At 47.7% G+C, this 69,121-nt stretch overlaps 4 protein-coding genes across 5 annotated transcripts in view; 3 read left to right on the top strand and 1 right to left on the bottom strand.

The window, feature by feature from the left end:
• The window catches only part of LOC129734141 (protein Shroom1-like), a 15,962-nt gene extending 13,269 nt beyond the window's left edge, over nucleotides 1-2,693 (top strand). Inside the window, exons 2-3 of the mRNA XM_055718509.1 lie at nucleotides 1-1,620; nucleotides 2,554-2,693. The exon at nucleotides 1-1,620 is cut by the window's left edge and continues 1,251 nt beyond it. Coding sequence (XP_055574484.1) covers nucleotides 1-1,620; nucleotides 2,554-2,577 — 1,644 coding nt within the window. The 3' untranslated portion in view covers nucleotides 2,578-2,693. The remainder of the gene's footprint in view (nucleotides 1,621-2,553) is intronic.
• A 97-nt stretch (nucleotides 2,694-2,790) lies between these two features.
• Nucleotides 2,791-10,062, top strand: LOC102048895 (protein Shroom1). Its single transcript, XM_055718469.1, has 6 exons — nucleotides 2,791-2,801; nucleotides 2,885-3,199; nucleotides 5,035-5,616; nucleotides 6,003-6,153; nucleotides 7,425-7,697; nucleotides 9,460-10,062. Exons 1-6 carry the CDS (start codon nucleotides 2,791-2,793, stop codon nucleotides 9,712-9,714), a joined length of 1,587 nt encoding a protein of 528 aa, XP_055574444.1. The 3' UTR covers nucleotides 9,715-10,062.
• Nucleotides 10,063-20,714: 10,652 nt separating this feature from the next.
• SOWAHA (sosondowah ankyrin repeat domain family member A) lies at nucleotides 20,715-22,415 on the bottom strand. The gene has a single exon (XM_014281031.3). It carries the CDS (start codon nucleotides 22,413-22,415, stop codon nucleotides 20,754-20,756), a length of 1,662 nt encoding a protein of 553 aa, XP_014136506.2. The 3' UTR covers nucleotides 20,715-20,753.
• A 7,677-nt stretch (nucleotides 22,416-30,092) lies between these two features.
• SEPTIN8 (septin 8) lies at nucleotides 30,093-67,988 on the top strand. Of its 2 annotated transcripts, XM_055717735.1 has the most exons (10): nucleotides 30,093-30,256; nucleotides 47,040-47,154; nucleotides 49,186-49,381; nucleotides 50,057-50,243; nucleotides 56,012-56,173; nucleotides 57,649-57,745; nucleotides 58,094-58,262; nucleotides 58,518-58,650; nucleotides 59,444-59,634; nucleotides 67,464-67,988. In XM_055717735.1, the coding sequence occupies exons 1-10, from the start codon at nucleotides 30,227-30,229 to the stop codon at nucleotides 67,516-67,518; spliced, it is 1,335 nt and encodes a 444-aa protein (XP_055573710.1). In that variant the 5' UTR covers nucleotides 30,093-30,226; the 3' UTR covers nucleotides 67,519-67,988. The 2 variants fall into 2 exon arrangements, with proteins under 2 accessions (XP_055573710.1, XP_055573709.1); XM_055717734.1 differs by lacking the exon at nucleotides 67,464-67,988 and adding an exon at nucleotides 62,556-65,512 and having other exon boundaries at nucleotides 30,100-30,256; nucleotides 49,186-50,243.
• Nucleotides 67,989-69,121: the final 1,133 nt, after the last annotated feature.

Below are 69,121 nucleotides of genomic sequence, written 5' to 3'. Positions count from 1 at the left end.
GAGAATGCTCCTCTAATTACAAATGCTTCCAGGAAGCTGAACAGTTGTACAGACGAAAATCAGTGCCATGACTCTGAAGAAAAAATTGGGAGTCATTTTAGGGAGCCACTCCCGAATCAGCAAGCCAAAATGCAGAGATCATTGCTGTCCTGCAGCTACAATGCTGTAGAAGCAGGGCACCTTCACGGTGAGGAGTCAGATCAGGGAAATAAGCAATGCTGTGATAATAATAGCCAGATGTCCTTTTTCAGACCAAACGAAGACTCCACATCTCAGTTTTTATGTGAAGTCAAGAAAGAAAAACAGGCTAATAAAGGCAGTCCTGACCTTAGTGTGGCTCTAGAACAAGAGGAACCTCCTGTTCAGAAATATCAAGCTGAATTTCAAAAACAGTGCTTAAGAAAGCCTCAGGATGATCTCGCTGGTGAACAGATAACCAGGCAGACGACTCCCATGCTTTACTATCTTTCTGGGGGGAAACCCACCAATATCCTGCACCACAACAAGCCCACCCAGTATCAAGGGGACTCAAGGAGCTCACCAAAGGAATTTCCAGCAAGCGGCTGCTCTGCCTCAGCGCGATGTCTAGAGATACAAAGGGAGAGCAAACAGGTCCAGAGGACAAGCCACCACCATCAGGGCAGTGCTGATGATCTCCTGCCCAAGACCAATGATCTCATTCTCGGGAGTCCTGCTTCATTCATGGATGACAGTTTCAAGAGTGACTATAGAGAGAAACTTAAAGTGGCTCAGAAGAAGGTTCTGAGAGAAACTTCCTTTAAAAGAAAAGACTTGCAGATGAGTTTGCCTGTGAGACTGAGACAGAAACCCTCTAAAAGGCCATCAATTGAACACCTTCGGTCTTTCTCGTTATCCAGTGCAAACGAGGATGCCAAACCTGTTCCTTCTTCCCCTTCTCATCTAGAATGCTTGCAAAGTTTCAGTAGAGATGAAGAAATTAAGAGGCCACAAGCAGGTCGAATAGGGGCAAGGAAAAGGGTAACCAAAGAGCAAAAGAAACTGTGTTATTCTGAACCTGAGAAGCTCGATCAGCTAGCAGATAAGGAAGTATCATGGAGTCAAGTCAGGGCTGAAATCACTGAGCAAGACACAGTGGCAGCTATGAGGAAGACTCTGGAGAACAGAGGGAGGGCACTTCCCAGTTCAGGTATCTCCAGGACAGAGCTGAAACAAATCCAGCATACTGCACTTATCGAATACATGGAACGAAAGATTAATCAAAGACCAGGTAGCTCACAGCATCTCCCGCTGCATAAGCCACCCCTGCAGAAGAGGCTGTTGCATCCCAGGTGGCCTCCTGGCAAGATTTCCAATCCAAATGGGAGCAGGAAGACACAAAAAAATGATATTTTCTGCAAAGAAAAATCGCCAGATGTTTTTTCTCCTTTGGCTTTTGTTCCCCCGCTGAGTGTGGGCAGCAGGTGCCATCCCAGCCCTGCTGCTGGTGGTACCACAGCCCTGAGGCAGGACCTGTCTCCCAGCAAAGCGAGGGGGAGCTGCACCAGCAGGTGTGTGTCAGCTGAATGTCTGCCACGGGCAGGTGCTCCTGCATCTGGGAGAGCTCGTGAGAGATCAAAATCGACTCCTCCTTCCACACAGGTGAGAAAGATATTAAGATATTAATTATTGTTTGAGTCCAATGTATGACTCTCTACCTGTTCTAGAGAACTGTGGGGCTAGTCACATGAAAAACTGCTGAACATCGCAAATGAGGAATTGAGACTTGATTTATTTTATTCTTTTAGCGTGCAGTAGAGCGGTGATGGATGTGGAGGAGAAGCCACATTGGCTTAATCTCTGGGAAATGCTGTGTAGCTGTTGGAAAGCAAAATGCATGCTCTGCTTCACAGCGTGCAGGGGGAATAATTTGGGAGGATTCTGAGAGAACTGCTGCCAACTTTAAGGTGTTACGAATTTACAACTGGTGTAAGAATTCATTGTTCTTGGAAGTATTTGGTAAGAAAGTGTTGAAGGTGAACAAGGTGTTTAATGGGAAAAGTTGCAAGAGAATTGCGTAAGGATGGGTACGTACCCGGTCTGGGAAGAGCCGTTTGTTACCATTCAGCAGGTGCAGGGGTGAAGGCAGGGAGGATGTGTCTGCTTCAGGGGACACCTGTGCCAGTGCTGAAGGCTCTGCTCGAGGGCTGGGTGATGCCAGGCTCATGAGGGTCCCCTCTGGAGGGGTGGGTATGGGGTCTGGCACGCAGAAGACATGTTTGCAGAGGGATGCTGTGTTTCAGCAGTCACTGTTAACTACAGCAACTTCTTCAGGACACTGTCCCAGAGAAGGTTGTTATAGAGAGATTTTTATAAATGACCAACCTTTTTGGCTCCTGAATTTGAAGGACAGTAGCTGTCAATATTGCTGTCAAGCAGAATAAAGAAAATAAAGGGGTCAGAAAACAAATAATCTACTGCTAAAATTACCGAGCTGAAGAGGCTGGCAAACTTCCACCAATGTTGTCCCTACTTTCTGAATTGTTCTGAGAGCAGAGGATATATTTTATTGTCACCTATTATTTGGATTTCTAGGAAAAAAAGATGGATGCTACCTAGGAAGAGCATAGTAGCAATTTCATTAATAAAAAGAGGTAGACAAAACAAAGCAAAAAAACCCACAGAAGCACAAACCTTGGTGAACCTACTCGGAGATCTACTGTTGGGCTCTGTTTCTGGGGATAACAAACACGGGAGTAAAACCAAGCAGCTGCCTAGGCTGACGGTGCTGGTTGCCCCAGTGTGCTGTTTTCATTTCCAGGACACCGCCAGATGTGCGGCCGGTGCAGCGGTGCCGGCTCGGCGCTGCGAGAGCTGTCTCGGCACCCCCAGGTAAGGCTGCGCCGGCGCGGGGCTGATGGCCCAGATGTGTGAGCTCCAGCGGCAGCGTGGCTTCTGCTTCCGTCCTCGTGTCGTGGGATCCTTCGTTGTCCATATGGGAATATTCATCTGCTACGCTATTTGTTTCATTTTGGGACAGTCTTAAAATAATTTCTGCTGTGTGGAGAAGTGGGAAACGCAGAGTGCACCTGAGCTGCCTGCCTGCAGCAGCCGCTCTCCTTCAGATCGCTGAGATCACAGAGAGCTCGATCCTTCAGATCGCTGAGATCACAGCTCCCTCATCCGAGCTCGAGCAAAAACGGCATCTGCAACAGCTCGGATATGCCCAGCCTTCAAAAATGTGGGTGATCACAGGGTGGTGTAGTAGGGGCTTTTGGTGTACTTTTTAAAAGGAAAAAAATATGCTGTTTACACATAGCTAACTAGAAAGTTTGTGTGTTAACTCTCCTTAATTGTTTTGCTTGTTTGAGGAGTATCAGGGGAGAAAAGCATCTGAACTCTATCTCGTCAAGGCAGTGATGCTGACACTTGCATAGTAATAGAATTTCCACTCTTTCAGTCACTCAGAAAAATCCTCAATGGTTTCTGGAAGCTTGATTATCTTTGGGGGGAAAAAATTGTATTTTTAGTGAGACTTTGAAGTTTTTCTTAGATTTTCTGGTTTAGCTAAGAGGCTCAGCAGGTCAGCATGAACATAACTGAAAGTTCTGGACAGAACACAACATCAGAAACATATTTGATCATAGCTCTATAATACGTACTAAGTAATGAAAAGATGAGAATTCCAGAACTGGTTTCATTAGTAATTAATTTAGATTATCATATTTGGGGGAGAGCTGTAAGTACAGATTTCATTCTGTTACAGCTGCATCTCCTTTTTTCTCTTTGTTTTCCTCCACAAGAAAGTGCTGCTGAGCTGTGGTAGAAAACCCCAGACTAGGCTGGGCATGTTTGCTGCATGAACATATTAACATTAACAGGTTAACGTAGTTAAATGAGGGCTTAAATTTTCCTTCCATCCAATCCCTCTAGCTTTCCTCATTACTGACCCCTCATAATACCGTCAGGTTAAGAAAAACTTTGCTAGAGGCAAAAATAGGTGTGTCCATTCAGTCACGATTATTTATATATACAGATGTACTGACTGTTCTCACAAGCAGTTACCTGGATGCCTACATGACTGCAGAAATTGGTCTATGCATATTCCAATCATCTTGCGCTCAACAGTGACCCTATATTCTTGCAAATCCTGGTCCAAAGTGTATTTTTAAATTACATATATATACTTCCTCTGTCATCATGAACATAATTATTTATGCCCTGCAGGAAGCAGCTTTTTTCAATCAAAGTTTGTTCTAAAGTGTTGCATCAGGAAGTGCAAAGCACTGGGTCCCACATGCATTGGCCAGCGCTTTTTTGATCTCAGAATGGTTAACTGAAAGGATTCAATAAAACTTTGACCTAAGTCTAATGGCTGTTTCAAAACAGAAGCCTCAGATGAGCAGCGTTTCCTCTCTGCTGGTGTTCAGTTTGCCTAAAGAGAAGGAAGCACTAGATGCCTTTGCTGAGAAGGGCTGAGCAGTGGGGGAGCGATGCACAGGAGACAGTGGTGGCATCAGCTGGTGCTCACTCTTGGGCTGAAGCGTTGTGGCCATAGGAGTATGGGGGTGTAAGGAGCGAGGCAGAGAAGGTTCGCCCTTGTGCGCTGCAGTGGCTGTGCTCCGGGGGCTGGTACAAGGGGTGCAGAGCGGGTGGTCCGGCTCTGTTCCACTGCTGGTTCCCAGGTGGGGCTGGAGCAGGGTCCCCACATGTGTTGCGTCCTCTTGGCAGCATGCTTTTCCTCTGTTGGTCAAACAGCGTCGGTGTGACGTTTTAGGGCACTATTTACCATAAGTTTATTTTGGAAAATATCTATCTTGGTCATAATTAGCAACTGAGAAATTTAGTGGGGATTCAAACAACGTGGGCTGGTGCAACTAGGCATTTCACATACTTCCTTTTTCTCCCCCCAAGCAAAATTAATAGGTATATGGAATCTGAATTTAGAAAACTTTAATAAAAAAGAGGAAGCTGGAAAGATAATGACAATTACCTGTAGCTGCTTAAATAGGCTGCAAAAATATCTGTTGCAAAGGAAATGTCTCATATTAAAAGGAAGTGTTGTCTTTCCTATAGTTTCTGTGACCCTGAGAAAGATGGATACGAGAATCATGAATATAGAGACAGTGACATAACTGGACGTGCACGTTGTCAGGATGCAAAGGAGCTGACTCCTGAAACCCCTATTCCTGTCCCAAGAAGCGGAAGCAAGGAAGATGCTCAGGTGGAGGAGGAATGCAGAACCAAATCTCTGAGTGGCCATGCTTTAGTAAAGTATCCAGACCAAGAGCCTGCATCTTCTCCAGAGCGAGTGGCATGCTGCCACGGGGCGGTAGCTCAGCCTCACCAAGGGGACAAAAATACAGCCAAAGGTTTAACTGCAAAGGAAACATCCGTGCACAATAGCCAAAGTGACTTTCTCCCTGAGGGAGAGACAAACCTACCCCAAAGAAGACTGCAGTCTCCTGAAGACCAGCGATACGAAGAACTGGCTATGGAGATCATTGCCAAAGACAATTCTCTGGTTGATGTTCTCATTCCTCATCCTCTTAGAAAAACTGCTTTAGACTTGATAGAGGGTCTGTTCCCTGTTGACGTTTCCATGCTGGATAAATGGCACAGGAAAAAGGGAGACATACAGCATGTGCAGGAGAACGAGTAAGTAGACAAACCAAATTACCTTGTATTTTAAGCTATTTTAGTGTATGAATATCACGTATATACTAGTAGTGAGATGACTCGAGCATATTATTTTATTTTTGTTTCATTAGCAAAATATTTTAGTTTTCAGATTTACTTATCAAGAAATATCTGAGACTGTGTGACAGAAGAGGAGCGTGATTCAATGGTGCCATATTAAAAGGGACTGGGACAAACCTAGGCACAAATCTTTTGTTCTCTGTCTTTTAAAAAATTAGAAAAATTGCTGTTATGAGAAGAGAGGGAAGTGATTCTGAAGTCAAGATAAGGAAGAACATGGACACAATGTTTGAGAACAAAACTTTTAAGTGCTTGCTGTGGGTATTTATTTTCTGTTCCAATAGCAGGAAAAGTAGTAGAGATGCAACAGAAGAACATCCTGAATCTGAACAGGGTGCCAAGCAAAGGAGCGAAGATCCTGCCTCTAAGGGAAACAAAGTCCTGAACAGGTGCAGAGGCAGCATGGACAACCTGGATGACATCACATCTAAGAAAGTATGTAGATGACCATCACAGGAACTGCTGTATCTTCACTAAGACAAGGAAGTTATTAGTAACCTCACATTTATTACTGTGGATGTTTTTATTCATTACTTTTATCCCAATAATAATGTTTCATGGGTAACTTTGATAATTATCACACAGATAATTTTTGCTAGTGTGTGAAATCCTGGCAAATTGACATATTGATTGTAAATGGTGGTATTTAAATCCTGCCTGGTTTGTTTCAGATCTCTTCTCCCACATGCTTCTCTTCAGGAGGCTGTGGGGGACGGGTTGTACCTGGAGCAGGCACGCAGGGTTGGTTATACGTTTCCCTGCGAGGCCGGCTCCTGTGCAGCAGCTGACTCACAATTTAACGCTTAGATCCGGTCTCAGAATCTGCAAAATCCATTACAACTGGCAGCTGAAGCAAGAAATACTTTTTACTCCGTGAGAACTGGCAGCAGTGTCTGCACACTATAGTGCCCTATTAATTTCCATATGTGCAGGGAATAGAGGGAGCTGGGATGTAGCTGGACTATGATAGAAACATGTCAGCTTGGAAGGGCAGTATGTAGCTTTGAAGAATTTGGGGGGGGAGGGGGGCGGGCTGTAGAAACCTGACTGTGCTCCATCTCAGGTAATGACAATCTGCCTTCCTGAAAGTCTTCCTGGAGTGCATGTGGTAATATTCCTCACTGCCCACTGTCTGACTGCTGCTCCTGCTCATGGTGACGTTGGCTGGTTTCCAGGAAAGCTGATGGGCTTCTCCTGCTGCTCCAGTGTCAAGGCCTTTCTCCATATCACGATTTCTGTAACGAACAGCTGCCTCCGGTCGCTTTGTTCCCCAGGCACAGGGGCTTGTTTCAGTCACCTGGGGGACTGACTTGTTCTGTGTGTAATATAAATGAAATTCCAGTCAGTTCTTGTAAAGCTTGGTAATAGAGCTGTGACTTCATGCTCGTGACTTAGAGCCTAACAGTGCGTAATCATGTTGTAATCTTCATTGCAGTTCACTTGTAACAGGTTGGAAGCTCTGAGCGAGGAATTGCATCACCAGTCAAGGTGATTGCTGGTAATTTGCTTTTCAGAGTTTGAGAATTAAGTACAGCTTAGAAAATATTTCTTTTTTTTTATTATTATTCCTTTTTCTTTCCCAGAGCTTAAAATTACTTTAAAAATCAAAAATTTGGCAACGTGAGGAAAAAATCTATTCTCCAGAAATGATGTGGATTCTCTTTGGCAATAACACTTTTCTGTGATTATTTTTTTTCCCTTTGCAGCTGGAACTCATCTCCAGCCTGCGGTCAAAGCTGCAGACCCTGTGGGAGGAAAGGGAGCTTGTCCTCTCCGAAGCCAGGGAGTGCACAGAGCGAGGCGAGGAGCTGCAGGCGACGGTGCGGGACGTCTGCAAGCCCAATGAGTTCGAGCGCTACATGATGTTCATCGGTGACCTGGAGAAGGTTGTGAGCCTCCTGCTCTGCTTGTCCAGCCGCCTTGCCCGAGTCCAAAACGCCATGAGGCGGATTGATGGCAATACAGACGCTGAGGAGAAGGTGAGTGACAAGCAAGCAGGGTATTTAATTTGTTTTGTTCACTTCTTTCCAGGTGGGGCTGTGCTCACCTCGTCTGTCCAGCAGTTCTAACCAAAAGTTGTAAATTATACCTGAATCGTGACCCGCCGCTGCCTGGGCAGCGTGCAGTGCCATGCATGGGGCTGTCTCTCCGTGGCCGAAGCGGCGTGGATGCTGGTGTGGGCCACGGGCTCAGCGCTGGAGAGCAGAAGGTTGCAGTGGGCCCCGCAGCGTGCTGCAGGCGTGGTGCCAGCAGAGCCCTGTGAGCATCCGAGCCGGAGGGGTGGGTGGCCTTTGCACCCTTGGGCTGCTCCCTGTGGCGTAGCTCCAGACCTGTGCAGCAGTTATTTGGGTTTGGTTTTTTTCTTCCCACTGGTAATTTCAAATGCGGTAATTATTGCCTCTGAAATCATATTTCACTTGATGGGCTGTCTTAACTATAGCGAGCAGGAAGAAGATAGGGTTGTAGCTTGAGATAAAATTCCCTGTAGTTTAGCTCAACTAGCCAGTTTTGCTGGAAAATTAGAAATTGTCTCATGTTCACCGGGAACTCTTTTCAAGTCTGAAAAGTCTCTTTTTTGCTAAAGGAGACAAGCCAGGTTTATCCCAGGGATTATGCTTTCCTGCTGTCCTTGCTGCTTTTAGACATGCTTTTATCAATATAATACCTGCTGTTATTTCTCATTTCAAAATTAGAAAAGGACAGATTTAGAAAAACTGGGATTTCAGGGAGCTGTGCTGCTGCCAACCTGTAGCTCTAGAGATTTATTGCTGTTGACACGCAGAATGGCACTGAGAGGGTCCTGCCATGCAGCGCGGTACAGAGAACCAGGATGCACCCGTGCCAAAATGTCAGTCGTGTTAACATGAATAATTTTGAGCAATATTTCACACTGACTTTGGCTCTGTAGCTGGGGGGGGGGGGGGGGAGGGGGGGCAGGCTGCTGTTTCTTTAGTGATCTTTTTATATGCTTCATAGTGAATACATTACATAATTTATTTAAGAATTTTAATAACATGCTCAGTAAAGGCTTGGTTATGTGCCAGCCACCTCCCAGTTGCTGCAGCTGCCCCAGTGTTAGCGAAACCAGTAGTCTCAATCTTTGACTCCATTTTTAGGGTGTTGATGGTGGCTGTTGCTCTGTGCTGTATTTATGGACGCTGTCCTGAAACTGGACTTCCAGCAGTGCTATCCCTGTGAAAATCTGAAAACAGCTGAAAGATAATTAGCTAAAATGTGAAAGGTATTAAAATCCTGTCGAATAGGCAAGGCTTGATTCTCATGAGTTTGTTAAAAAGAAGCCTCTGATGAACAGTTACCGTCTGCACCAAGTTATGCTATCACATGTACCTTTTAATAGAAGTCACGCTCTCTTTTTAATATGACATTGGTACTCTGGCCACATGCAACTCACAAAATAAAAAGATATGTGCCTTAAAGACCTTCTAATTGACTGAAGACAGGTACAGCATATGTTTAAATTACCAGGATGTTAAGTATATTGATTTTTTTTTTTCCTGAGGGCAGCATGGAAGAAGTAAGCCTTGATGGGGTTTACTGGGTGTCTTTTCCTTACAAACCACAAGAATGAGTAACTCAGTCGAGAAAAAACTCATGTGGAACACAAAGCCCACAAGAGGAAGTAATTAAACTAAATCGACTGTGGCTTCCAAATGAAGATCTAGAGTCTGCCAGAAATGATGAGTTTTCATAGTGTGCTGCTTTGTTTTTTCATTCTATTAGCAATCGCTGAATGAACGGCACAAGCTCTTGTCTAGACAGCGAGAAGATGCAAAAGACCTGAAAGAGAATCTAGATCGTAGGGAAAGAGTGGTCTCTGGTATCCTTGCCAAATACCTGACCGAGCAGCAGCTCCAGGACTACCGCCGCTTTGTTCAAGTCAAGACCTCCTTGCTGATTGAACAGAAGGACCTCGAAGAGCAGATTAAATTTTTCAAAGAACAATTAGAAAATCTTGAGAAAAGCATTCCTCTCTGACACCCACCGACAGACCATCCGTTTTCACACATCGTAATTAGTGACATTTCCCTGGAAATCCACAGGCGCTCGCTGCACTGGGCTGGGTTTGCTGAATTCTTGCAATCTTGTTAGTGCCACAGTATTGCCAAGCGCCTAGATGCTCTGGTGATGCTCTAGGCACATGCTGGACGTGCCTTCCCCTTTGGACAGGCCAGCTGACAGCATCTTACAATATGTAGCAGACTGCATTTTGGAAATGACAGATAGGAAGTGTTGCTCCTATTACCTTGGCGTGTATTTTCCGTTCTGTTGTCTGTCCATCTGTTTCCAGATTGACATAATCTCAATAAAAGAATGATACAACTATTTTCCTCTTGTGGGTGGGTTGAGTGTTTGAAATGAAAAACGATGTGGGTGTATTGTATTGGAGATTGCTTGAAGCCATAGGAAATGTTACAGACCATTTCAGTGGAACTTCGGCACTCGTAGCTACCATTTGTGTATGACACAGTGAAAATGCACTATAATAGAAGAAAAAAAAATATTTTCTCTCTTGGCAATCGCCACACATCAGTCTTGCCTGGTTCTGTGTAATCCTGGTAAGCTGTTCAGTAGTAGGTCTTAGGGGGTCAGAAAAAAAAGGTGGTCCTCACTGGCATCCAAAAGAGCTGATCAGTGATGGTGCCAGCTGAACTGAACACCTTTGGGAATGATAAACTGTGAATTTATCCTTACACAATCATTTCAAAGTCCTCACTTTGCTTTCAAAGTGCTTATTTTTCAAGCAGCACCTTCAGGGGTTGTTTTTTGGTAGTTTTCAATTGTCAGTGTGCACAAGTGCTGAGCGTGGGGGGAGGCTCTGCTGCAGGGTAAGGTAGGTAGGAAGGGTGGAGGAGATCATTCAGTTTCAGTGAGGCTTTATATAAATCCCTTGGCAAAAATATTTTAAACTAATGTTGTGTGTTAAGTCAAACCAGTGATGTTACTATATTTAAAATTGGAGTGTGTTTTGTTTGTTTTTAAGTATTCAATGAGAGGAATATTCAGTCTGAGCTACATACCTAGGCCGTGAATAAGGCGGCTGCTAATCAAATTCGGGTTTCTTCCACCGGCAAAATAGATGTTTGTTTCTATTCCGTGATGTTAAGCTTTACTGAGAAATGTTTTAGTAGTGGTGTGTGTTCTGACTACAGTAAGTAACACTGCCACTGAAGGAGGCTGTTCTGTTCCTGAGGCATCTTCACCTTTGGGACTGCGTGAGCTTTCAATGAACACACAGCCCCCCAGCATGGGCATCGACGTAGGGGTGAACGGGTGGTTTGGGTTCACTTTACCTCAGGTCACGTTCTTCATCTGAGTTTACTCACTGGGCAACATGAATGCACTGATCGAGGAAGGGCAGTGTATGAAAAGGAGATGACTGTGTGTTCTGCATGAGCGATATTTGTTAAGGAGAACCTGCCCACACCCAGGAGGGCACAGTGTGCACTTGCCCTGGCCGGGTTGAGGAGTGGCCTGGGAGATACGTGACAGTGCAATAAAGCACAAATAGCTCTGAGCTTGTCAGGTGCTCTGTATTCGTCTTCAGGATAAGCGAGTATATCATCAGGTGCTGCTCAGACTCCAACAAAGAAGCATTGTTCTGTTCTAAGTTTGCGTATTTATGCAGAAGTGCTTGTTTCAAAAGAAACAACGCAGTACCTGAGTAAGGCTGCGAAGGCTGGGCATCAGAAGTCTGTTTTATGATGTGTAACAAGTGTCAGCGAATACATTTGCAGTAAAGTGTGCAATTGGGTGGTATATAGCAAAGAGTAGTTTTCTGAATAACATTTTGTTCCAGTGATCTGAACAAAATAGATTGAGCTTAATGCTGAAACACTGTTTCCCTGGGCACACATAACTCCAGGAGTGCAGTGGCCAAGCTGCTGTGTGTACTGTGGTTATTGCCTTAATACGTGGGGGGAAATGGCCAGTGTGGATCCTGTGAGTAGATCTGCTCAGTGGTTCTCAAAAGGCCATAAATACAGGCTTTTAATAGTTAAATCTGAAAGCTGCCTTTTGAAAATGGTCTTTAAAATAACAGAAGTGATGCTAACAGAATCAGTAGAGAACTTAAAAAATACTAGCTTTGTTAAATGAGCTGTTTGAATTATTTGAGAAGCCTGACTTGAAGGTGCACTTCATTATTATTATTCCTAGTTGAGGAAAATCCACCTGATTAGAAACAAATGTTTGACAATTGAAGCTGATGCTTGCCTGTAAGGGAAAGAATGGGTCTGCCCTGTCTAGTTTCTCTTGTCTTTTCCGTCTTTTGTGTCATGGGAACCACACTGGTATTCATGGTTACACTTCAAAGAGCAACAGTGAGAAGTAACTTTTACTCTAAAAGCCACATATCCTTGCACCTTGTTACTTTGTTAGAACTGTGAATTCCAGGCAAAGTGAAAAATGGATGTAGCAATGACATTGAAACCTCTTTGCTGGCCACCCCCCATTCCAAAGCACCAGCAGCAGACCTGAGCTGTCAGGTGGGTCCTGATTTTGATACTGATCATTTCTTATCAGTTTATTTCCAGGGGATAAGCCCATAGTAATGGTGGTAGTTCACACTGGACCCAAGTCATGCACAGCATTCCTGGCACACTGACATACTAAGATGTGGGCTTTTAAAATCACAGTCTGATGTGCAAATGCAAATAAATTATTTAATGTGATCCCAGATGAGTTTGAGGAGCAGCCCTGGGTACCTCTGAGACTGGTGAAAGACTCTTTGGTTGCTCAAAATCGTAGCTGTTACCTGCAGGAGAAAGAGATGCTCTGTTCTTAAAAGGAGGTACAAGCCCCCCTCTAGCCCCGAACTCTAGCGTGGAGTGGCACTGGGGTGGCATGTGCTGGCCAAGAACTCCTTCTAGAGGGGCCAGTGCTGCTCTTAGCTGCTGGCAGAGAGGACCACGTCAGGCAAGCAGTGTCCGCATCCTCTAGGTGTTCTTGTCTTCACATCAGTTTACATTATTGGCTTAAAAAGAATCTTTCTCCAAAGTAGGGCTTGCAAACCGAGCTTGTTTGTGGGGCTTGCAGGACTCCCATCCCAGTGAGCACGACCTTGAATCATCCTGCAGCTCAACCAGCTGGACGTGCGGTCAGTGCCCCTCTCTGCTCTGGGCAGCTGTATCTTTACAGGTACAGACTGAAGTCAAGAAGGAGTTTAAGCTCCTGCTTTTGAATCCTTTTTGGGGAAAAAAGAGAGTTTGCATTTTCCTGAAGGTTTAGTATTTGAAGCGCAAATTACATCGCTGTACCAATAACCATTGCTTAAGTGGCAGCTTTTTCCCAGCTTCAAATCATGCAGTTAGGCCAATTCCTTTAAATTTATTCTGGGGAATAACATGAGAAGATCTCATATTCCAGCCTAAGCTGCTTGAAGAGCTCTGTAAACAGATTTCCTACAACCTTCCTGGGCTCTCCTTTCTCAAGCCCGGTGCCTCCCTTCCACAGGTTCCTGCAGCAGTAGTGAGAGCAGACCCCACTGCGTGCCCCTGCCCCGTGCAGCCCCAGCCCCGCTGGGTTCCCACAGCTCCCCAGTTTCTGCTGCCCCCCTGTTCCTCCCTGCTGGAGCACAGGAGCCGAGGTGGCCAGGAGTGCAGGGTGCCTCCTTCTTACAGCGCTGTGATCCCATGCTACTCCAGGTGGTTTTCTCTGACCCGTACAGGCAGAAGACAAATTTAACACCTAAGCTGTAAGTAGCAGTAACTGGTGGCGGTTGCAGGGAAGCAGATCTTGCAAATGTAAGAAATGTGGAAGTGAAACCCTGTGCAGTGCTCATATGCCATCACTGCTCTAGCTTTCCATTTGTGACTTTTCCAGCAATGCCACCAAGTTGCCTCTGCCGAGCATGTTAGACCTTCAAGCTCTGCTCTTCCCAACTGCTGCCCACAGCCCTGGAAAGCTGTCAGCTTCCAGGGGCTCCAGGGCCTTGGCAGAGACGTGTTGAACCACTTCTTGCACAAAGTGTCAAGTGCCCATGCTGGGGGATGTAAGGAATGAAGGAGCTCCCTGCTACCTGCCCCCCCTGGGGAGAACAGGCAGGGAATCCTGCAGCTGCCCGCCCAGCACCTGGGAGTCTCCTGTTGCAGCCTGCAAGGTGAATACGTGCCAGGTAGAAGGTAATGTGAGCCCACCACCACGAGAGACCTGCAGTGAGCTCTCGGTAGGGATTAATTACGGCTACGTCCAGGAGAATGCAAAATAATAGTGCCAAGGAGGAATGTGCAATAGGCAAAATGCAAGAGCCTAGACCTCCCCCTTGGCGTGCCAGCTGTGTGGAGGCTGGTGGGATTCCAGGACTGATCTCTGTAACTCATTTGCCTATCCACGAACAAGCAGTGTGGGGGAAGAAACCAGTAGCTTATGTTCTGCTGAGCAAAAGCAGGTGGGCCTGATTTCAGGATAAAAAGATACTTTTTATTGCCTTGAGCTGGAGAGATGAGCAGGCGTTGGAGGTGTGGGGTAAAGCAAGCGGTCAGTGGCAGCAGACAGCGCATCATGCCCATCTGACAGTGTTTTGGCAGCAGTTGCAAGGATTTTGGGTATAGTGGCTCATTTAGCATTTGATGTAACACCCACTGCAATGTGTGGGAGTCACTGCTGGATCAGGAGCTGCTGTTTCAGCCTCTCAGGCACTGAATTGCGGGATTTTAATTATAATTTCTTTTAAACCCCAGGCTTGTTTTCTTCACTGGGGCGTTATGCTGTGGGACTTTCACATGTGGGGCTAATTAAGGAATGGAGGGGTGCAGAGGTTAATGAAATGTACTCTGCAAAAGATCTATTCGGTGCTGATGAGAGCTGCATTTAATAAGTAAAAGGATATTCTCTCTGCTGGGGGAATTCATGGCAACCATCTGAATAAAATTTTTAAAATAAGCTCAAAGCACCATTGCAAAGCTAATCTATGCCTGAAGGGAGCCCACGTATACATTAAAGAATAATCAGGCTGTAGGAATCTTGCAGCCTCTGGGTTTCACAAAATGCACTCAAGCAGCATGTGAATTTCACTGCTAAACGAAAGGAGGCATTAAAGGTTATCAGAGACTCTAAAATACCACATGAGCCTTGAAGCTGAGTCATATCATACTTAAATCTATGGAGAGGAACTGATAGTCTTGATTTACAGACTAAGAGACATTTGAGCCAGAGGTCTTTCAGCCTTCAGCCCATGATGTAAGAACAAGTACATCCCAGCCTCAAGAAGGAACCACTTGTGGAACAATCTCTCCTGAGATCCCTGCTCCATGACAGCCTCAGATGGGATGGCAGGTGCCTCCAGCACCCCTTTCTGGGGTCCAGCCGCTCCCTCCTGGGATAAGGCCAGTGTCACTCAACGTCATAGCGGGAAGCATGAGCTGGTGGTAGGAGAAAAAAAGGGGTCTGAGCAATTCTCACTGCTGGGCAGGAGTCTGTAGCCACGTGCAGAGGTGGCTGGACAGACAGCTGCTTGGAAAGGAGTGAGCTGGTCCGAAATTCTACCTAGGAAGGGAAAGCTGAACGCTGCCAGCATCTTTTGTTGTGCACATCCATAGTTTTTTCTCCACAGAAAGGGAAAAAGACATAAAGCTGTGCTAACACTAATAGTATGGATCTGTTTTGTCTGGGCTCAGAGGCGAATTATTGTTTTAATTTAAATCAGAGCTTTTTTTAATGACAGTAAAAATTAAAAAAAAACCCAACCACCCAACCCTGAATGTACTGAGCCAAAAGGATTCTGTGACTTGTTGGACCTGCTGAGGACTGTGACACAAAGGAGCATGCTTTCAGCACACAGTGCAACGTTGCGGGGAGGGTTTGAGTGCGGCATTACCACCACCCCAGACCCCTTAAATCTGTTTCAATCCTGATAAAGCACAGACACGGACACTCCTGGCTGTGGCTGTTTCAGGTCAGCTAGCAAAAGGAAGGCTACTGCGGCGGCTAATGCAAACAGGATGAAGAGGCTGTAAAATGACGGGTGCATGGTGAGACACGAGGTGGGGACTGGGGAGGTAAGTGGTTGGGTGCAGCTCTGGCCGCGCATCCTGTTTTCAGAGAAGTCACCAAGGCTCGGGTGAGCTTAGGGGCTGTCACTGGCAGAGCTACTGCCGTAAATCCTGTCCCAGCCCCTGTGCTGCAGAGATATACCCAGATCGTCCAGAAAACCTTTTTTGCTGGTATGCTTGATTCCACTTCAGGAATGGTGTGAGTTCTACATGGAGAAACAGTCTTTCCCTTGTATAACCTGCATTTCTACCAGAAGCATTTGTTGATACAAATTTACTCAAAACTGCTTTGTGGTGTAATTGGCTTTTTTCTTTTTAATGTCTCTTTTGGGGCAGTGAGTAGGACCAGACTGCTTCCCGTGGGGGCTGCATCACATGCTTCTAAACAGGTCTGTCTTAGAAATCTTTGCAGGTGTAACGGTGTTGATCAGTGGAATGAGTTTGGGGAGAGCAGCCTGTCTATCTCTAAATGTTGGTTTTTTTTTTAACTAGTCTAGGTTATTTGGCAAGGATGCTCGTACTGCAGGCAGCTGCATCACCATTAGAAAGCATGTCCTGATGGGATTTTTCTGCCCGTTCACTCCCAAAGGGCCAGCAGGTAACCAGCCACTATCATTCAACATCTAGCGGCTGGTGATGGGTTGGTTCAGGGTTGCACACATAGTAGAAGAGCTAGATGTGCTTAATGATTTGCTTTGGAAATTAGCGAAATTAAACCTTGGAACTGGAATAGAAAATGAATGGTCCTCATTATGATGCAGAGCTTTTCATCTGTGTTGTCCTGATCTGTCCCTGTTCTGTCACTGCAACAAACAAACACCATGCTGTTTGTGCCCATGCTACGTGCTGGCCAAGTCCCTGTTAACAACCTCTTAGTTTGGGGCGGTCCCACATTAGTACCAATCACTGGAAAGAGCAAAAACTGCCATGCTGCCATTTTACTCAGATTAATATGCAAATCAGGAAGCAAATGCGTCCAAGGAATGTAGGTCACGGTGGAAACGTGCAGAGCGCGAGGAGAAGGGACAAGCAGTGGGCAACTGGGGAACGGGCTCGAAAGGCCTTCTCTCTACCTTCAGCTGGTGGGTGCAGCTCCCTTGGTCTGTTGAAGTTACCCTTCTGCTGGGCCTTGGTTCTGTGATGAAGCCAAAACCTCATAAAGGCCCCTTTGCAGTGCAGGAACGGCGTTTCTCAGGGCTTTCATAGAACGTGTGTTTCTATGCAGCACTTACAAGGGGATGGAGATGGCCAAAACTCTATTTGAACCTGACTGCACTGCTCAGACACATCTGGGAGGACAAAGTCTTTCCCTTTGTACAGAATCGTGGCTCAAGGCTTGTTTGCAGATGTCTTCAGTGCAGGTTTTTGAGCTGATACTCCACAGAACAAAATGTTCCGAGGAATGGACAAACTGAGTTATCTTTAGAAAGGCAGACTAAGCCAGGGTCAGGCAAACATTAGCTTTACTGATCTCTGATGCTGCTAAACTAAAATCCGAGCCAGTTCTATTTGTGTAGGCGCTCCACTGAATGCGCAGCACTCACGCTGCTGCTTGTGCTGCCCACAGGTCTAAAAAAATTATCTTGATTTTGATTCGGAATATCAGTATTGCCTGCTTTAAAGAAGTGACCAAGGTGGCTACCTCCATTTCATAGCAGGAAAACTGAGACGTGGCAAGTAGGCAGGCTAATAACCAACGCAAAATACAATCCCGAGCTCCTGAGTCACAGTCCTGTACCTTATCTGCACCTTCCATCTCCAGCCTTCTGCAGCTGCCAGCCTTCCCCTACCGTGTAAGCCATCTCACCAGGTAGGAGCGGAGCCCAGGGGGCTAGGGTTGTTTGGGTTTTCCTTTCCTGCAGCCAGCTTCGATGATGTGGAAGGCAGCTCCCAGCTCAGAGCTGGGTCAGAGGTTCAAAAGGCAGCATGCTTGTCTGACCCGTGGCACACACCGTGGCACAGCCTCTGCCCTGGGCCAGCACACTGACAGGAGCAGCGGGTCCTCCTCTTGGCTCTGTCGCTTGTGAAAGCATCCTGGCTAAACTTCACAGCTCTTGTTCATTCGAGTGAAAATCCTACTGTGTTCGGCCAGATTTGTGCTTGACACATCGAAAAATTAAGGAGACTTTTAAACTGAGGGATTCATAAAGCAGTCCTGGCCTTAGTCTCTGCCAGGAAAGCACTCCCATGATTGTCCTACAGCATCTCTTCCAGAGTATAAAGGGCAACATAGGAAACCAAAACCCAGAAAGGCTGATGGACTGGTTTTACTTCAAACAAAAGGCAATATATATTTTTCCAAGATTACAGCAGCGCATTCTCAGTACCTCTCAGTATTTGTTTGCACCTGAAGTTGTACAGCACTGGGTATACTAATCACAGCCTGCCTACTGTCTTTTCCTTAATCTGCTCAACAAGGAGGAGGAACGAGCTGAGTCACTGCACAAACTTGTTGGCAGAGCCTGGCCCACCCCACCCACAGCACCCGACCTCTTGAGCTCCCCACCTTTGTGTTGCAACCTTCCTGCCAAGCCTCAGAGCACCTCCCTGGGGAACGCTGTAAAGAGAGCTCTGTTGTTGCTGGGCATTTTTCTATTATGCTAGCTCATCGCTGTGATGCCTCCAAGGAAGGAGTAGCACAGAATTTCCTTGATGATAAGTGTTGCAATGAAGTCTTACCTCAGCCATGACTTCTTGCTTTTCCTTTGACACAATAACACAGGAGCAATGAAACCTTCTCCCTACTCTCCTTATGGTGAATTCATGACTGTGCTTTACAGGTTGGTCGGTTATGTTTTTTTTTTTTAAATGGAAAGCACTCCATCCTTGAACCCTCCCTCTGACTCAAGTAGGTTTTACTCAGAATTAGCACTAAAACCTCAGCTATGTTATTTGAACAGGTATTAAGCATATAGCCAAAACTATTTAACAAACTTCCCCATAAGGCCAAGCCAAGCTGCAGAGTGTTTCCAATCCACACAGAAACAGAACACTTATACCACGCTGCTTCAGTCCTGCCAGTGCCTCAGAAGCAACATGAACACACACACATGCTTCTGTGGTTTTAGTGAACGCAGAAAAAGGTGTTTAATGTCAGTAAAATTGGAAAGCCTCTTTAAAACAGAGTAACACACTTTCCCAACTCCCCCCCCCCCCCCCCCCCCCCGGAACTCTGCAAGCTGACACAGTACAGCACAAATCAAGGTTTTAAATGACCGTGCTGGTCAATGGTCACACCAACAGCTATAGAGCAAATAGGATTTTTTTTTTTAAACCCTACTCCAGATATAGAAGTCATGAGGTGCTTGATCATTAACGTTTGCTTAACAACTTAATTAGTGCAATACGGAAGCAGACTGGTGCAGAATAATCCAGTCTCTTCCGAGAGCAGGTGGATCAGACCCCTCTGCAATCACTAGGGACTTCAGGGAGAACACTGAAGTAAAAGAGGGCAGTGCCTCCAACTTCAGCACAGTCCTACAGCACTCCTTGCCAAGCCAGCCTTTGGGAGAAGCCAATTACAGCCAATTAGAAGTACTAAGGCTTAATTCAAGACTGAAAAAAAACATTCCTGGAGTCACTGACTTGGAAAGAAAGGCAAAGCGTGCAAACAAGTGTTTCAGTATGGAAACCAAAACACCTGATGGGGCTGAAAAGCAGAGCAAGTGCAGTATTGCTATTACCTTCATCACCTCTAAATTATACAGGGTTTTAAGTTACATTTTTAGAGAAAACGTGATGGTTTAGCAGACTGGCCCCAGGAATCAGACAGTTTCTGTTCTTAGCTCTGCCTCTTTGCATTAAGTTTAACCAAACAGTAATTAAAAAAATAATAATCTCATTGCAAATGTGTTACTTAACCTGCAGTTAGCATGCTTTTTGGAGCTACATGTCGTTCTATATATAGAACCATTATGTTTATGATAGAAAAAAAAAAGAGTTAGTTTTAGGTCAATGATTCATGCTGTTGAGATGACAAGGTCATGCAGACATTCCATCATGACACACCTAACATAACATAAAGTCCCATTTTTATAAATATTTATTGTAAATAGGTCAAAATCAAGGCCAAGTTTTAAATAAAAGGAATCAGACATACAAGCCTAACTTTGTTTCCAGTTGGCTACTCAAAAACTCTGCAGGATCTGATTCCCAGTTTTTCAGTTGTTTTCACTATCAAATATCCACAAGGTTTTTATTCAGATTAAGTGATTGAACTATAGTCAAGTTTAAAAGTTCACAGTATTACCAAGACACGTGGTTAGTACCACCTGGTCAAAAAGTCTTTCAGGTAGAGAAAAAAAATAAATTGAAAATGCTAACCTAGTTTTCGGACTGAGGTAGACAGGTCATGGTGACTTGAGTGCTGAGGGTTGGGGGTTTTATGCTTTTTTTTATTAAGTTCTTCATCTAATAAAATAATGCATTTTATAATTGCTACATAACAATTGATAGTTATGTTAGCATTTCTGATAGTGGGAAAGTTTGTTTTGAAAAAGTACACAATTTTTTAAATAGAAATATTCCTCTTCTGTTACCAAAATAATCAGAAATGTCATAGAAAACTATGCATCTTTCCTCTAGTCATTTAAGCCTGCTATATAACAAGCCATGTTAAAGTAGCCAGCTACCAGCTTGCTGTTCACAGTGTAAAATATGCAATCTTTTACCTTACTTTTGCTCTCCAGCCAGGGAACACAGATCAAGAAGGCTGTACCTTAAGCATTTTAACCTGTCTACACACACAGAGGTTGTTTTAGTTTTTCCAGCCATAAGTATAAAGTTCGTGGCTTCCACCAACACACCAGTATGATGGTACATACAGCACCTGCAACACTCCCTGGGCAGCTCCCTTGTCACAGGCAGCTGTGTTTCATCCAGTGGCCTTTGGAGCTGGACCCTGTCACTGATCTAGTTCAACATCCAGACAGACACACAGAGAAGAAACCCAAGTTGCTTCTGCGAGAGGAAAAACTGAGACCCCAGTCACATTATCAAACAACTTTTATCCCAAGCAGGCAGAAGCTAGTGGCCAAAGAACAGCTCAGAAACAGGTCTGCGTTTCACGACGACCTCTTCCTCCTCCTCTGTTACCTCGGAGAGGGAGGAATATGAAGGGAATCCCCCTCTGGTCTTTGGCTTCCTCCTCGGGCCTGTAGTGGCAGCCAGGAGCTTGTTTAAGGACGAGGGTTTCCTCAGACCTTTGGTGAGGTCGTAGAAAGCCATGTCATCGGATATGACCCCCAAGAAAGTGCTAGTGGAGCTCAAGATTGAAGCCGCAAGCTTTGTGGTCTTCTTGATGGGCACAGAGGGCTCCGTGTTGGGAAGGCTGGGGTCTCCCAGCAAGCGCCTGACCGCAGAGGAGGCCCCTTCCTGTAAGTACTGGTGTGGCTTCTTCCCACTGTAGTCCCTCAGGTCGATCTTGGCGTGGTAGCTGTAGACCAGCATGTTGATGATCTTCTCCTGGCCGTGTATGGCAGCCAGGTGGAGCGCCGTGTAGCCACCATGTGACCTGGCATCCACGTTGACGCGGGCGCCCCCTTTCTCGGCCGCTCTGATGATGTTTGTCACCATGTCACAGTTGCCGTTCTTGGCGGCCCAGTGCAGGGCAGTGAAGCCCGAGATAAAGTCCCTCCGGGCTGCCAAGCTGGCATCGCCCAGCAGCAGCCCATGGAGCTGCTGGGTCCACTGCCCGCTGGCCGCCATCACCAGCCACTGGTGCTCTGCCTCTTCCAGGGGCACCGCTGCCATCTCCTCGCTGGCCCGATGGCTTTTGGGCCCCCGCCGCAGGCCAGGCGACCGGGACCCGGCCTCCTCCTCCAGCAATGGTGGGGGTGTCAGGGGGGACCCCGGCTCCTCAGGCGGCCCCGGGGCGGTGGCGGCGGCGGGGGGCAGCACGCAGCGCACCGGCAGCATGCAGGGCTTGGGGAGTGGCTCCCGCCGGGGCCCCCCCGTGCCAGTGGGCAGGGGTACCCCGCCGCCGCCGCCCTGGAAGAGGCCCCGCAGCTCGGAGACGGCCCGCGGCCACGGCAGCTCCTCAGGGGGCGCCGGGTCGGTGGGGAACGGGGCGCCGCCATCGCCCCCCTGCGCCAGCGCGCCCCCCGGCGGCGGGGCGGTGAGCAGCTCCCTCCGCAGGACCGCGGACCGGCCGCCGTGCTCCGCCGCGGCGTTCAGCTCCATCGGCGGCCGGAAGGTGCTCAGCAGCGCGGCGTGTCGCTCCCGCAGGCAGCCCAGCACGGCCGCCGGGCCGGTGTCGGGCTCCGCCGCGCCGCCGCCACAGGTGGTAGAGGAGCCGTCGCCTTCCCGCGGCGGAGGGAGCCCGCCCGCCCTCCGGGCTCGCCGGTCTGCGCAGGCAGGAGGCACCTGCGGCAGCAGCCAGCGCGTCCTCCGCGGCAGCTCCCGCTGAGGTGATCGGGCCGCCCCGCCCCGCCCGCGCCGCCGCCCCCGGCTGAGGGAGCGGAGCGGCACCGGCTCCCGGCGACTGCCTCCGCCCGCGGGGCGGCGCTGCGGGGAGGGCCCCGCACCGGCCCCGCCACCCGCCCGGGCCCCCCACCGGCCCCGTTCCCGGCCCCGCGCCCCCAGCCGGTGAGGAGCCCGGCGGCCGCCGCACCCGGATCCCGCCCGCCGGCCGCCCGGTGCCTCCCTGAGGGCGCTGAGGGGGCGCGTGCCGGTAGGTGCCGAGTGCATCAGCTCCCCGCAGCCTCCTCAGGCGGGGGCGGACGCTTCGTTCCTTTACTCCTCTCTCAACTTACTAAAACGATTCTTTTTTTTCTTTTTCTTTTTTTTTCTTTTTTCTTTTTTTTTTTTTTGTTATTTTATTTCAGTAGTAAACAGGTGGTGCAGCTTTAGGTAGCAATCACTCTGCGGCCGGGTCTCCGTTCCCTGAGAAGCCTCTGGGGCTCTGTGGGAGCTGCAGTACCTCTGGGTCAGGGTCTTGTGCCACGAAATCAGTCAGAAGACAGGTGGACGGGTCAGTCTTTTGAAATACATTCAGCTCTCTGTGATACTATATATATTCTCATACCTATTCTCTATATGCCTTTTATTTCTATTGCATCTGCACCTATATAAATGATGAAATCTTCATAGCATGCCTGCCCCTAATCATGTACACCTGGAAAAGTCCTGCTCTTTTTCCAAAGAGATGCTGTCTCTGCTGCCAGATCAATTACTTCTGCTTAAGCATTTAACATAATTACTGTTTTCTGTTCTACAGGGGGGGAAATCCCATACAAATGCCGTTCCCCAAGCAAAGGAGTAGGACTGAAGATCTCTGAAGGATGGCGTTCAGCCTGCAAACTTGTTTTCTCCTCCACTGAGTGTTGCAACTGAGATCACTAAATCGATTCCTGAATGACAGAACAGTTTGTCTAGGAAAACAGCAAAAGAGATGGAACACAGAATGAACAGTCAGTGTGGTATGAAGACAGATAAAGGTAACTGTCTGTACAAGGATGGTTATGAAAACAGAAAATAGATTTGGTTTCATTTTCACTGTCTTAGAACTAGAATAAAATGGAGTATCAGCCTGTGCCAGTCTCCATTTTGAAGGCAATTGGAGGTGCATCGATCCCCATGCAGTGCATCTCTTTCCCTTCTCATTGATGCTGACCTCCCTTCTGCCTCTTCACACCTTTTACTGGTGCTAGAAGAGCCTCTTCCCACAGATTGCTCAGTCTTCCTTTGGCAGTCTTTCCCCTTCTTTCTCCATCTTTGCACAGATCTCTGAAAAGCCATTTTATCTCTTGCTAACAAGCTGGCACTGAGCCCGTTCCTCAAAATCATTTTGCTGTTCTAACATAACACGTAATAGTGTGTAATCTTCATGCTGCTTGTAGCAATTCAGTATTTCTACCTGAATTGCACACCTCTTATTACTGCCTTTTTACATGGTATATGCAGCAACCTCGCCCTCTGCTGAGGCAGTCACTTGTGTCTAGAGTTCTACTGTATTAGCAATGCTTTCTAGCTTAATGGCATCGCCACAGTTCTGCCTGGCCTACTGTAGAGAGCTAATAATGAGCTATAATAAACCAAATGCTAATTGCTATACCTTGCTTTTGCTGTTGATTTCTTTTCCGTACTAGAATCCATTGCAGGCACAAGAAAACCTCAGCAGTCTGTAATTTTTACATTGTGAACATTCAACTATATCCTAGGATATAGGATAGTTTCATACTATCCTAGTTTCCTAGGATATAGGATAGTTTCATACCTGCAAATGAGTGAGAGGAGGAGGGAAAATAATTCAGCATAGGCTCTTTTAAAAAATATTTTCTTATGTTACAAATGCTAGGGGAGAATTTGCTCCTATTGCTTGAATTGGTTCAAGCACAGCAGGGTATGTCCTCGGGCTCGCCGCTACACTGAGGGTGTTTCTGTGGGTGCTTGCAGAGAGGTGCAGCGCTCCATCCCTGCCTGCCCAGACGTCAGCCTCCTGCACCCATGTACCCTTTGAAAGCCACAAGGGTGCCATCAGATCCCACCTGTTTGATCCCTAGCCTGGCACCTCTCCTGCAGAAGAGGGGTCTCCTCACACCAGGCCCCCAGGAAGCCTCACTGCTCAGCACCAAAGGGGGCAACCCTTGGGTTGCCAAGGTCCTATCACCTCCCTGGGGGCTTATGTTGGGTCGAGGTCCCAAAGGAGGAGTGTTACTGAGACTGTTCCCCACTGCAGGTCCTGACATTCCTCATGGCCGCAGAGCAGAAAGGCACATCCCCAGGAGGTCATAGAAGAGGAGACAGGATATTTATGAGTGTGCTTCGTGCCATACCAAGTGTGACCCGGTTGCTCTTGTTTAACTGCTCTGACACAAGGAGCTCCTTTCCCAGGTAATTTTCCAGTGATGCATCCAACCGCCTGTCCCATATGTGCTCACTTCATTCTTTACGAGCAACCCGTGCTGTGTGGTGATGCTCCTCTTCACAGTCTTACTGTCAGTGGGAGTTAGGTTAGTCCTATACTTTCTGAAATTAAGAAGAAAACAACATTTATGGCTATTTCTCTGTATCATTTCCAGACCACAGCATGGGGTGCATCCTATTTGCCAACCTTTTCCTTTATCTGTTGATGCCTTTTGGGTGCCCACCTTTCAGGCTGAGTGCCAAGTACCAAGAGATCCCAGTGAGCTCCTCTTAGTTTACTGGGCGCTGGCCGTATTCTTATCAGATTGCGCAGCAGAAATTAAGCTGTTCGAATTTTATTGATATAAATAATAAAAGCCTGGAGCATTATGGGTGTTTATGCTCATCAGCCATCTGAAATTTCCAGCCCTAAAAAGCATGAGAAGTTTTGCCTCTTCTGTGTCACCAAAAACCTACAAAGCAAGTATTTTTTGTGGGGCTTTTTACAGAATACTGTGGGCTGCTTCATAGGAGATTTCAAGCCATCTGTCTTGATATTTTTAATTTACTGGCTGGGATAAAAACAATGTACAGAAAGCTGTGATTAAATTAATTTATTACTACCTTTTTAAAACACAAATGTTGCAGTTTGCTAGTTCTGCATCATAAGCTATAAAGAGCTGCTCCCTTTTATAACTGTGTGACTGAGGAGAGTTACCTTTCCTGTGAAGAAGTTTCACAGACTTTCAAACTATCAACATTACAGTGTAGTAAACCAAACCACATAGAGAGAGCCTGGGGCCCTTTCCCACCCCCTCAGGGGAAGAAGGTAAAGGTTATATGACCAATTATTCACACCACACAAACCCAGGAAATAAAATGGGAGATCAAGCAAAGCATCTAGTCAGAGCAAATGAGTTTCTACTGACACTTCAGAACTGAAGGAGATGGTATCCCGGGGCCTGGTCCTTCCCGCATGATATTCTCAGAGCCACAGGGAAGGGGAGGTGCCAGGTTGGAAGCAATGGAGGAAGAAAAAGGGAATATGGAGGTTAGTCTCAGTCAGACAGGATGCTGCGGCTTTACAGAAAGGTGAAACTTAGGTGCTGTTGACTATGGGTGGGATTTGTACCTCAAGCAAAACTCATTTTCCTCTGTAATGAAATCAGGGTTCCCAGAATAAATAGGATGACAAAGCCCATGATTTTCCACTTTCCTTGTTGATATTTTCGTGTGAAACAAAGAGCATGCATTGTGAAGGAAAATAGCTCTTCCTTTGTTCCATGGAGAAATGCGGTAAGCTTCCATAGATAAACAATTGAGCAGAAGTTTGTGAAGGGGCAGGGAGAGGGGAGGAAGATTATGTGCAGATAAGTAATTTTCTCATAAATGAGGAAGGTTCAGCTGTAACTCAAGGGCCTTGGTAGCTGGTCGGATGATGTTTCTCAACAGTGAGTCCCATATATTATGAGCATAACTAATGAAAGTTTATTAAGGTTCTTGGTGGTAGTGCTGCTAAAAGAGTAGCTATGAAACCATTTGATTTCTAATAATTCCCAGGAGGACACATAATGAGAAATGAATAGTTACCAGTAAGCTGCTTCCTCTGGCCTGTGTTGAAAAAGTTCAGGAGTTCTGTTTGTCTGCACCATCTGGATTTGAAGATCAATGATTTTACTCAGCCCTGAAAGAGGCAGCCATTTTCAAAAGGCCTTGCTCTTGCAGCGCTCTATTCATGTGGCAGGTAGGATGATCACTTGCTTACTGTGGCTGTGTGTGAAGTAAAAGGGGCTGTGATAGCATTTATTTCTCTCCACTTTCACTGCCAGTATGCAGGGTCACAATGTGAAGGAGTAAAGCAACTCCTGCTGATCTCCCCACTATCAGAACTGTGCTACTGCAGTGCCACTGTCCTTGCAGCATGGGGCATTTTCCTTCCTCTCGCCAGGACAAAGAGGTTCCAGGAAAACATTTGCGCCTCTCCAGTGCTTTGTGTTCTCTGCCCCAGCTCTTTACCTGTAGAAAATTCACAACTTATTCTGAATTCACTGTAGATTTAGCAGGTACAAATATTCCAGAGTCTAAAATCCTTGCAGGAGCATTCAGCGCTGTAATATATGTGTAATTCATTAGCCATTAGGAATAATTTGCATAACAACTGCTTAACAAGCAGTTAAAGGAGCCACCAAATCCAATTCTCTTCTCTTGAAGCAGTTTTTATGCACCTGAAGCTTTTGAAATTAGCAGGATTTCTCTTGAATTGGCATTAGAAATAGTGTGCTTTTTGAAATAACAAGGTGCTTAAAAATAACTGCGAGCTTTTACACAGCACTCTCCTGTCACAAAGATCTGCCCCGTGCTGGTGGCAGTGCTGATGGGCAAAGGGAGAGAGGCCTCCAGCTGCAGAAGGTCTCAGCAGCGAAGCTGAGAGCGCCAGGTGACACCTATGTTGTCCCTTGATCTGTTGCAATGTCTCAGAATTTCCTGTATGCCGTGAAGTGAATCTTTGCATCTGACCTGCAGCTCACAGAAACCGGTAGCTGTCTGGGAATCTGCTTTTGTGAGCCTTGTGTTACATTCTGCAGTCTGTTGGCAGGGAACAGAGCTCTTAATGAATCTGTGTCAATCACTTCTCTCAAAGTACCTGGAATAATGGCATTTGAGCTGTGTTAAGCAAGAGTTTTTACATTGTCTTAAATCAGGACTCCCAAGCTTGCCTGTAAAGTAAAACAATCGACCAAACAAACAAAAAAAGGTAACTTTTTAACCTTTTTATCTGTTTATTTTTGCTTCTTTAAGTGATATACAAAGGCAGCCTGGAAAGTTAGCTCTGCTTCTGTATAAACTGTTCTACTTGCATCTGTGCACCAGAAATACCAGATTTTAGCTTCCCCATTTTTGCTGAAGGACCCAGGGAGAACTGGAGAACCTTTGGGAATTGGCCAAAGAAACAAGATGGCAAAGCAAGGATAAATGAAAAAAAAAGGTTCAGCAAGCTTCTACTGCTGCTGTGGATGGAGAGAGACACAGCTCTAGATGCCAAAGGCCAGCAGGTCAGCTTGGCTGTGGCTGTGACAGGAAAAAGATTGGGGTTTTTTAGTAATTTTTGGTGACCCAAGAAATTAAATTAGCAGATGGTGTTCAGCAATGGCCTTTTTAGAGAAATGCAACATTTTTGCAACCTGTCTTTAGCCAGAACTGATATATGGATTAGAACAATTAATTTGGCTGTAGGCAGTCCACTCAGGAAGGATGGAAAAAACCTAGTTCTTCTGACCTGCACTAGATTTATCATGTTTCAAAAAGCAGATCACTTGGATACCAGCTTCTTAGGAAATGCCTTGAAATTACTTAAAGGGAGAATACAACCTTCTTCCTAATCTTTGACCCCTCTAAGCACTTGCATTTGATAACCTTTGCCCCCTCCCTCCATTTATCTACATCTGATTTTTATAGCCTGTTTTATTTCTCCAGCATAAGCACATCCCTTCTGGTATGAGTAGCTCTTCCCAGAGCTCCTGCAGCACAATGCAGGTGGATCCCAAGGAGTCTTGGGAAGAATCAAAGATGTGGAGATGTAAAATATGATCTTGCATGCCTGCTTTAACACAGCAACTCAGTACCCAGCAGCACAGTGTGATCTCATGTATTTATATTACCGTAGGAGCAAGAGAGCTTTGTTCAGATCACAAATAGCAGGTGAGGGAGAAGATAGGTGTTAACAGAGAGTGCAGCTCATCCAGTATTGTAATGAGATGTAACTTCTGTTTTAATTTGTTTGCTGAGGTTTGGTTGTCTTTGAATACTTCACTCCTGCTTTAGGGGACTCCAGGGATTTTTGTGCTTTTGTGGACAATGAATGAAAGGAATTGGGGTATTTGGTATCTTTCCTTTTCCTTATCTTGCCAAAAAGTTGGAATTTGGCAAACCTTTTGAAAAATAACTGGAAAGGGGACTTAAGCACAGTTGCTTAGTAATTGGGGTGGGGCTTGGAGCTTTAGCTGTGTTGTAATTAGGTTATGACTATATTTGTGGCTCTCCTTGGTGCAGGAGGCTGGAGCTTGTGTTGCAGGTGATCTAGGAGCACCCGAGTAGACAAGGAAGAGTTTGCTGGGCAGAGCTACTCTCGGTAAGCTCTCCCTTGTGTGTTCTGTGGGAGGTGGTTACATTATGCAGTTAGATTAGATTAGCATCCTGCACCTAGCATAATTTAGGGATGTTCAGGCCACGAACTGGTTCTTGAAGGACAATCCTCACCAGCAACAACAGCAAAGATGGGGCAGCAGGCTCTGACCCTGCATGGGGAGGGGAGCATGGAGCCTCAGGCCATACTCAAAAGTTATCTTGATTCCTTAACTCTCCCTGTGGCTGGTTCGTGCACTGCCTGGAGAAGCAGCCCTGAGGGTGGTGTTTGGGGAGCAGCTCAGCTAGGCAGGTGTGCGTCCAACAGCCAAGAGAGAGGGCTGAGAGTGTGCCCAAAGCTGCTGGGAGGATTTCTGCTGTGCCCTCAAGACCTGCGTTGTAGCTGCTGTCATTCTGTGCAGGCAGTAGGTTTTCTGCAGCTCTCACGGGTAATGGGTTGCAAAAAGGGCTTGCTCTTCTTGAGGTGGTCCAAAATGATCTCAGCAGTCCTTTCCCCATGCAGAGTCTGCATTGTAGGGAGAAGCATTTAATTTCTCTGCCCAAACTCGGCTCTCCGACTGGAAGTGTGCAATGCTCCGAAAGATGGGATGAGGAGCAAAGATGAGGACACAGTGGCTGATGGGCAAGACTGGGGAAAGCCTAAGAAAAAACCAGAGCAGCAGACAGATTAGAGGTGTAGGTCTGGTCCAGTGACCCAGCTGCACGACTGAGCACACGTGGCTCTGGTGAGCTGTCCCTCAGCGGGTGCACCGCAGCAGAGGGCACCACAAAGCAAGAGAAACCGCTGCGTGCTAACAGCTTGTGCAGTGCGAGCGCCTTCGTGGGTACAGAGGCTGCGGGAGCTGGCGATGGGACGGGCTTTCTGCTCCCTGTGGGAAGGGCTGACAGGCCTCTGCCGCCTGCTTGAACTCGCCATAACGACGGGCTGCGCAGGGGCCACGGGCGCTGGGCACCCGGCGCGGAGCGTTCAGGGCTGCCTCAGCGCCACACGCCGGTGCCTGGGGGGGCTCCCCGGGACGCACAGGGAAACGGGTCTGACTGGGGGGGTCTGGCTCCTGCAGAGGATGCTCCTGCCGCTGCTGTCACAGCCGAAGTCAGGCTGCTCTGTGCCGCGGGTGACGCTGCGTGGCCGTGTCACAGCCCCCTCCACCCGCGGGATGTCACCGGTGCGCCCTGTCACCCCTAACCCCCTTCAGGGAGGCGGGGGGACCCCCAGGGGCGGGCCGCAGCCCCTCCCCCCCCCCGCAGCCCCTCTCCCCCCGCGGCGGGGCCGTAGCCAGCCCACCCCCTGCCGCGGGCCGGCCGCAGCCCCGCTCCCAGCCCCCTGCCGTGGGAGGGGCCGCTCCCGCTCCTACCCGCCCCCCGCCGGTGCCGGTGCCCGGCCCCCGGTGCCCCGGGCGGGCTGTCGGGCGGTGCCTGTGGCGGGCGGAGGGGAGTTTCCAGGAAGTGGCCATATTGGATCCATTCAGCCGCATCCACCCGCGGCGGGGAGAGCCGCGCCAGCCCCGGCCATGGCCGCCACCGACCTGGAGCGCTTCTCGGTGAGCAGCCGCGGGCCGGCCCCGCTCCCCCGCCCGCTCTCCCCGGGACGTAACTTGCGCTTTCTCTTTTTCTTCCTCGGGGGAAAATAATAGTACTACTAGTAACCGTGTAGCCGGTGGCGGGGCCGGGGCAGCGTGGGGGATGCGGCGGCGGGGAGCCGGGAGGAGCCGGCGGCGGGGGGTCCTGGGAGAGGGGCCAGGCGGCGTCCCCGGCCTGGCGGGGTGCGAGGCCGGCCCTGCGGGAGGGTCCTGCTGCGGGGCTGCGAGGCCGCGGGCTCGGTCTGGTGCTGACAGCGGGGTGGCGGTGTGGAGGAGAGCCCTTGGTGACGGCTGCTGGGGTGGCCAGAGGGCTCCCGGGGGGTGGCCAGTGTCCCTGGGTCTGCGGGGTCGAAGTATCCCGCACAGAGGGGCAGAAAGAAATAGGGTCAGACCTTCCTACATACGAACTGTTTACATACCGCTGGTACCTAAGCACTGAACCAGTGAGTAAGTTAACGGTGTGTATGTAATACTGTGAGAGAGACGCCGATGCCGACACGGGCAGAGCAAACCCTCGAGGCTAACTGGTCGCTGAGGCAATGTATGGAGAATGCTGTACAGCAAATATGGAGCGTGACCTGTGCACCGCACCTCCCCGCAGCTCACATGTTGTATAACTGCTATCGGAAGTCAATCTGCCGAAAATCTGTGTCGGTGTAAATCTACTTGTCTACCGCTTCAATTTTGTGGTGTTGTTGGAAAGCCATGCTAATTAAATAGCTTGGCGATGCGTCTTGTAGTCTTTCAGAGCTAAAAACGTTTTTACTGCATTAAATAGCATAGCTCTCGAAAGTCAAAAATGTCTGGTGTGATATTGCTAAATAAACGAGAACAGCAGTGGCGGTTGTCTGAATTATAGGCATGCCGTTTGAGCACAAACAAGTCCCTGCTACTGTTTTCTCTGTAAACTACTTTTTGCCAAGAATCTCAAACTCTGCTTCATTTATTTGAATCCTGGCCCAAAAGTTTCCAGCTCAAGAATGAATTTGCAAGACTGTGACTTACTTAGAACTTGCATGAACGAAAATTGATTGTGGGCTTTTACTTAAGAAAGTAAATGCTTCTCAACTCTGGGGAGAGGGGATTAAGGTAAAGCCTCAGTGGCAAGGAATGGAAACACCGTAACAATCTCACTGCAATTCTTCCTGCGTTTGTATCGTGTATAAATACTTTTGATGTTTTTGGTGTGTCTGTGCAGGTTTTCTTAGGTGTTACAGGAACCTAAAATATTGCCTAGCCTGGGAGAAAATTAAACTTAATCTTGTGTTCTTTGGTGTGGGTACTTGAATGCTTGGTGTACTTGCGTCAGTACTCCATCAATTTTATTTAAAAAAAGAAATGGGGGGGGGGGAATGTTCCCAAAGGTGCTTGGCTCTCATTTGGAGCACCAAGGTGAGATGGCTGGGCTCCAACATGATTTTAGTGCCCAACTCCATTAAGAGAAAATCCGCTTACTTTGTGCAAGCGGCTAGGGTGAGTTTATAGGGGGCTGCAGGCCCTGTAGATCTGGTGATCGGCTGATCTTTGCCTTTGGCCTAGTTTGCCTTTTGCCTGGAGCCACGGATCTGGCAGAAGCAGGTGGGAGAGCAGCACCTCGTTGTAGGGCAGGGGACAGTCCCAGCTGTGCTTTCCTTTATCCTCAGCATGTCTCAGCTCTTGATGCTGTTCCTCCAGCAGCATCATGGAAACCTTGCTACTAAGGTGTTCAGAGTTGTTCTTTCTGCAGGGTTTACAGCTTCCTTGATGCCACTTGATATCACTGTGCCTCAGTTTCCTGAGCATAAAGTCTGTGTGGGAATAGCTCCTTACTGCCAAGAAGAGGTGATGATAAGTTCATTTATTTTTACTGTCTGTTTGTATCTGCAGTGGGAAGTAATGTTGAAAAAGCCTCTGAAGGAGGTTTTTGATACACAGTAAGTCATGCTATTCAGATTGGTGAAGCTATTTATAAGTGTCCAGCTGACACTGACATCCTGGAATGTAGTGACCCTTAGGTTTGGATAATGTGTTTTCAAAACTCCCCAGATGCATGCTTCCCTTGTACAGTCCTCCAGAATGCCTCTGTCTCCAGCACAATAAAATAAAGTTCTCTTGGAGTGTTGCTGTTGGAAATGACCAACAAAAGCAAATGAAAGGAAGCTCGCCCATAGAAAACTGCCTCTAAGGCAGCAGAATCACACCAGCAGTGCTCAAGACTGCCTTTGTTTTTTGTGAATGTAGTGCTTGTGAGGGAGATTGGCTTCAGCCCCTGGAGACTGAAGTTTTCTGCTGATCTGTCCTGAGAATGTGATTCGCCACTGACTGCAGTGTTCAAGGGCTTGGTCTGCAGGCATTGCTTCTAGGTACCTGGGGCCAGTTGTCTTCGGTACCGTTACTGCCGGAGTGGAAAGCAAGCTGATAAAATTTGGTTTAATTATGAAATACTTCAATTTGTCATTAAAGCTCGGAACTTCTCCATTGCCTGCTCTGGCCAGTGCTGAGCTAGCACACGTGATGACTGTGTGCTGGAGCAGACGCTGGCAGTATTAGCAAGGATGTTGTGTTGAGTGGGAAACAGCCCAACCACCACGTGCAACTGGAAGCCAGAGAGTGCATGAAATGCAGTGAGGAAATGCAGAAGCTCTGGAGAAAGCTAGAAAAGCTGCCACGGCAGGAGAAGTGAGGGAGAAGTGACTAGAGATGCCTAGGAGAGTAAATGGGATGAGATGTGAGACCAAGACTGTAAGACTGTCTTGCTTTTGAGAAGCTTTTTGAAGCCCTCAAATCTGTTGCTTTCTCTCTTTTTAAATAAAACCCATCGACCTCCCAAAATGCTGTCATTAACTCTCTGCATTAACCCGTTGTCTGATTTGGAGGTGCAAAGGCAGTTGCTTGGGCTCTAAACTGAGCAGCTGTGTGCTCTGAGATGCATGTATGTGAGGAGGAACAGGTGTCCTCGGCTATAAGGCTAGGCTGACATAAGGATTTAACATTATGCTCTAAGTTTTGAAAATGTTATGGTTGATTGCTTTGTGTGCATGCTGTGACTGTGTGTATGGATGAGGGATTTGTGAACATCGACGCGAAGTGAAGGGAGGGCGGGATGCGTGCACATAGCTGTGTGTGAGGTGTGGTTGTGCAACAGCTGTCTACACACAGTCCTGGAGAAGATGTCCCTTGGTGTTAGTAATTGATAGCTAGGCTTTTACTGGTAGCTTTTCTATAAATTAGTGCCCCTTAGAAGATCTTACATGAAAAAATCCTACCACTTTATGTAGAGGAAAGCTGAATAACATCTTCCTCGCTGGAAACAGACAATGGTGGTGGGTGGGGTTTTTTTTTTGTCATAGCAAGCAGCTGAGTTGGGGGGGTCTGGCCAGTTCAGCAGGTCATCCAAGTGTTGCCTGTTTACACACCACTGCCTTCTTGTGACCTGCTCCCAGCTCTGCTGTAACTGCCTGTGTTGTGATAAATTTCATGCATTTCTGCTGCTGCTGTTTTCTGTAAGCTCTCCTTTTCTCTTACTGACTGCACAGCCTAAACCAGCTCCTCCGTGTGCTGGAGTTACACATCAGTCCATGAAAGATGGGCATGAGGAGTGGGCTGAGAACAGCTCTGTGTGCCATGGCTGGGCAGAGAGGTTGCCACAAGGCTTACCACTGTAGGTCCTAAACATAGGCTTACATTTTCTTTTAATCAAACTCCCAAGGAAAACATTTCCATGGCTCAGTTCCAGTGGAAACTGGCGTTGGTTTGGGTTGGGACATTCCCCCTGCCCTGTTTTTTGCCCAGCCAGTGTTACCATTTGGAAGTTCTGGGGTTAAATTTCCTTGTCTCTTTTTTATTGTTCAGTTATTTTACCTTTAGCCTGGAAAAACTCAAATGATCCCCCATGCAGCGTGGAACAGAAGTGACAGATTTTTCTCCAAGCTGGTAACATGCACCAGGAAGCAAGCCCAGTGGGAGCAGCCCTTTCCCTCCCTGCCCTGGCCAGCCCTTCAGCCTATAGTGTATGCTTTTTTGGGAAGGAGGGATGGAGGAAATGGTCCTCCACTGGAGGAGACAAATTGGTGGTTGCCTCTCCAAGCCCCACGTTCCCTCCCTGGGAGGCTTGCCTGTGCTCATACAGGAAGACAGCTCTGACTGTTTCAACCGCAGGACCAATTAGGTCAACCACAGTCCATCACAGTTAAACACTTTTTTTGAATATATGTGCTGGGAACAAATATGTGCCCAGAATTTTTTTTTTTTTTCTTTCCCCACTCTGGTGCTGTTGCTGGCAGTGAATCTGGAGCGTCTCTTCCTTTTGCAGCAGAGATGCAACATGTTGTTCTGCGTGGGAGCTCCAAAGCTGCTCTTAACCGCTCGTAATCACAGTGAGCGCTGAGGCAGTGGGTGGAAGGATGTGAGCTGGCGAATGCTGAAGCCGCATGTGCCCTCTGCATCGGCAAAACAAATGAAAGCCTGAAGAATAACTCTTTCAGGAGGCCGGCACGGTGTCAGGGCTTGTCATCAGCACTGTGGTGGCAGCTGTCAGCCAGTCTCTAGTGTTGTTGGAAGGCCAAAAGCTCCCTAAATATCTTCTGTAGCAGAATACCAGTGCTGTCGCCAGCTGCGGGGAGAGACACAGCCCTGTCGCCGAGTGCCCCCACTGTCTCCAGTCCTGTCGTCTCGAGGCACCACCATGCAAACGAAGCACTCTGGGGACTGGGCTGTTTTTCTGTCTGCAGGAATGACAGTTGTGCTCGTCTCCTTCTCATGCTCCTTTGGCTCGGAGGTTGGGAGGGGAAGAAATGGCGTGATGCTGAATCGGCTTTTCCTGGGTTGTGCAATTAAGAGGAGGAATTTGGGAGGCCATGGAACTGAGGGAGAGATGCAGGGTGTGGGCACACTGTTTGCACCCTGCCTGCATGGGGTAGGGGCACAGTTACATGATTAACTTTGATTATTCAGAACATGTCCTGGGCACGTTATAGGCTGTGGATGGGAGAAGCTGCCCTGCTGCTTTCAGATTAGCTGCAATCCTTAGAAATAATGTCCTGTCCTCTGTTTTGATGAGAGGGAGCCTGTGTGTTCGTGCTTAGCCTGCCTGTTTCTCCCCTTCCCCACATCTGTGTAGCTGCAGCGAGCACTGGGTTTATGCTTGAAGCTTTGCATTCATATTCACGTATCATAAAAGTATCAGACGGGTAAGAGAGCCTACCTCTGCTCTGAGAGCAGCTCAAGTGAGACAAAAATACTGAAGGAGCTGCTTCTCCTCAGTCCCAGCCACATGCTTTCCTTCCAGAGTCTCATCTCTGCTGTAAGTGGCCATGCTGTCCTCCAACTTGTGACATCTGGATGCAGAATTGGAGCCAGACAGGGAATTGGCACCCTCCAAAACAGGGTGACAGTGGAGATTTTCAGAGGGCTGGGGGAGAACAGTGCTGGTGAGAACGGCAGGACTCCCGGACATGTCCCTGGTCACCGCTCTCAGCTTGCGGGTCGACCAGAGCCTGTGGGGTCGGGGTTGTGGAGGCACCACTTTGTTTAGATGTTCAGATTCCTTTGTGAAGCCAAAAAGTGTCCATCTCCCCCACACATGAAATTCCAGAGATGTCAGACAGCTAGACAGCGGTTCCCAATGAGCACCCTGCCTCAGGGCTCTTGCCCTCTCTGGCTTGCACAGCCTCCAAACCAGATTGTCGCGGGGAGCTGTGGAGAGAGCGAGCCTGGGCTGGATTTCCATCGAGGGGCTTGGGGCTGCTCCTGTCCGCTCCTTGCTGCCGCACGAGGTGCTGCGATGAGCCTGTGCCACCGCTGCATTACGTGCACAAGGAAACATTCGGGGAATGCATCCAGAGTCCTCCACAGCAAGGAGCATTCTGGCTGGCTCCTGCCGTAAGAGAGAGGCAGGACACGTCCCTCGACTTTTGCTTGGCTGAGTTCATGTCTGCCTGCAAAGGGCTGTACAGGCATGCCTTCAGCCGTGGGCCAGGGTGAAGCATGATCCCAGAGCGCCTGGTGTTCACACTGGAAAACTGAACCTTCCTGCAGCAGCCACAGCCAGGGTTGTTCGGGTCGGTCGCTGGGAGAGGAGACCAACCAGGCAGTGTCAAATAGTGTCTGTTCCTGCAGGTACCCGGTACGTGCCGGGCAGCCCCGTGATTGTGGGGCAGGGAGGCAGCGCTGGGTGTCTAGTCCAGACCCCGCTGGCAGCAGGCTGCTCCAGGCCTTGGATTCTCATCCAAGTTGATCCTGGCTTTCAGCTCTGCTACAGTAAAAGGGCTGTCGGAGCCAGCCTGCCAAGAACGTTCTGCTTCCCCCAACGTTCCGCTTCTGCGGCAAAGGTGTTTCTAGCTCATAGTCATGAATATAGGATTATTCCGTATTTTCGTACAGAATGAATCGTCCTTTCAGCCTATCTTTTTGCTAAATGTGTGTTTCAGATAGTTTTCTCCTTTCTGTTGCCTTGAGTCTTCAAATTAAAGGTGTTCTGTGCTAATACACTTTGAGGCTTTCTGGAGGCGCATGCTAATAGGATACAGAGCAGTCAGCATATTAGCACAATGACTCTAGTTCAGCTCTTGGGGCTGCCTGGCTGTGCTATGTAAACCTTCTCTTTTTGGTGTCTTCCAGGCAGTGTCACAAAGAGACTTGTCCAGTAGTTGCAAGAGCTGTCTGTGGAGGTCCTGTGAGATGGTTGCATAAGGCAAACTGGGGAAAAAGGATATGGTGGTGACCAAAACTCTTGGGTTCCCATTAGATCTCTGTTTCCTTGTCTAAAAATATACTGAGTAATAGTATTTATTGTAATCAGGCAATAAATTCTGAAAATGTATGTGGGAATTAGCTCTGTTTATTTTAAGTGGTAACTAAAACAAGTGATCTTGGTGGCTGATAGCCAGCATGGCTTGTTCGGCATGATGGGGATCCAGATCCTTTTCCCTTCTTCAACATTTCTTTTAAACTGCCCCAAACCTTTTCTGTGGCACCACTCCTTAGGGGTAAGCACCCAGTTTCTCTCTTGGCTTTGTCCCACAGCCATTTGTATTTGCCATATTCTCCTCTTCCTTGTGGCAGGACAGTGGGGAAAGGAAGAGATCCTGCTGGTCAGATCAGTTGAGTGCAAGCTGGGAATGCATCTGCTGCCTTGGGTGGACTTGGGAAAGCCTCTAGCTAGATAAGTGGATAAGATTAGTCTCTTGTCAGGGTTAATTGTGAAGTTTCATCAAATTAAAAGCCTCAGCAACTTTTGAATAAATAATTTTGAAAAGAAATGAACCAGAGTAGTCTGGTGTGTTCTCATTTATCTGTATTTTGCGTTGTTTTTAAACAGACTGAAGGAAAAGTTATGTTTGTGTTTTGGAGTTCACTTTCTTGGTTTTGAATAGTGTATGGGGGGTGGAATTCTCAGGCTGATGAGAAGCTGAACTTTCTCATCCTTTAAGGTCATTTTGGAGGAAATGTCTCTCATTTTTGGTTCCATAGTTTTCTCTGTTTTAACCAACTTTCCTTATTCTCAAAGGCAGCATTCATGTTTGCAAAACATTGTGTGCATAATGCCTGACAAATCCTGTTTGGCTCCTTTGTAAACTCTTATCCAGTACTTGTGATAGGGACAAACTGCATGTTTTATCCTTTCTTAATTAAGAAAGACCCCAGATTAATTAATTAGGCTTCATAACTGTTATAGGGAAATCAGTAAATAACACCTTAAGGAAAGGAAGCATATGGGAATTTTGCTTTTAGTGTAAAAAGTCAGAGGAATTTAAGCCAGAAACAGTCAGTTTGTTTGCAGAAAATTAAAACTGATGTTGCATTCACAGGCTGTGAATGTATCATCTTGGATGTATGTTGTACAAGAAAAGATGGGAAGCTTTACTCTCCCTTCAAACTTGGCTCTGAACATCAGCAAAAACTGATGTTTTAAGCCTGTGCCAATTAATTTGATTCTGTAGATGTGTGTAGAGTTTTTATTTTGTGTTGTGGTTTGTTTGGTTTTTTTGTTTTCTTCTTTAAAGGAGGAAAGGCTGCTGGGACTGGAGCAAGCTAAAGGCAGTGCCTGCAGTTCAGCTGTCTACTTGCAAATGTTAAAGCAAGTGGGCTGATGCAGAAGGGGGTATGTTGCGCGTGCAGATCCCTGCTGCTGGGTGTGCTTGGCGTCCAGTGTATTGCTGGGACATCATCAGTACAAGGTGTGCCGCAGGAATCAAAACACTGCTTTGGCACCATGGCTTCGATTCAGAAAAGCAGCTAAGGAGTTTGCCTGAGGAGTTCCTCTCTCAAAAGGAGTTTCGCTTTCTCACTTGAATCCTAGTCCACCTTCTCATGGGTAGGTGACTACAGTGTGTGTTCAGCACGCTGGGTTTTTACAGGTGTGCATCAGAGCTTTTTCTTCCCCAAGACTAGCCTGGGGCACATGAGACATTGTGAAACACTGATACTGGACCAGTGATTTTTTTTTTTTTTTTTTTTTTTTTTTTTTAATTCTTGTTTTCCCAAGATGTTGAGAATTGCTCTTTGCAATGCGCTTGCTGGTCTCATAAAAATGGGTCCAAAAGCTTTCAAGAAAGGTACCACTTCAGGCAATGTAACCTTTAGTCAGCCCTAAAAGAGAGATCCTTAGCTTTTGAGTCATCTTGCCTCTAATGTAAAGTGGCTTTCATATTTATCTGGCTTGTCTTGGTGGTGACTCCGTATCTGGTTTCTTCAGTGATGTTTTTGCCTGCCTGGAGTGCAGCTGGGAGCCAGGAGGGATATGAATAAAGGCTCAAGTGTCTGGGAAAATTCTTGGCATTCTTAGGAGAGCGGTTTAAAGGGGGGCTGGGAATTGTGTTGTTTTAGCGTTTTAGGTTTTTATTGGGAGACTTCAGTGTGGGCTGGGAGCTTGTGAGCGTGCAGCTACTGGAGATGACTGGCTGATGTAGTGTCGTGTACGTGGAGGGATGGCTCAGACGTGGCTGAGCTCTGTGTTGGAAAAGAGAAGGAAGTGACAGCCACGGGGCTTTGCCCTGCTGTTGCTGGCAAGAGCAGCAGCGTTGGGCATTTACAGTTCTTTAGGGCTGCTGCAGTGAGGAAAACACTGTTGCCCTCCCTGCACAGGCATAGCGAAGGCAGAGTTGCTTACACCATCTCAGATGTGTCCTGTTGGTTTGGCCACGTACCACCACCAGACCGGGCCGGAGCAAGAGGTAGCAGAGAAGTTGAAGCATAGCAGGTTGCTATTGTAAGACAAGTGGTACATCAGCATAAATCCCACATCTAAAATTTTCTCTGTGGCCTTATTTTTTTCTTGCTTTCTTCTTCCCCCAGCCTGTTATTCACTGCTCCACAATGGGGAGCTGGAATTTTAAGCACACGCTTAAGATGAACTGAAAAACTTGAGAATTGAGTATGTGCTTGTGCTTTGCAAATCTGCTTGAGATCAGATGGCATCTAATGTGACAACTTCAGCCTAAAAGGTGCTGAGATCTCCGCTGGCCAGCCTCAGCTGAAGGCACTGGAGATGAAAGGAAGCACACTAAGGCACCAACGAAGTTGTGCTTACTACCCCTGAGCCCCTCTGTTAAGACTTCCTATGCTCAGCATCCTCTGACTGTTGTTAGACAGCCTCAAATCTGATCTCATCACTTCTCTTGGGCCATTTCTTTCTGCTTAGTAGAGTGCAAAGAGCCAGTTCATGCATTGACGCTGTAATACACCAGTCTTTAGCTTGTGAGTACAAGAAGAAGATATTTTGATGTGTGACAGTGTCTGTTTTGAATGTTGCCAACACCATAAAGGTGCTTTTCAAATGTCAGGTGTGGTGTTGCTGTTACTGCCCCATAGCTGCTGAGCTTGGCAGAAGGAATGTTTTCTTTGTGGAAACTTGAGTCTGTACTTGCTGCTGTTTCTTTGCAAATGTCAAGTGGCATTTGTTGACCAGTACTCGGGGATGGGGTGGGATCTTCTGAGAGAGGTGATCTGCTGGATTTTTCTGCATTAATCGAGAAACTGGGCCAAGCCCCAGGGAGTGTCTGCTTGGACAAAGAAGCTGAATTTGGCTTCCAATGCTGTTTGCCAAGGTCTCTAGGCAAGTACTTAACTGCTCCATGACTCAGTTTACTTGTGAAATGACAATAAAACAACCAGCCGCCTCTGTAAGAAATCTTGTGGTGATGGGTGTTTGGGGGAGGTCCCCTCAGCATCACACAGTTGTGCAGTTGGGGTAGGGGTGCTGGAGCAGACCTCCCCTTCCATGGTTTGTGGGCAGTTTGGCTTGTCCTGCTGCCTGAGCTGCCTGGTCCGAGAAGGGGCCAGGCAGTGCCTGTGGCTGGCAGCGTGGCTGCTCGGGGTGTCAGCATCCATGAGCCTGTACACAGGACCAGCTTGCTCTGCCAGAGCTCATACAATCCTTCTGCTCAGTTGCAAATGAGACTTCCTGCATCAGGACCGAATAATTTCCTGATACCATGCATTTCCACTTGGGATGCAAGGGAATAGCATCCTACAGACCCCACTGGTATGTGTGTTAGTCTCTGTGTTGCATTTGCTGTTGTGGATTGTGGACAGGGAATCAAGACGGTGAAGTCATAGCTTTGTGACTAACAGCAGTCCCCAGCTGTGCCGGGTGCCGAGCCAGCCCCTGCAGAGCAATGACCGCTCCGTCCCACCACGGGAGTGCTGCCAAAGGTGTCTTGGCCGTGCGGAGCAGGGCCCATGGGAGCACTCTCTCCTCTTCCTCTTGCTGGTCTCTGAGCCACACTGGTTGGGGAGCTGCAGTCTGTCTGCTAGCACTGTTTTATCTTTCTGTTTTGATTTGATTGTAAATGGGAGAGGAGAGGATCTGTCTGTGCTCTGCACATTGCAGGGTGCCTGGCACACTGATCCCGGGACTCCACGTATGTGTGTGCTACCGCAGTGCAAAACGATGTGCCCGTGGGTATATCCAGAGCTACTGCAAGGCATTGGTGTGAAGGTAACAGACGGTACCCAGGTTGGAAGGGGACCTGTGCTGCAAAGTCCTGGAAGATTCAGTATTATTTAAAGTCAAGGTGTCATCCAGGATTGAGTAATTCATAACCAAAAGTGTGCCTTGGTAGTGGGAATTGAAGCACTATGGGAAAGCGCTGTGTAGATGTTGTGTTGTTGCCTCTTGCTATTTTTTCTGTGTGTGAAAAACGTAAATGGCAAAAGCCCAGGAAGAGAGGGACCTGAAATACTGCTGCCTGTGAGCTCCTGGAACAAGAAAGCTCTCATCTGAAAGGCTGTGCTTCCCCTGTGCATGGGGCTGGCGTCTGGGGAGCCTCAGCCTGGCCACAGCTTGGAGACAGCCCGGGTCAGCCGTGTGAAGGTGCTGGAGGGAGCATCTGGGAGCAGCACGTGCCTTTGCCTTGAAGGTCATTGCTCAAGTGTGTAAGCCCTTTTCATTTAGCAGAAAGAAGAAAGGACTGACTTTCCCCTCCTCTTTCCTCTGTAGGCTTTTGCTGTTTTGCCTTGGAAAATGTCAGCTGTTCATCTTTCTCACTCCCGTTTTGTTGGGCTGTAGAAATAGGAAAAGGCACCTTGGGTACAGAAAAATGCTGTGCTGTTCCTCAGTGTATTAAACCAGGAGTCTTGTACGCTGATGACTGCTGTAGCAGGGCTCAAGATTTACATTGCAACTCCCATCATGCCAAGTTCAAAATAATAAAAAAACCCCCACATTTTAAAAAAATAAATATCACCATTTATGATGGTGGCATTCAGTTATGCTTTTGTTTACCCATATGCTTTCACCTGCTTCATTCAGGAAAACAAAACTGTGGGTTGTCTCAAGCAGAAAACACAAGCATATGTCACTGAAGAGCATTTCTTGTTGAGATTAATTGAAAGGTGATAAATCTCGACTTATTTTTAGGGTTTTTTTTAACCAGCTGATGTCAGAATGGTCTTTTATGACTGAATTCCACTCTGTTCATACTGCTCCTGGAGTGAAAGCAAGGAGAGGAGGGCCAGCATATCTAAAAGCTAAGTGAGCCACTCTGTTCTGCACCAGGAGCCCCAGGTAGGAGAGCTCTGCAGTGGAGGGGCAGCTGGATGTGGAGCTGATCTTGCTGCTGGCATCCCCCATGGGTCACGCAGGCAGAGACAAATAGCTGCTTTTCCTGGAAGAAGTTGCTGAAAAAAATGCAATGATGTAGAGTGAAACTGATGCCAATTTGGAGGTGAAGCATGAAGAGAAATTGATCAGATTTTTATTTTTTAAAGGATTGTAGGCACACTGGTCTATGCTGTAGCCTGTGCCACTTCTCCTCACAGGTTTCTTTTATCCCTCTGTCTACTAGGAAGAGCCTAATTAATATGTGAGTACTGTGTTGACTCTCTGACAGGGATCTGGATTTGGTCTCTCTGTTTCTCTGCTGCCTTTTCTTGTTTCACTTGCAATGAAGGGCCAAATAACATATCATCATCTACGGATGTGGTTTGTGGCCTGTCCCCGCAGCAATGCTACACGTGCCTGCAGCGATGCCACCTCTTGCTTCCTCCTAGCCCCACGGTCCTGCACAGCCACGGTCTGTGGGACCCTGCTGTGGATGGGCTGAAGAAGCTGATGTGGGTTGGAAATGCTGGTTTTAGTTCCCTGGGCAGCTTTATACTGGTGTGGCCACAGGAACAGGCCAGCATGCCGTTGTGCATCCCCAGCCTCCAGTGGACCGTTTCCAGGAGCTGGGGTGGCTCGTGCCTTACAGCAGGTTTGGAGCGCTGTGTTTGGAGGTTTGGTTTCAGTTCTTGTGGTGCTCAGTTAAGTGTGGCCATCTGTGCTACCAAGGGCACGTCTGTCCTTCTGCTGTGTGCCAGGAGAAGGGTCCCATGACGTAGCTGTCAGACCAGAGCCAAAGATCGATTTCGCTCTGGGATGGCTGTTGTTCCCGTGGCTGTGCCCTCAGGTGTCATTTGTGTGCCTGTTGCCTTGACAGACTGCTTCTCGGACCAGCCAGAGCATCTGTGAAAATGTTTAAGGGACTTTGGATCTGAAAATTAATAAATCCTGCTCTGACTTTCTGATGAATCTGTTGTTTCCCGTGAAATTCCAGATGAAAAATACAAATTATCCCCTTGTCTCTCTGCTTCAAGCCCTGAAGATCAGCTCAAGGCACAGAAGATCTTCAAAGAGCATGTTCCAAGGCTCCCTGTAAAGTAAAACCCTGGTAGCTGCCCATCATAGGATGCCATTAGTGACCCAAGAAGTCATGTTCAGGGCTGCAAGTGGCTGCTTATGGTGGGAGTTTGCACTCGGAGCCATCGCAAACACTTAATTATCATGTTGCGAAATGATCAAATGGGCTTTGGGAAAGCTTGGCTCGCCTCATGGTTATTTGCAGCCCCGGGATGGGGTCTGGTGGAAGGCAGGCTGTGAGCTGAGGGACCTAATTCTTACCAGGCGCTGGGGAGGGCAGGAGCGTTGCAGAGACCAGTGCAACTGGAAAGGGCAGGGCTGTGTTTCTGCCTGGCTCTCGCCATGGCTGATCTCTGCCACGTAACCTGCCTGTGCCTGTCCTGCAAGGCAGTTGTGTCGCTGGCACCAGATGTGGCAAAACTCCTACTGAAATTCTTAGCTTTTATTTAAAACAAAAACAACACCCCCTTACCCCCCTTGCTGCATTACTTTTTTTTATTACATTACCCTTATTTATTGCAGCATTTCTATTCTGGATTGGTTATTTATGCTGACTCTTGTGGGCTGGCTGCTTCTGCTGGAAAGAATTCAATTTTGAGTGTGACTTTGTTGTCTTCACTAGCAGGTGAACCGTATCAAGCTGTCCTTCAGCTACCCTGGGTGAGTGGGAGCGGGCCAAAAGGGTTAGTCATTGGGGGTGAGATTTGCAGATCAGCTGCAGGTAGGTGCAGGAAGAAGTGCAGGTGGCTGCTCATCAGGATGGTGGGTGGGTTCCTCTGCAGGGCAGGTCAATGCACCAAACAATGCAAGTGAGCAGAAAAATTAGTTGCAGTCACAAGGCTGTCAGGTTTCTAAGCTCAATGGTTTGGAGGGAAAGAATAAAACAGAAGGACTTTTTTTCCCGGTTCTTTTTCTTTGCGTTATTACTTTCCAGCAGTTGTTGCCGTTGTTTGTCCTAACACAGCAACAACAGCAAAATCCTTTTGGAAGCTGAATGACAGCTGAACATGCTGCAAGCACAGCAAATGTTTTTTAGCTTTGGTATTGGCATTGTCTTGAACTAGATTATTATCGCTGCTTACAGGTAAAAAAAAACAAGGAAAATGCATTTCAAGGTCACTGACAAAAATATTTCACTGAAGTTTGGCTCGTTGGTTGAGCAGCTTTAAGAGATGGCGAGCGGTTTTGAGTAAGTATTCTTGTCCCGTAATGAACAGCAACTGAACGCCAAAAAAAGAAGAGAAAAAGAAAGCCCTGTGCAAATGCGTTTGGGTTTCCTCCGGCTGAAGCATGACTGAGTTCTCAATGCAGCCTTGCCTAGCTGGAGCCTATTTTAAAATTGCGAGCAGTGGTGCTGCCTGTTGCCTGGAAACCTCCTCCCAGCCTTGGGCACTCTCAGCCTAATCATAGCCATCGCCAGCCTTTATTTATTTCCCATCCAAAATGTCATCCCAGGCTTCTGGTTTGTGTTTTTGTTTGCTTGTTTTTTTGTTTATTATTTAAAATGAAAAGACACAAAGTGTAACCATCAAACCGGGTGACTTTCTGTGGGAGCGGCGTGCTTGGCTGTCACTGTGGTGCAGTGCTGGGAACTGGTCTTTGAAGCTATGTGAGGTGGTGGCTCGGGGGGGGGCATGGGGTAGAGGAGAAGTGGGGGCTGAGAGCCTGAGGAAGCCCCACAAGCTCTGCCGATGCACACAGTGGCTTCCTGCACCTTGTGATAGTCTCCTCCTTAAGAGGAAAACCAAACCTCTGCAGCTCTGAGCCCTTTGCAGCACACATGCGGTGCAGTTCCCTTCCCTGCACAGCTGCACCGTCCTGTCCTGGATCCGCAGGTCAGCATTCAGCTGCCTGGATCAGCACGGACTCACCTTTCTCCCTGTGTGCTGGGGACTGTTCCCGCAGCTGGAGTCTGGATCTGTCCCTGCAGAGGTGTTAATCTGAGCTTTGGCATCTCTGCATGGTGACAGATGAATGAAAGAAAGTTTAACTTGGAAGTTTCCCTGTCTTAGGGGCCTTTTTTAATTCACCTAAACTCCTGTCCACCTTAAAACCGTAATTGATGCCATCTCTCCCACAGGAAAACTTAAAATGATTGCTGTTTCTGCTTAGTTAGTGAGCTCGATCGATCCTGATGGGATGACACGGAATTGATCGCAGGGGCCCAGCTGCGATTCGGTTGGGTTTCCAGGGGGAGTCCCTTGGGAGAACGCTGGGCTAAATCAGCTGAAAGCTGGTAACAAGTGCTAGCCAGGGCAGCCAGAAGGTTTGCATGTGAGGCATAGGAGCTGCTTCAGCTGTTCACAAGTTGTTCTTGTGATTGAAATGCTTTAGTTTACGAAGCTGAGAATATTTGTTCTACCAAAGGCAGAACTACAGGAGGCTTTGACTCGAGCTGCAGTTGGAAAAAGGTTTGCTTTTTGATTAGCAATCTTATTGCAGGCATAGAACAATATGCAAGGCTTATCATCTCATTTCTTGTATTTTCCTCTTGAGTTAATGTGAAGTTTGACAGCCAGCTTAGGCTCTTCTTGGTATGCTTGTCTTGCAGTCTTAGTGCTGGGACATTAAGTCCAAATTGTCAGGGACAGACAGAAGAACCAGAGCCAGGCAAAGGGCAGGCACTCTTGCCATCCCCATCTTCTACTGTGTGCTGGTGAAGAAGAAAAACAGCCGTTTGCCAAATAAGCTGTGAGTGTGGATTAATCACGCTCTGAAATAATCTATCTTTGCATCTCCATGGAAGGATAAGTATGCCGGAGAGGCTGCTGGATGGTGGTCTGGTCTCTGGGTTCAAACAGTGTTGCTTGGCTGTGTAGAGGTGGCAGTGTCTGTTGAAATACTTGTGCAAAGCCAAACTCTCCTGTTCTTTGCTAGAAACAGCACTTACCCTTCTGTCAACTCCTCTCTTCTGGACTTTATAGCTGATCTGATCTGATCTGCCTTTCTGTATAACACGGGGCATAGACCTGTTTCTCCTCAGATGTTTATTGTCTTAGTTCCTAAGCAAAGCTTCCTACAGGTGATCAGCTTCATCCTCCTCTGGGGGAGGAAGAGACAGAAGGAAGAGCAAAGTGCATAGAGGGGAGGCAGGAACAGGAACAGCAGAGAAACGGTGGAAAACTGTGGTCACAGATGGTAAAGCAAGAGGATTCCTCACCCTGCCTGTGCGACGAGCACCCCTGAATGCCTAAGCAAACAAAACCATGCTGCTTATGGCAGTAGCAAAGGAAAAATATGGAGTACTTGGGGGAAAACACAAAATCTGTCAAGCCGAATTTGGTGCGGGAGTTTTTAAGAAAGTGGAATAAAAAAGGACAAGGAGAAATTGAGTGCTAAATCACATGGTGGTGGGGTTTCCTTTGCTAATCTCTCCCAGCTGTATGTAGCTGAAGTCTATGCTAGTGTTTTCTTTGTAGCCTGGTAGCTTAGTTCTCCCAATTCCCCCTGAAGATGAGTATTTCCCCCTCTTTTCTGTTGCTGGCGGTGGGTTTGTGCTGTGGTGTGCCAAAACACAAGCTCATTTGGGCTGGAGGTTATGCAGTGCCCGGGAGGGTGCTTGTTTCTTGGGCTTGGTGGTTCCTCTCATCAGTCTGACTTGCCATCTTTATGCAGTTTGCTAATCTGGCTTCTTCCCCCTACCAGAACGAAGAGAAGAGGAACCTTTCCCTGGGGGGCCATGTTGGCTTCGACAGCCTCCCCGATCAGCTGGTCAGCAAGTCTGTCACACAAGGCTTCAGCTTCAACATCCTCTGTGTGGGTGAGCACAGTCCTCTGCAGCAGACGTGGGCTGAGCTGGCAGCGCGGTGAGGTTGGGACCAGGATTTCTTGTGTGTCCTGCTGTGCCATGGGGCTTGGCAGAGACTTTAAGCAAGTCAGAAATGCCTAACTATTTAAATAAACACTTTTTTTTTTTCTCAGTGAACTTCAACTCTCTGGAGCTTGATGCTTCTGAGTTGTGACTTTCACAAGTGACTATTGGAGATTGTTACCCAAAATTAGAGTTTTGGTGAGGGGGGTAGGGGAGGAAATGGGTGTGGGACTGTCCAGCCCTGCTCTGAGCTGAGCTACCCGTGCAGGTGCAGAAGCTGCAGAGAGCAGCAGGGAGGGCCAAGTGACTGAGCCTTGTGGGGCAAACCGGAAGAATTCCTGTAATCAGCGAGGTGTTGGGCATCTCCTTCACTGTGACAGCTGTGCAATAGGAAGCGTTAAGGGAAGGCTGTGTGTGGCAAATTAAGCACTTCCATTTGCAAACTGGGGTGGCTGGCATGAGCAGCTTCTTGGTGGATACGGTGTGCAAGCAGATGCAGTCAGATGCAGCGGTTAGCTGAGAGCTGCTGCTGATAATTCGGTCATGTCTGAGTGTGAGCCTGCACCCCAAAGTGGGGGATAAGAGGTTTGCGTTGGGGGCTGTGCCTGGTTGATGCTTTCCCAGCGTGGGTCAAAGGGCTTGAAGCATGACCATCCCTGTGCTAGGAAAGGGAGAGGGAGTGGAGCGTTCCTGGTTTTATTGATTGTAAAGTATTTATCTTGAAGATTATGAGCCGGTGCGAGGTGCTGACTTTTTAAAATAACCTTGTTACACTTTTTAATTTTGATATTGACATGATCTAGAAACCAATTCCTTCCAGTGATGAGATAAGCATTATTTTTACTTCGGCTGGTTCTTGTATTGTGTATCAGGCCTAAAGTACCGTAACCTGCTAAACCAGCAGAAATAGATCTAGAGGCAGCAACTCCTGCCTGGCCCTCAGTCTGCCTGAAGAGAGTATGGCTTTGTGTAGACTGTGCAGCGAAACGCTGACAGCTCTTGCAAGGTGCTTGTGCCATGCCTAGCCACTTCTGAATATCCAAACCACAAGCAAAAAGCATGGCTAGAATCACAGTTGAACTTCATAGGCTTGTTCCTTAGCAGAAGGGTAATTGCAGCAGAGAGCAGTATGTTTTTAATTAGTGCCATTCTTGGGCACACCAGAATGGATACTCTTAGTATGGCCAGATGAGCATGCATTTGTGAAACACTCATCTGGAAGAAATTAATGCTTTTTTTTTTGGTCAAGAGGAAAGAAAGAAAACCTTGTATCCCTGTTTGCCAGATCCTGCTTCCAGCTGTGCCCACAACTGCACAGGAGAATGTGGCTTACATCAGTAGTGAGTTCTCCATGTGACTCCTTTCAGATTTATCTGGAGCACCAGGCTGGCTTTATTTCCTTGCCCAACTCAGCCACAGCTGGTAGAAAGCGGTGTGTGCCTCTGCGCTGTTCTGAGCACCACGAGGTATTCATTCCAGATGTGAGAGGAAACCTCATTGTCGGACTTGCCTGTCCCCTCCAGATCGTGCCAGACACTCATCACTTCGTGCTGATCTGCAGTTACCTGGAGCTATTGCTGTGTTTGGGACATCCAACAACTGTCTCAGATAGTTCTTGTCAGTGGGAGCAGCTGAGTTTTACTCCTCCTCATCTGAAGGCTCAAAAGACTACTAAAATTGTGCTCTCCCCAGCTTCTCTGGTGCAAGATCCCAAGCAAAGCCAGGGTACATGGAGAGGAAAATAGTGTGTTTTGCTGTGCTGTATGGCCCTCGCTGGGGAGACAGGACCAAAGCGCTCTGTTAGCTTTGCATTAAGTCTGGGAGGCGTTCAAGAATGCAGCTAGACAATTACATGTCTGTCCAAAAGCAATTTGTAGTAACCTTTCACAGTATAATTTAGTTCTGCTCTGTCATTAATGTTCTTTTGAAGTACCTGTGACAAATTCATGCTGCAGTGAGCTGATGATTTCTCCTTCCTAGGTGAGACCGGCATTGGGAAATCCACGCTAATGAATACCCTCTTCAATACCACATTCGAGACGGAGGAAGCCAGTCACTATGAGAGTGCAGTTTGCTTGCGGCCACGGACCTACGACCTGCAGGAGAGCAATGTCCACCTGAAGCTAACAATTGTGGATGCGGTTGGATTTGGGGATCAGATAAACAAAGATGAAAGGCAGGTCTCGTGCCATCTGCTTGGCGTTTCTGGGCTTGCCTCTAATGCTTAGACATGGCCTGCCTGCAGCCCTGCCTGCAGTGTTGCAGAAGAGGTGTCCATGTTTCTGTTAATGGAGTAGCTCCGTTTCTGGGGACTGAGTGTTGAGGGAGTTGGGTGAGGAGCCAAAAAGGTCACAGGAGGTCTTCCCAGCAAAGAATGGTGTCCTCCAGGAGCGTGAGCAGTTAACAAGCTGTCCTTGGTGCCAGCTTGGGAATTATCTGTGCTGGCAATGATCAGTGTCTCTGGATCTGTCTCATTTAATTACACAGACATCTTGTTCAAGCTTCAGGTAGAGGCTTTCTGGGGCTCCAAGGTCTCTCCTTGGTCATGTTGCATTGTTGAAGCCAGATGGCTCAGCCCTGAGATCTGGGCAAAGTCTGATCTGGGGAAGTAGTTGTCCTTCCATGCTCCACTGTCCTTAGACTTTGCAGTACAGCTTCAGGAGACTCCAGCAGCCTTTGGATTCTAAAGGTCTGTGTGTAAATGACACACTTCCCTGTTGTACAGCTAAACTGTGTGAGTCTTATAACTACTTTTTAAGTGATATCATGGTGTGTCCAAGAGAACTCCTTAAGCCTTTGAATTGTTTACATTTGAACTCCAGTATCTGGCTTGCTAATGGTATGGTTTTAGTTACAGGCCGATAGTTGAGTACATTGATACGCAGTTTGAAAACTATTTGCAAGAAGAGCTGAAAATCCGCCGATCTCTCTTCAACTATCATGACACGAGGATTCACGTCTGCCTGTACTTCATCACCCCAACTGGGCACTCGCTCAAGTCTTTGGACTTGGTGACAATGAAGAAGCTGGACAGCAAGGTAAGGGTGGTCCCTCTTTCTGGAAGTGGTAATGCTGCTGTTGGTTGTCATGCAGAAGGTTTTGTTCCTTCCATTTAAGTGCTGGACTCCTTCGTGCATATTAGCTGAGCCATTTTTAGGACTCAGGTAAAACTTCATCTGCCCTGGTGGTTGCTGAGGTCTTGTGCTTTTTTTCTCACTGGCTTTCCTGAAAAATGTCAGGCGAAAAACCCGTTTTCCAGCTAGCTGTATAAAGTCTAGAGCGTCCGTTGCTGTAAGAGGCTTACCCAGATTTGTTCCTATTGATCAAAGCCATCAGCTGCAACTTTATTAGCTGCTCTTTACAGGTGCGCAGGTGAGGGTGCATTCCAGCTCCTGCCGTTGAACTGTGGGAACTGTGGAGTCACCTTTGGTGTCCTGACATGTCAGCAGGGACAAAGGGGCTCAGAGCCACCAAAACTGTAGGCATCCCAAGGTGGTCAGTGCAGAGGAGACGAGGGCTGCCAAGAAGCGTTGGCTGTGCATGCTGGAACACAGGGAGTGCGTGGTGGTGGTAGTGCCATATGATCTGGATAGGAGATCTTCTGAAAATGTAAATATGGTGAGAAATTTTCCAGGTCATAGGAATCCTAAAAGTGGGTTGTGAGAGGGTCTGGCTGGGTTTCCTTGTGCATATTATCTTCTGCCTTAGGGGGCAGTGGGTTACTTAATTGGCTACCACTGCTATTCCTGCAGCTCGGAGGAGGTTTCTGACATGCTCTTGGTTGTTCCAGCTGGCTTCCAGGGAGCTGCAGGAGGCTTCAGAGGTCACTAGTGGCAGCATAATTTCTTCTTTGCAAGAATTTCCTATCTTTCAGAGCAGGATTTTACCAGCAAGTGGTTCCTTTCAGATGGCAGATGCTGATCAGCCTGCAGAGAGGGCAGGCAAGGCAGCTGGGACCCTACAGTAACCAGGTATCCCCTGGACTCCATTGAAGGAATGCTCTGTGCTCTGGCTGTTGTCCATGTGCAGCTCTATCAGACTGTCCTGGTGGGTAGAGTTCCCCCTCGCAGAGCTCCTGCTGTTTGCCCTCGCCACCCAGGGCTGTTGGCCTGCTTTTCCTTGGCCCCACTCCAGAGCAGGCACTGGGTTCCCATTGCAGTGGGCTGTTTGTAACCGTGGTGGCTGTTACACTGACTTCATCGGGTATCTGAAAACTTTCCCTTAAGAAACTCTTGTCTCTTGGTGCAGTGCCAGCATTACGTGTTCCCAGAAATATGTTTGGAGGAAAGCTTTTGCACGATTCCCCTTGGCGCTGGTGGTCCCACAAAGCTTTTCTCTTCCTTTACTTCTGCATTCCCTACTTTTCACATCTCCCTGTGGCTGCCTTTAATGTGGTCCTTGGGTAGTACCAAAATAAATCCTTTGTACTTGTGCAGAGATGAGAACTTTTTGCACACGCAAGCCTTTTATACTTCTAAACTTCCACTTCAATAGTCCTCTCTGGAGTCATTTTATCCCTTTGCTCTCATCTCTCTTCTTACCATAGTGTGAGAACATCTTGGATTTCATGATGCAGTGGCCTCGCACAAGCAGGCATGTGGGAATGAATAAGCAAGTAGAGCCCATTGATGTTTTCTTGGTGTCAGTGATTTATGTTGCATTTCTGCATTGGTGTCATCCCAGGACATCCAGGTGCTTTCCAGGCGCTCCTTAAAGATTTGTGCATGGTGGTGCTGTGCCCCTTTCCCAGTGCACATGGACCGTTTGTGCTTGGGGGCCAGCGCATGGGCAGAGCGAAGTGGGGTGTTGGCAAACCCCGGGCAGCTTTCTGCCTGCTCCGGACTGGTGACCGAGCGGTTACCGTGCCTGAGCAAGGGGGTGACGTGCTGACTCGCATCTGCAGCCGTGTGAGCGCACCTGACCCCAGCTTTCCTCTTGCAAAGCTTTGTGTGGCTGGTGGCCTTTGTTTTACGGTTGAAGAATGGAGCCCGTGGAAACGAAAGGTGTATCAGAGGCAGTGGCTTTGCTGCGTGTTCTGCTGGCTCAGCCTCTGAGGAGAGTTTAACAAGGGGTTTGTAGGAACTTGGCGCAGTTACACCTTTGCTTTAGCACACCTGTGGCATGGTATTACGTGTTGGGCAGGCTTTTGAAGCTGCATGACAATTCCAATAATGAATCTTGCTCTTAGTGTAGAGCTCAAAGTCCCTTCTGGGTAAAGCTGTTTTGTAAAGAAAATCTTCCCTTGTACTGTAATACAGTATCTTGTTTAGCTGAGCTCATGGCCAGCTGTTGTCTAGGGTATTTAATTACGGCCAGAGAGCTAGAAGGATCTCCAGAAGTGGTTCAAGGTAGACAGAATGTGGCTAGCTGGCTGGTGGGTGAGAAGCACATATGGCCTGGCAGGGGTTGGCCTTCTTTTGGATTTAACTTGGGAAAAGGAGGAGATACTTCCATCCCTGGGAGTGCTCAAGGCCAGGTTGGATGGGGCTTTGAGCAGCCTGGGCTAGTGGCCGGTGTCCCTGCTCCTGGCAGAGGGGTTACAAGTAGATGATCTTTAAGGTCCCTTCCAACCCAACCCATTCTCTCATTTTATGATAAATAAAATTGCATCTGTATCAGGTGAGAAGGTGACTTATTGATTTAAAACACAGCCCTGCCCTGGAAGGCGATGGCACAGCTGTGTGCTGCTGTGGGCACCCTGGAGGTTGTCCCCAGATGGTTTCCAGTCAGTGTGTGTTGTTTACGAGCCGTGGCTAATTGTTTGCCCTTCATGAGCTGTCACATCCTAGGCAGGTCACTGGCCAGTGGGGATGCTTCAGGCCTGTCTGTGCCTCTGCTGTTTGGTTTCCAGCATAAGATTTGCCTCTTGGTTTCACTGAGACTTGGCATTCAGGAACACTTTGGAGATGGGGAAGAACTCAGACGTACTTCACAGTGTGAAAATGCATGTAGCCTTATTATATTAGCAAAATTATTTTCTACCAACTGACCGATTTTGGCACATTCTTGTAAGTGTTATTTTTGGAGATGAGAAATAACTCATCAGAATGACTTGCGAAGGAGTACATTTTATGTGTGTGCATGGCAGTTCACTGTCTTGTCTGAAGCACAGGCTTCCTTTGGTCATAATTCCAGCTCCAGCAAAGACTTCTAGCACGTGGACTGATGGTTGGGGGACACTGCACCTCTGTTGCATTCAGTAGGATGACACTCCAGTAGTCAACTTCATGATTTTATTACTAGATCTTTAAATAGAGAATATTGCTCTTCCACCATGAGATATAAGAATGTTGCTTTAGGATTCTGTCTTCAGCCCAAGGTAAACGTTATTTGTGTAAAAGAAAGAGGGGAGAGAGAAACCTTGCATGGTTCTGGCGTCACTTCCTTTTATTGGGGTTTTCTGTTCAGGAGGGACAGGAGAGGTGACTTTTCTTCTCTAGCTAGCTGTATATCTGTTTATTTGGCACTAATTGCTGTGCCACAGGCTGTGGCTTTTGCACAGAAGTGGAGGCATGGAAGGTGCCATAGGAGGGCAGGGTTAGACATGCAGTTTGGTTCGGTACTGTCTTGTACCTCATTCGGTTTTTGTTTCCAAACTTTTCCGTCCTTTCTCCATGTTGTAAAGGAATGAGCTTATTCTAGACTTGGACAGCTTTTGGGTGCCAGTGCTCAAAATCAGAGAAGGGAAAAAAAGGAAGATAATTGTATAGTGCTCCAGGTATCACTTGCTAACTGTGGGATTCCAGTGTGTGAGTTTCCAAGGCATGCATGAAATGAAAATAAAACCAGTAATTATTTTAAAAATTTAAGGAACTCACAAGGGAAGAAGAGAGAAGGAAAGAGTTTACACCCAAATGCCATTTCTAGGACTCCACAGTATTGATTTTGGCTGTTGGTTACTGGAAATACGACAACTTGTAAAACCCTTTTAGGTTATGAATTCTGTGACAGCAGGTGCTGACTGAGCTGCCTTTGCAAAGGACGTGGGACCTGGCTGGAGGGTGCTTGAACCAACCTGGGTTTGCACCTTCTCCGAGTGCTGCTGGGGCAGCAGCTGTGCCCACAGAGCCTGCCTTCCCCTGTGCTGGGCAAGCCCCGCTGAGCTCCAGGCTCTGCACCTCCTGCCTCACTGGGAGCGGGGCTGAGCTGGGACTTTTTGAAAGAAGAGGGGCAAATTGCTTAGGCCAGCTGAAAATGGATTAAAATCACCTCTTCTGCTGGTTTGTCAGCGTGCCTGGCTGGCTGGAGAGCATGAGGCTCTGCACGCAGCAGCTCCCTGGCAGGGCCTTTCCGCTCGCAGATACCGCTCCTGAGCGGGCAGTACATGAGCCCTGAGCTGACCCTTTTTGGGTGGGAGATGGTGGATCCAAGCCTCCTCCGCACTTAGCAGGTCAGTGAAGCACCCAGCTGTGGTCATGGCCCTGTTTACCTTTGTAATGAGGACATTGACCTGCTGAGGAGTGGAGTGAGCAGCAAAGCTTGTTCTGGGGGGGTTTGTGGTCCTTGGTAAAAGAGGCCAGGTCAGTGGCTGAGAGAAAGCAGGAATTTATCCTCTCAGATAAATTTGCAATGAGCAAATTAAGACTGTTTTCTTTTGGAGTAAACGCTCTTGTATTTAGTAAGTGCTAAACCAGAGCAGGGGGAAAAAATCCAAGAAGCACGGAAAAAACACTAAGCTAGAAAGAGAACATGAGCTGGGAAAGCGAGGTGGTTTATTTTAGTGGGCACCCATTGGAGACCAAATGGCTGCTGTGAATTTCTGCTCTGTAGGACAAAAAGCATTGCTGTTGGAAATCGTTAGATGGCAAATCAGACTCTCCCCTCATTTGTTTGGATTCTTGTGTTTTACTGCTATGAATTTGGCTGCTGTTCAGACAGAGGAGTTTTGTTGTTGTTTGTTTAAGCAGTGGTTTGCAGGGTTGCACTTGGCTTTTCTGGCCATAGCAGCGTTATCTAATAGAGGTTCCTGTGACAGATCCTGCCCCACTGTAGCTCTCCCGAGCACGAAGCCATGGTGAACCACATCCCTGCGGAAGGATGTGGGATGTGCCCCTGTTTGCTCTTGATCTTTGTAGGTACTGGGCACAGGGGGACCTCCCCAGCCTGCAGCTCGTGGGTGGCTTTGAAACCTGGGGTGATGAAGCTGCGTGGGGTGTTGTGCTCGGTGACAGCTGATGTGAAACCAAAGCTGAGCGACAGCAGCGTGAAAACAGATCTCTGCTGTGTGGCACCCTGCACCTTTCCCAGGAGGTCCGTGTAATCTGCACAGCACGCCTGAGTTGTGATCCTCACAGGGCTGCTCAGGAGGGTCCTTGGAAAGTATCCGCAGCTGCTGTGAGAGTGTCAGGAGCCCATGCTCTTTCTGCTTAAGCATAGGAAGGCTTCACGTCAGCTCGCTGCAGCGTTTCATCCTTGTGCTTGTCTTCTAAAACAGCTTGTCAGCAGAGCCAGAAGTGGAGAGGTGATAGCTCGAGATGTGACAGTTACACTGTCTTTGCCTCCCTCGGCGTGTGTAACAAAATACATAGGCAGGAGCAGAGGCTTTGATCTGCTCACTGTGTATTTATTGCCGGGTGTTTATCTGGAAGTCTTGTAGCCAAATTAGTCCTGGAAAACTCTTCCCTCTAGTGTTCAGCTGGGCTTGTGCTGCAGCTTGCATGCAAAAACATAGCACCTTTGTGGTTTTACGAAATGTAAAGCAGCCACCGGGGTAAGATCCGGGTCACGCTGCGGGCACCCACGCTCCCGACAGAACAGCATGCCCGCCTGCTGCTCACCCGAGTATTTTTCCTTCCTTCTGCTCTAGGTGAACATCATCCCGATTATTGCCAAAGCAGACACCATCTCCAAGAGCGAGTTGCACAAGTTCAAGATAAAGATAATGAGCGAACTGGTCAGCAATGGCGTGCAGATCTATCAGTTCCCCACAGACGATGAAGCCGTTGCTGAGATTAACTCTGTGATGAACGTGAGTAATGCTGCCCATTGCATCGCCACCAAAGGTTGTGACAATTAAACTGCCACACAAAAATGCGTTTGGAAGGCAAGTTTCATTGGGATTGTCCAGACACTGAATCTGTTTGAAAGTTGAGCTGTGGATCTGACAGATGCCTGAGGCTAGTGCATACAGAATTAATTAAAATGTGGCTCTTATTTAATCTGTGTGCTCTCTGGAGAAACTCAGCTCTAAAATCGGTTGTATTAATTTTTTTTTAAATAATTTCTTCAAAATTCATTCTGTTTGCTTTTAGGTTACTTTTAATTTGAGGAGGGAGAAACTTTGAATAAAAATTTTACAGTTAAGATTACCTTTCTGACTCAGGGAGGCTAAGCAGAGAAAACCCAATTCAAAATAAAGAAAAAAAATTGTTGGAGTCCATTTTGTCTTTTTTGAAATTCGAAGGTCAAATTCAGACCCGGCTGAGGCATGTGCAAAAACACTTTCAGGTTTCCTGTCTCCCAAATCAGAGTGTAGCTATTGCAGCAGAAATAGCTGAAATGTTTCCGTGTTCATTTTTTAAATAGAAAGTAGCTTTTTCATTAAAATGAACATTTTCCTGCATATTTGTTTCTGATTCAGTGCTTTGTCTCTCACACACACCCCTCCCCCTTTGTGTTTTAAATTTCAATAGCCAATTGATTTCTGGGTCGATGGGATACATGTTTTCACTGTAATAGTTCTTTTTTGCTGAATTTGTGAAACATTTGGAAGATGCACTCTTTAAAAAAAATTGCAAGCTGTGTGTATTGGGGGGGGAAAAAGTGAGTCATGCTTGCTTGGTTTTTGAGGATTTTTTTTTTTGTTTTTTTTCCCCAATGAAAATGTTTTGGGCCACGTCTCTACCAGTTCCCACTTCCAGATCTGTTTCTTCTTAAATGTGAAGGACTTTGTCAGCCTCGTCCTGCTGAAGCACCCGCTCCATGGCTTCTTCCCTGCAGTGCTGAGGACGGTGCCCTGTTTCCTTACTGCGCTTGATGCTTTGCAGACTTCGAGAGCAATGAGCACACGTTGTATCCTGTACATGTCCCTTCCCGTGCCCACACACAAACTGCTGTGCCAAGGCCTGTTTATGGATGTCTTTGCTTGTGCTTTCTGCAAGGCAGGGAGTGCCCTGCTCTTGGCATGTGGAAAGACTACAGCTGCAAGAACAACCTGACAAATGGATGGAGGGAGATCAGTAATGATCATGGTGTTCCCACAATATTTCCCCACCTAGTTCAGTCCAGCCAGCATTGCTAGTAAGCTGTGTTGTGGCCCTACACTGCTCTCTGTTGTAATATCCCAGCGTAGAGCAGAGACTGCTCCGAGTACTGGAGGCTGTTAGCTTCAGAGGGAGGACTTTTTGCAGTTGATCCTGTGCCTAAATGAGGGGGATCTAATGGCTGAGCTGATCTCTGAGGGGTTGGCCCATGCACTGAGTCCCTGCCTTGGCTCTGTTTCAGGCTCATCTGCCCTTCGCTGTGGTCGGCAGCACGGAGGAGGTGAAAGTTGGGAACAAGCTGGTGAGAGCTCGGCAGTACCCATGGGGAGTGGTGCAAGGTAAGGCGCTGTGAGCTGGGCACCCCCTGCACCCTCCCTTGCGTGGGCATGTGCTGGCACCCTCTCCAGCTCTGCCTGCGTGTGCATGAAGGTGCCCTGTGCTAAACGGTGCAGAAATGTTCTGTGCAGCCTTTTGTGGGTTGGCCAATCTTCCCTTTGAATTCCTGTTCCTACTAGCAGGTAGTGATGGTCAGCGGGAATCCCTGCATCCAAGGGGCTGTGCTGTGCCCTGTGTGGGATGGCAGGGAGAGGTCCTTGTGAGGAGAGTGGCTGGAGTTAAGCTCGATGTACATTTGTGCTCCCCAGCCGTGTGTGCAGTTTGCTGACTTCCCCCTTTGCTTCCATCAGTTGAGAATGAAAGTCACTGCGACTTTGTGAAACTGCGGGAAATGCTGATTCGAGTCAACATGGAGGATCTTCGGGAGCAGACTCACACCCGCCACTATGAGCTGTACAGGAGGTGCAAACTGGAAGAGATGGGCTTCAAGGACACAGATCCAGACAGCCAGCCCTTCAGGTGAGTGGCCTTTGTGTCTAACATCGATTTGGAGTAACGGTTTGGTACTGACACTCCCCCCAGAAATGGGAGGTTTGCAGCTGGTATCCACAATGTTGGGCTGGAAGATACTAGCACTGGGTTTGAACTTTGCAGCTGAGTTAGACCTTCCCTTTCTGCCTGTTTGTCTTTAAGCAATGCGGACAGGCGTGCGTTTCCCCATCCCTAACTCATTGGTGTCCAAAGAATCTGGATCTCGTTTGCTTTCTTCCCCAGCCTCCAAGAAACATACGAGACCAAAAGGAAAGAGTTCTTGGGCGAGCTCCAGAAGAAAGAGGAAGAAATGAGACAAATGTTTGTTAACAAAGTCAAGGAGACGGAGGCAGAGCTGAAGGAGAAGGAGAGGGAGGTGGGTGTGCCAAAAACCTGTGAGAGGAGCCCAAAATACAGCCAGCATAGGATCTGGGTCTGGGCAACATAAGAATCCTGGAAAGCACATGCAGCTCTCGAGCAGACCTCACCAGCCAAAGCGCACACACACACCTTCCCCCACTCAGAGAAGGGGATGCAGGGTAATGTTTTCAAAACAGCATCACACTGGCTTAGGTGTCTCAGAAACAAGTCTTCCCCATCCTGTGCAGTGTGTAGGAGACTTGGCTGCTGCTTGCTGAGTGAAGGACAGTGTGGGACGTTTTGGGGAGCATCCATGTCAGGTAGACTTTACCTCTGGACAGCAGAGTAAAGGGGACAGCTGGGCTGGAGTCCCTTGGGTCATTGGTGTGAGGCCCCAGGCAGCTGCTGTGACGGAGGAGAAAATAAATGGACCATCCTCAAAATCAGTGAGGAACAAAAGAGCCCACAATGTCCACAGCCCCCTTGCAGGGCTGCAGGCTGAGCTGAGACCCTTGGTGCGCTTACCCGGGGCTCATGCTTTCTCCTGCTTTGATACGTCGCGTCAGGCAGAGCTGAATTTATTGTCTTTGCTGCTTTTGGTGAAGAGGCTGTGATTGCCCAGAGGCCAGCTCTGCCGAGGGGCTTGCACAGCGCAGGGGTGCCGGCTGCCGTGCCCTGCCATGGGGTCGCTCTGGGCAGGGGGTGGGGATTTGTGTGGGAGGTGCGAGTGGGGCTGTTGGGGAGGGGAGCAGGGGGAGCGCAAGCTGGTCATGCTGAATGTGATGCTCAGAGGGTCTGTCTCCTACCAGCTGCATGAGAAATTTGAGCACTTAAAAAGGATACACCAGGAAGAGAAAAGGAAGGTGGAGGAGAAGAGGAGGGAGCTGGAGGAAGAGATGAATGCCTTCAACAGGCGGAAAGTAGCGGTGGAAACCTTGCAGTCCCAATCCTTGCAGGCTACCTCACAGCAGCCACTGAAGAAGGACAAAGACAAGAAAAAGTAAGTGACTGAGCTAGAGCCTTTCTCCTCTGCCACTGGGAAGCTGGGTGTCTGCTCCAGTGCTTTAACGTGTGATCAGTTGTTTAGCAAATGGAAAAGGGGATTTTGGAATCCTAATTCCTACCCTTCTGACTCCGCACTCAAAGTGGAGGAGAGATGGGGCCCTCCCATGCCCGGGCACTGCCCTGGGGAGGCCCTGGTGACCACAGGTGGGGGGATTTGCCATCTGGGGCCTTTCTCTAACGGCCAGGTGTCCTGTGGGGTTTGCCCTTCCTCTGTGACAGCCAGCTGAAGCGAGCCTGCGAGCCGTCTGCTCCTGGAGACGGACCAGAAGGTGACTGGAAGTGAGCTGCATCTCCTCCCCAGCAGAGAGGAGTGGGGACAGTCCTGACACGGTTGTAACATCCTACAGATGTGGTCCCCTGTCGTGCACTACTTCACTGTGATCCGTAGGCTTGGGGCCCTCTTTGGGACCGCACTTATTTTATTTTTGGAGGCAAAGCTGTAAAGAAAGGAAACAGCGGCTTAGAGTGAGAAGATGCCTTGGGAATTCCTTAGGGTTCTGTGTGAGATAGGGCTCCAGGGCATGGTTCTTCTGCTTAGGAGAAAGCTCTTTTCCCCTAAAGGCAGAATTCCTGTCTTTGCTTGCTGCAAGTTATTTGATGTTTCTGAAGCCAGCAAGTGTGGAGCGAGGGCATGTAAATAATGCCCTTTCAGCTGCCTGGTTGTGTAATGGAAGAGCAGGAGTGGGGCAGACGGGTTTAAAAAGAAGAGGGGGAGGGGGTGAACCTGCTTTTGGTCAAGCCACTCTTCAAGGAGCACTGGCTAAGGAGCAAAGCAAGAAGCACCATCATGCAAGCTGGTAACTCTGTTACTCTGTCATTTTTTGTTACTTCCCCTTGCGTGAAGGAGCTTGAGGGTCAGAGCTGCATTCTGTCAGATCCGGAACAGGCGAGTGGCAGTGCTTTCTGAGCCTTTTAATGGTGAAAAGACAGACAGACCATCATGAGCAGCAACACCCGAGTTTGCTCTTGACATCACAGCGTTCAGCTTCACGTTGCTGATGAGATCTTGTGCTCTGTCACCTCACTGCTGTGAACTGCAGCACTAGAGGAGCTCGTTCTACGTACTGACATGCTAGTAATTTGTTTCTTCCCGTGGAAGATGGCAGTGTGTGTTATTGAACTTATTTCCTTGGAATGTGAATGTGTTGCTGTTTAAAACAAACCCAAAGCACACCCTTCTGCAGACCTCTGGGCATGCTCTGGGCATATCCCACCTCACCCACAGAGTCCAAAATGGTCTGTAAAACATTTTGCTGAAAATAGGGTTTAATCCTGATAAACTCGCACATGAATTAGGGGCTGAATGTTGGGGCAGCCTGGGGCCCAGGGCTGCTTTGGGGAAGGTGAGCATGCCGAGCTGCACGCTGTTAACTTGCGTGAGCGATGCCAGTCACCAGGATGCTCTGGCGGCGATGTTCTGTGTGTGCTGGCCACGCAGAAACTGCAGCTTCCCTCTGCTCCATCTGTCCCCAGCAGAAACAGCTTTTCTGTGCTTTGCTGGTTTTAGCCCACCTGCGGATGAGTCCGGCCACCCTTCCTCTGCTGGGTGGTGCCTGGGAACCGGCTGTGGTCAGAAGTGGGGTCAGGAGAGGGCAGCTCAGGCAGTGTGCGAAGGACCAAGGGGCACCTCTGTGCAGTGGGGACACCCCCTGGTGCTGGGGCTGGGGGCTCTCTTCAGCTCCAGAGCACAGCTAGGGGAGGTGCGCCGTCATCAGGAATAAAATTAATAAATTAGGGAGAGGAAGTGGTTTTGGGGTTGGTATTTTGTTGGTTGGGTTAGGTTTTTTGTGATTTTTGTTGTTGTTGTTGTTGTTGTTGCAAGCCTGTGAGCTAGTTCAAAATGTGGTATTTGGAGGTTTCTGTTCAAGCAGGATAATCAACTTTTTTTTAAAAAAAAAATAATTCAAAGGAAGGTGCCTCCCCTTGGCCTTGCCAGTGACCTGTCTTCCTAGACCCCCATTTCATCTGGGAGGCATTGGAAGGAGCTGGGGGCTTTGTGAAACCTGCGTGTCAGAGAGCACAGCCCTCGCCCGTCCCGCTGCCGCGTCCCAGGCAGCCTGTTCCGTGTTACCCCACAGACCACACAGGCATTAAGAGGATCTGCGTATTCCCAATCAATCAGCGGGAATGTCTTTCCCAGCTTTCTTACCAGGATCTTTCAGCCAAACTGGATGGGAAGGCAGCTGGGATCTGGGCACCGGTGGCAGGCAGTGTCCTCCCGGGCACCAGTGGCAGAGCGTAGGGTTCAGGCTGTGCCTGCGGCTTCAGTGACCGAGGAGCCAGCGCTGTACGGAGCCGAGTGCGGTGTTAGCTAGGGGTTTGCTCCCTGCTTGCCTGGGGGCACGTGCCCACCTGGGGCGGTGTGAGGAATGGGATGGAGGGGGTGCGAAGGGGCATCGCTGCCGAGAGAGCCCCACGCCCCCCCCAAGGGATGGGGCTGCGAGGAGTACCCTGGGCGTACAGCCAAGGTGCTGCGACCTCGCAGGAGCTGGGAATATATTGTGAGCTCTGGAGGGGGTGTTGTTTCTACTTCCAGTTGTGAGGAGAGCCGGTTGAACCTTTTATCGTCTCCTGTTTCAACACAGTGGGTTTAGCAGCTTTAGTAAGGGATGGAGGTGGAAGAATTGCAGGTGTTGAGGGGAGACCCGGGTGGCTGCACGGAGGTTCCCTTTGGCACTTGCAGCAGCTGAGCGGGTTGTGCTCTGGTGGGGCTCAGCGTGCGGGGGGCCGCCCTTGTCTGCGAGCAGTGTTTGCCCTTCTCTTCCTTTTTTCTTTTTAACATATTTAGCTACATTTTGCTTTCATTTAATTTTCGTAATTTAATTCATGCTTTTTTTTATGTTTTGTTTCTTTCAGTTAATCACATACAGACTTTCAGGCCAAGAGTGGACTTGGTGCTTTCATGTGTTAAGTTGCTTGAGTTTCCCACCCTGTGACCCTTCTCATAACATTGTGTGAGTGGACCAAAGTGAAAGAGAAAATGAGCATCTTCGGTGGTTGCAGTGTAACGACTCGCTGTTATCTGTACAGAATTTATCAGGAGGTGTTAAGGAAGTAACCTTTACCATGTACATTTTGTTAAACAAAGTCAACTAATCCCTAAAGTAAGATGTTTTGTTCTAAACCCAGTGATTGAGAGCTGTGTATAAAGTGACCGTAACTGTTTGTCTGAACTCATCTTACCCACCATATAAATAATTGCGTTCTAGGTTTTATTATTATTATTTTTTAATTGGCTAAGGCGACTGCTTGAGGCTCATCTACCTTCCCCTGTACATGCACAGATGTAAGGAGTGGTCTGAAGAATGCTGAAATGTTTGTTTTTCTAACAAACTTCTCAAATAAGTTTTTAGAATGGGTAGAAAACCACAATGCTTAGACTTTCTGCTCTGGGAATCTTAGTCAGAGTAACCCTCATTCCTGTAATTATATATTTTAATCCTGAATTACTCTAAACACATTCTACATCATTTATAATATTTTTTTATAAATATATAAGAGAGGAGAGAGAGAGAAAGAATTGTTAACAAAATTAATGGGACAATGTTTTGAATTTTCTTTACTGCTAAAGTAGAACATTTATATAGAAAGATTTTTCGTAAGAGTTTGTTGTATAATGTGGAACTACAGGATTTGTGTAGCTTTTCAGTTGTCATTTACCAATGTATTTTACTGTTGTGGAAAAATTATTTAAGTGGTCATATTTACTGCTACTCTTTAACCTTAAGTTTACCATGTGCCTAATAAGGAGAATCCTCTGATCTTGAGCTATGCACCGTATTTATGCTGATAGGCTCTATTCCCCTTGGAAAGTGCTTTCTTTAACACTTTGCATGCCTAGAGATCACATCCTTGTTATCCTGGGCAACTGAGCTTAGAGGAATAATTAGGATCAATATTATTATTTTCCACTCAAACCATTTTGTGATAAGGCGGGGCAGTGACTGAATAGGGACTCACTAGCTGTGTTGTCATGGAAAAACAGTTGGACCCAATTCCATCCATCCATCAGATAACAGGCTAAAAGAGAGCAAATATTTTATATTAACTCCCATGTAGTGTCTTTAGAGTTTATAAGAACACTGGCTGGCTAAGTGTTAGTTGTGAGTGTGTGCATTTTTATTTAGTTATTAACATTACAAGATTTTTCTGATAGTTTAAAGACAAGAAGGATGTCAGCAGATTCCTTCTTTGACTTGCGGATGGAGGTGCACGGCCTCGTGCCTGAGCCGTGCAGGTCTCTGTGAGGGCAGTGCTGTGCTGGAGGGTGAGATGAGGTTCTTCAACTTGCATATCCCGTTAAAGCAGCTTTTTCTTTGTTTTTCATCCTAAACACGTGCTCAGGTGTTAAACTGTTTTCATATGCACATTGGCCTTTTCTATGGATATACTGAAAATCATGTCAGTGTTACTTGATGCTTGTAAGAAGGAACCTCCCAAGGATCTCACGGGTGCCTTTCAGAACAGGCGGCTCCTCAGAGAGTAGAAATTGCGCGCGCTTGTTAGGAGTCTGCTGAAAGCTGAACATCTAATTTTCAAGGCTGTGCCTCCAGGTTAGATGTATTTTAAAGAGTAACTGGCAAATGTTAGGAGGGTTAATGTGTTTTTCTCAGAGAAATGTACCAGGAACCCAGCCTATTGTTACATGCAAGTAGACAATTCCAGCTTGCCACTGCCTACAGCCCAATCGTGTCACACGTTAGGGGCAGGATTTTGACTTTAGCTAATGAGAGAACCTCTGGCGCACTAATTGCGTGAGTCAGCAGCCCAGTTGGGTTCGTTGTGTTGCTTCTCAAAGCAAATGCTATGTGGGCTGGGATAAAACAGTAACTGATGACAGAGAGTGTGCGAGCAGCTGCCTTGCCATCGCTTTTCCACTCGATAGCTTTCTCCTGATCTCACGCTGCAGCCAGCAAGATCTATGCAAATGATTTCTATCTGTCCTGGCTCATCAGAGATCAATTCTTTTTTCCTAGAATAACAGGTAGTTAAAAATAATGATGATAACAATGAAAGAGTAAAAACCTTCAAATCCATGGGCATTGTGAAGAAATTTCCAGCTTCTTCTCATGAAGACATTCAGAATGTATGTAACAATATTTTAATGATGATTATTATATTACATTGACTTTATGTTGTGATGGACATACCTTTACCTTGTAGTTATTTTTTAGAGCCCTTGATACCATAATCTGCCCAATGGGACTCAGTGTTTTCTTGGGTTTTTTTCCTCTAGTACTTGATTTTTCCTTTTGGCTGAGAAAAGATTTAAGTATATGGTATATAGAGTAGTTCTGTATCTTATTTTTATTTAACAAGTTACAAATACGTGGTGATGCTAATCTCACTCCAGTTCGAAGACTTACTTTTTGTAGGCTAGAAGAAGTGAAAGAAAAACCCTTCAGAAATGACTGAAACTGTTCAGTTACACATCTTTCAGCTGTTTTATGTATTTATCTGTAAAAGGTTGGTATTAATGGGGAAAAAACTGTCCATTTTTTTATCATTTAAACACTTACCATCATGTTTGTTGTCTGCTTTCTAATTTAAAATGTGTTTTGCGGGGCTCTAAGCCATGTAGGCTTCCCGTCTGGCTGGGTGCCATTGGGTGGTGGACTTGGAGCACATGGAGGCACCTGGGGGACCAGCCCGGGGGTAGCAGCCTCTCGGACGTGCTGCATCTGTTCGCTTTGTCATTCCAAATGTGTTGGGTTTTGGGGTTTTGTTTTTGTTTTTGTTTTGTTTTTTTACTTTTGTTTCTTTCCACTCACTTTGTACTTCTTTTCTTTTATTAAATCTCACATGTATTTTGAGTTTTTGTGGTGTCGTTTATTTAGCGGTGGTTTTCCTGTGTTATCTAGCGGATCTCTGTTGAAAATGATAACATATAACGACTGAAACCTTACCAGTCCCAGGATGTCTTATGACTATTGGGAACATTCAAAAATAAAATTAGCTAATTAATTAACAATTAGGTAATCATACAGTATGCAGGAAAGCACCTAATCTGTAATCTGGGGAGAAATTCTAAGATATTAATTCAAATGCTGTCCCTGTTGGGGCAAAAGTAGCCTCCAGGCTTGTTGGTACATCTCCCCTGTGGGATCTGGTGACTGAGTGGGTAGATGTACTGGCAGTTTCACTGATGTAACGATGCCCAAAGAGGTGATTTAAGGGTAGGGTGAAAAGGGAGCAGAGGTGGAGGGTTTCTTAACGGTGCTTCCAAGGCCGTATGACTTTTCTGGAGAAGCACATCACGCACTTAGGCCAGGGCCATAAAAAGAGCACAGCTTTAGTTTGGAGGGTTCTTTTTGTCAGAGGGAGCTGCTGCTGAAGCTTTACCTGAAGGCCTGTGCTGGTGTCTGTTCTGTGGGCCATTTCTACCTATGAAGTTTTATATTCAGATAGTTTAGGGTCTCTGGGTTTTATTTGGTCTGGTGCTGAGATCAACGCTGCACCTGAAGCAAAACCAACAAGTGGAGTCTTGCAGATGCACAATGTTGGCTGAAGTGGTGCTTCTGATGGGAGCCCCAGTTTCAAGAACAAATCCAAGTGGGTGACCCTGGCTGCTTGTGAAATCTTTTTAGCAACATGCAGGTGGACGGTGCTGTTGCTGCAGGAGTTGGCTTGTGTGCGAGACGTCTGCTTTCTGCGCTTAATATGCAGCTTGCTTAAAAGGCAGAGGGCAGTTCTGGTCATCCAGTGTGCTGCCTGTGTGCATGCCGTGTTTTTACAAGGTCAGGATGGTTTCCCCAGCTGCGGTACCGTGCTGTACGGACACCATACATCCACTCACAGAGACCCGACCAGAAGCGTGGTTGGAGCTGGTAACGATCACCAACAAAGTGCAGGGGGAAGTCTGAGGCTGCACTGGGTTAGAGTTGTCGCTTGAGCCGGTTCAATTTTTGAAGGATAAGCCCGAGTGGGGACTTAGCAGTTGATACCAGGTAGTTTGTATGAGATGTTTTACAACCTTTTCCACCCCAACACTTTTTAAAGCCAAATCGAAAAGAGAAAGTCATTCAGGTACATAAGAATTAACTGGGAAACTGAGGTGGTAGAGAAGCTGGCCGTGTTAAAGACGGGCCGCCTGGTGATTCAGGGTGATGTACATTGGCAAGTATTTTTCCACAGGAGCAATGTTAAGATCGTTCATTAATATCTGTGCAAAGCTCCTAGAGATGCTCACGGGAGCTTGCGAGATGTGGCGTGTTGCTACAGAAGCCGTCGGCAGTGCTGTCGGGACTGACAGTGTTTTGCAGGGCCAGAGCCGACGCCGGTGGCCGAGGCCCTGGGACGTGTTGATGTTTCCATTCGGGAGACGACCCAAACCAGCCTCAGCTCCCTGGGCTGCTCGGTGGGGAGAGCTGCGCAGCTGTGAGGGCTGTGACCTGGGAGGTGAGGCAGGGGCGGCGTGAAGCCGCTGGCTCTGCGGGCTGGGAGAGCTGGCTGGGGCTGCCTGCGCTGGCCCGCGGCGCCTCTCCCCATCCGGGCTCTCCGTAGCATGTGGCTTCTCAGATGTTCTCTCTCGGCAGTCTTTCCTCATTAAAACTTTAAATCAATCCTCTGATTACCAGTTCCAAACAAGACCGTGGTGGCCGGAGAGCTGCTCCCAGTTGCGATGGTTTGAAGGGAGATGTCTGTGCCCAGCCCTGCGCGCTGCCAGGCGGCAAATGTTAATTTGTACTTTGACCTTTCATGCTGTCTTTACTTAATGTAAATAACTGAAACTTAAATACTGATTCTCTTTTGTTTTTTCTGTAGCTTTTTTAGTCTTCCCAGTGCGTGCTCCATAACATCAGGAAGATATGTTAATTAGAAGATTTATTAAGGCAAAAACATCTCATGCAGAAGAAATTAATTGGTGCTTTCACCTTTAAGCTTGCAATATATTGCACAGAAGAGATTACATAGCAAGGACTAAGATAAGATACACCATCTCTTTTGATCGGGAAAAGTTTGCTTGATCAGGTTTCTTGATAAAGTTGAAAGATACTTGCCAAAAGATAAACCACTAATTAAGGCTGCTGCATGGCTTGCACTAAAACCAAAATGCAAATCTCCAGGCGAGAGCCGGTAGAAAGCATTTAACGCTGACTGAACTGCAGAGACAGGGACAGAGCTGGGTTAGTGTGAGAGGAGCTTTCAGCTTGCTGCTTGAGCTGCCGCTGTACTGGGGTTTCTGTGGGTCCTCGCCTGGGTCTGGGCTTGGGGTGTAACTGTCGAGCCTCCTCATGTCCCTAACCTTTCAGCTGGATTCTCACATCTCTCAGCAATAGCTCTTCCGTGTAGCTTTTTTTTTTTTTTTTTTTTTTTTTTCCTGTAGACTTACAGGTTTTATAACCCAAATCCCCCAACCTTCATTTGTTTAGTTTTCCTGGGGCTGCCCACGTGTGCCTCAGAGCTTAACCCCTTCCCCGGAGCTCCCTGCCCACCTCCCCACCCGTTGCCTCCGGACCAGTACCCCTGCCCCATCCTACTGGGGGTGTGGGTGAGGAGAGAACATTTTAAAGGACAACTAAATGTTATATGTTAATGGTTTAAAGCTGGAGACTTGGTGTTCCTGGTTGTGAGTTCTGTGTTTGTAACAGACTGACTTCCCCTTCGGTAAATACTTGGGGTTTTTTTAAAAAAAAGTAAAAAAAAAAAAAAAATAAATAAAAAAAAATTATGTCTGTGCCCCAGTCTAATGTCACACAGGAACGAGGAGAGGCCCCAGTTTATCTTCATTTTAAAACAACCTTGTAAATGAATCTCAGGAATGACCTGCTTGTACCAAAGTTGGGTTTAATAAAAACGAAACTGACTTGTTTAACAAACATCTTTTAAAAACATGTTTTGTACCCTGTAGTCACTGGAACAGCTAAGTGCTGTGCCCAAATTCACAACCCTTACTGTTTATTCCACTTCCCCTCTGTTAACCCCGTTACCCTGCATATCTGTGTTCAAAGGGTGATGTCCCTTGCGCACCCCCATACGCCTGGGGACAGCTGCCCTGTCTCCAGGCTGCTGCTTGCCCTGGAGCTGTGGCGCTGGGGGTGTCGGACCAGCCAAAAACCCAGTCCTCGGTAGGAGGTTTGGAGGCAGCTTGCAGTCTGTACGCTTCCTTGTGCTGGGCGGTGTGACCAGAGTGGGACACGATCCGGCTGTGAGCAGCAGGGGGTGACGGAAGCCTGGCGAGGCTCCCGTTGAGCAGGCTGGTGTGGAGATGAGCGGACAGTGCAAGCGGTGCTGCGTGCCGCAGGCACTGCGCTCCTGACCCCAGGGTGGGCTGTACCTGACAGTCACTGACACCTCTGGATGCCCTTGGTATAAATTAGACCTTGGAAATAAATTTCAGCATGTAACAGGTATGTGGCCTGAAAATAACCAAACAGGGCACACGAGGAAGTTCTGGAGACTCCTGCCGCTTGTGGGCAGCA

The sequence above is a fragment of the Falco cherrug genome, chromosome 8, assembly GCF_023634085.1.
Source record: "Falco cherrug isolate bFalChe1 chromosome 8, bFalChe1.pri, whole genome shotgun sequence".
In the NCBI taxonomy this organism is placed as follows: Eukaryota; Metazoa; Chordata; class Aves; order Falconiformes; family Falconidae; genus Falco; species Falco cherrug.
This window is presented reverse-complemented; position numbering and strand designations above follow the sequence as displayed.

Bases quoted from the DNA above. Each gene is read 5' to 3' on its own strand.
- SOWAHA (XM_014281031.3), bottom strand. From the start codon at position 22,415: ATGCACTCGGCACCTACCGGCACGCGCCCCCTCAGCGCCCTCAGGGAG.
- SEPTIN8 (XM_055717735.1), top strand. From the start codon at position 30,227: ATGGCCGCCACCGACCTGGAGCGCTTCTCG. The intron at 47,155-49,185 runs GTGAGCACAGTC...TCTCCTTCCTAG, and splicing joins CTTCAACATCCTCTGTGTGG to GTGAGACCGGCATTGGGAAA. The intron at 58,651-59,443 runs GTGGGTGTGCCA...GTCTCCTACCAG, and splicing joins TGAAGGAGAAGGAGAGGGAG to CTGCATGAGAAATTTGAGCA.
- LOC102048895 (XM_055718469.1), top strand. The intron at 5,617-6,002 runs GTAAGTAGACAA...CTGTTCCAATAG, and splicing joins CAGCATGTGCAGGAGAACGA to CAGGAAAAGTAGTAGAGATG. The intron at 7,698-9,459 runs GTGAGTGACAAG...TCATTCTATTAG, and splicing joins ATACAGACGCTGAGGAGAAG to CAATCGCTGAATGAACGGCA.